Below are 59,063 nucleotides of genomic sequence, written 5' to 3'. Positions count from 1 at the left end.
CCGCTTGTATGATCATATAATATAATTAATTTGCTAGAAATAAAAAATATTATAATTATATTATTCAGGAAGAATTGCTTGTTCTTTACGAAAACACAAGAATATTGCTAGCAAAGAGAAAATTTCATAAATCAAATTTTTTTATATGATAAAAGAAAATTATTGTCAAGCAAGACAAAAAGGAAGAAGATCTAAATGAGGAATGAGATTTAAATCTACACATCTATATTTATCTTTTACTTATTATATATCTTAACTTACTATTATTTGAGTAAAAATTCGATTTTATAGCTATCACCTCATAGGATGTGGTTAAAAAATAAAGAGTATCCTTTATTTTTAATTTAGATATGATGATACCATCAAAAATAAACTATAAGAGTTAATGATAATATTATTATCTCTTTACTTTTTTCTCACATGTGTCAACATCTCCTTATTTTGTTATTTTCTCTCTCAACCTTCCAATCACACATTCTATCACATTATTTTTTGCCTCTTACTTAAATTTTATCTCTAATTCTTACATTTTATTTTTCTTATCCTTAATTTTTTTCCACTTCCAAATCAATCCATCCATGAAAATATTGAAAAAAAAAACTTCTTATAATTTACACCTGATATGTGCAAGCAATGTCTAATACAATATATGAAAGAGTAAAGCTCGTTTTATTTTTTTAACATTAAAATTCCAAAAAGATATTTTTATTTTATAGAAAATTTACACATATCCTTACTTTATTTGTGATAAGAATATTTCTAAGATTCTAACTTATATTGCATTGCACGGGTTTTACAAATAAATATTCGTAACATGTAGAAATTTAAATATACATTTATAATTAGAAATTAGATTCAACAATAATGGTTAATATGGACTATGTATTAAATATATCACATATAAATTTTTTTTACTCTATTAATTTTAATGCTGTAAATTTTAAACTTTTGGCAACAAATAATTATTTGATAGACATGAAAAATAAGCATAATATATAAGGAAGAAAACTAGTCATTAGTCTTGTATTGTGAGTAAATTGATGTTATTTAGATATTTTTATTGAAAAACTGTGAAAAATTAAAAAATTTATTAAAGTTCAAAATATGGGAAGAGTATGCATAATCAAAGTTCAACATGGAAGAAATTACAAGGTTGAATATTGCTTGGAACCGTGATTTATAATGCATTTGATAAACTATTTCATCCTATGTATGCTCTCGTTCAATATACCAACGGAAATTATACTTAAAAAATTGGAAGGAAGTTAAATTATAATTAGAAATAATTAGAAGAAATAAGGTGCCACATGAATTTTGCTCAATAAAGAAGAAACCCAAGCCAAGAAATTATATTGAATGTTGGCAATATAGCTTCTCAACATGCTTATGGTCGATGAGCACAGAAGCTCCAAATCCAACTTCTACATAGATTTTCATGCAATTAAAAAAAATTAAAATTTAATGCATCCATTAATTTTTCCTCTTAATTGATATCTAAAACAATTTAGAATTTAATGATTATAATGATACCATTAATTTTAGTTGTATCAAAATTTATAATTCTTTTTATTAACTGCATTGATGTTAATAAAATGTAATACCTAGAAGTTAAAATAATTATTGTTAACGTTCTATGTAAATGAATTAGTATGAAGTATTGGAATTAGCCATAATGTATTGGATTTTTATAAGTAATACATTTATGCATTATACAAAATATTTTTCTTTTGATTAAGAAACAAAATGTTATTTTCAATTTTATGTATAAAGTTTTATATTTAAAAGTATGAGGTAATAAATAAGTCAATCCAACGATTAAAAGTCAAACAACTTACAAAATTACTACTATATAGTTGAAAAAGTAATTGCAAAATTACTGCCACATAGTAGTAGAAATTACGAGAAAGGACTAATAATTTATTTGAATTAAGTATGCTACACATTAATTTTACATGTACACACTCCTCATTAACGAAGGTTCAAAATATATATAATGAAAGGATACAACTGTATAAATCAAAATTAAAAAATCAAAATATCGCGAGTATAGATTGAAAAAATAATACCGTGCATCGCTCAGGCCACTATGCTAATTCCGTAATTCGTAACTACAAAAGCAACGACCTCGTTCGGTTTGAGGATCTCGGAGCCGCCGTTCTGCCCAGTCGTCAGTGACGGTGAAGGCGGAGCTGCGGCGCTTTCTACTCCGCCCCAAATTGACTACCGGAGCTCTAAGCTTCAATCTCCAGAATATCTTACCCGCCTAAATTAGCTGAAAAGGCTCGAAGTTTCTTCTCCCAATGTGATCCGATGTCCACCTCGCGGTCCCAGTCCCAATGGCAATGGGAGAACGCCACCGCCGGCGCCTTAGCTGGCTTCGCCACCGTCGCCATCATGCACCCTCTGGACGTTGTGCGGACGAGGTTTCAAGGTACCATTAGACGCCTGAATCATTCGAGTTTACATCTGGGATTATTCTAAAGGAGAAGAATTTACAGTTCTCCCTATGATGCAATGACAGCGAACGATGGCAGAGTCTCGAATCTTCCAACTTACAAGAACACCGCACAAGCTCTCTTCACCATTGCTCGCTCTGAGGTCCCTCTCTGGTCTTCCTCACGGATGCTATGTTCTATGGAAAACTATATGATAGGATCATGAATGCTGTATGCCTGCCGATTTGATTTTAATGACCTTAATTGAGTTGCTTTCGATGTATAACACCGAAGATGCATCGATTTTGAGAGTAGTAGGACACATTTCCGGTAGCGAGTTGCGAAAGATTCATACGGTCGAGATTTAGAGCACAATCCTAAGGTCCCCTCACATAGTCTTCGTCAAATTTTAATTTTTGTCTAAAATGGTCTGAGTTCAGAGGCTCGGAGTCTACTCGCTGCAGAGTTTTGTTTGATATTATAAATAAAGCTCTTGTTTATAAGAAATGTTCAGTTTCTGATCCTTTATGCTTCACCAGGATTAGGTGCAGTCACTTGGTAGTAGCAGAATATCTATTTATGGAACAGTAGGGGAAAATAGTAGATAACTGGAGTGGTATATCATTGCAGGGTTTGAGAGGACTCTACGCTGGTTTCTATCCTTCTGTTCTCGGGTCAAGCATTTCGTGGGGTTTATACTTCTTCTTGTAAGAACAGCCAGTCAATTTTTCTTTCCCATTTCATTTGAGAGGTTGATCAATGGTGCAACAAGCGGTCATTCTTGTTATTCCATGCAAGAAGACTTGTTTTTTATTGAGTACAATTTGTCAGGGGAATGGTGTTTAAATCTAAAGGCTGCTTCTCTTTGCAGCTATGGCAGAGCCAAAGAGAGATACTCTCGAATGAGAGAAGAAAAGTTAACTCCCGGTCTTCATCTTCTTTCTGCAGCAGAGGCGGGAGCACTGGTGAGCATTTGACTGTCCATTGTAACCTTTTGTTGCTATGATTATGTTGGAGATTCCATTCTTGTATTAAAGTTGTATGAATTTTCAGGTAAATTTTGATTCATAAATGAAGAGATGTCACTTCTTAAACATGAGAAACATTCTTAGTTTAGATATTACAAGATCGATACTTCTAAAAATTCAAAATTTCATTTGTATGGTGTATTGCACCACAGAACGTACGATTCGAATTTACAAAAACTGGAAAATAGTTAGCTTGGAGTTTGCAGAAGCGATGATTCATCTGAAGGATAAGATTTTTTTTTTTTTGTTGAATATTGATGGTTCAACCATTTTGTAAAACTTAGCTATAATATTGACAGCTTAAAACATGTGTGTTTTGCAGGTCTCTTTTTGCACAAACCCTGTATGGCTCATCAAAACCAGAATGCAGCTTCAGAATCCTCTTAGTCAAACCAAATCTTATTCGGGTGTATATGGTATGTCTTGTCTCTTATCTTGGCTAGCTAATTTCGCTGATGCTTATTTCTTGTTCTCGAGATAATAAACAATCTGTATAACTGACGAGTGAAGTACATCCTCTTTGATTTCCCTATAAATTGTTCTCCTCCTGTTTTACTCAACCATGAGCTGTTTTCAGCTATGCTTGCATGTGGAAGAACATGCATATGTGTGCCTAAGCTTGTTTTGTATGAAAATTTCTACGGAAATTACAGAAATTACATGCATAGGCACATATGTTGTATGAAAACAACATATGCGCTTATGCATAAAGCATAGGAAGTACTAGAATTCTGACCAAAATAAAGGAAACGCCTCTGCACTTTCCGAAATTACACTAAAAAATAGGTTCTGTTCTTATTCTGTACTGCTGACTAGATGCCTAGTGGACTATAAACATTCACAAAGTGATTTTGCAGGCTGAGCATCAGGACTGGGTAGGAAAAAGTTTTGCAATTGTTTTCAGAAATTGGATAAAAATATGATTCAGATGTCACTCATCAAAGCTCTTTCTGACATTGTTTTATAGAATAAATACTTCTCCTTAAAGTGATGCCGAGAAAGTGAAATCTAATCAAAGTAGGAGAGAACTATAAATACTGAAAAGATCCACTAAAGAAAAAGGAGCACATCTAAAGGTTCTCTGCTGAATATGAATGATGTCCTCCCCGCAGCTCCATTTCTTAGGAAGTAAAGTCCACAAAACTCAGAAAGGCTAAAGTTTGAAGGACAGCAAAAATGGGTTTGTTGTTTTATTGACATATGGACTACCATTCTTAACACAATATAGGTCACTTCCATGCTGAGTTTTCTAGCCAAATCTGGTTAAGTTATTATCACAATCAGCTGCTGCATGTCAGTTTTTCAGGCTGTGTGGCAGTCCTTTATATTACATATTTTGCCCAAGGGTACCTCTGCAAAAGTGTTGATAGTTAGCTTGCTTGACAGTAGTTGCTGTAAACCAGACATCATATGGAGTTTCCTCACGGGTCAATTTTGTTGAAATTCAGAAGTGCTACCTGTTGTTTAGTTTTAAAAAATTCATCATGCTCTATCTTGTCATTCACTTGTGCATGTTGTTTCTTAGCATTCCATGCTGGAACAGACCTTTCATTGTTTGACATAAGGGCAATACTTCAGTTTGTTATAATGTGATGACACAGCCGTGTTATTATAAGGATTCTTTGGTAGGAGCGAAGACTATATTGTTTAATTTAGATGGTCTTGCCTTCTGTAAGACTCTGAATTTTCAGATATGGCAAATAATCATTAGATGAAGCTCTATGGAATATTCATCCACTAATCCTGCTTCCCTGATGATATGTAATATCAGATGCATTTAGGACCATAATGAGAGAGGAGGGTTGGAGTGCTCTTTACAAAGGGATTGGTCCTAGTCTCTTGCTTGTAAGTTACTGCCCCGTGTCTATTTTACTTTTCAACTTCCATCATTATTCTTTGGCTCTTTAATAGTGGACCTTTTCCGTTTTTAGTGATAAAGATAGTTTTATACAACTATTATTTCAATTCTTCTTTCTTCGGGGTAAGGAAAATTTCTTCATGTGTTCATCAATTACGATACTTAGGTTAATTAATTGAACTCCATAGTGGTAAGTTGTTGAAATTGCTAATGGAACAAAAACTGTTATATTCAACTTATTATGCTTTACAACTTTAGCAGGTATCTCATGGTGCTGTTCAGTTCACAGCTTATGAGGAACTCCGGAAGTTTATTGTTGAATTCAAGTCTGAAGGAAGAGAAAAGGAGCCTGGACCTGCTGATAAGGTGTTGGTAAGTATCAAAGGATTGTTGGTTGATTCCCTTTTCCATTCTTATATTTGTATCATTACAAATTACCTCAATTTATTTATCACAGAACTCCTTCCCACTCCACCCTGCATTTATATGACAAGACTATAAGATGTTCAATATAGATTCCTCTTGTTTTGTTATGTAGGGAACTCTTATTTTTTGTATTTATGCCCACATAAGCTTATTGCTTCTTTTTTTTTTCCTTGTGTAGAATTCAGTTGATTATGCTATCCTTGGGGCGTCTTCTAAACTTGCCGCCATTCTTTTGACGTATCCATTTCAGGTAACCTCATATTCTAACGATTAGATTGGCAGGATGAATCGAGTGTTTTTGTTGTTTTCTTCTGCTGAATAAGGGTTTTTTGTTGCTGCTGTTTGTAAGTTGGAGCGTTTGTACAAACAAATTATTTTCTGCTTATTTCTTATGAAATTCGTCTGTTTCTTTTCCAGGTTATTCGCACTCGATTGCAGGTATCATTCTTGTACAATTGTGTCTTTACAGTTGCACTGTGATGAAATTGTTAAAGATGCTGAACACAAAAAGACTGTAGCTAAATCCCTAAAGCTCATAATACAACGTTGTTTTCTTTTTTGATAATTGAACTGGGTGTAATTCGCCTTGACAGCAACGACCAAGTGCCAATGGAACTCCGAGATACTTGGATAGCTGGCATGCAGTGAAAGAGACTGCTAGGTATGAAAATTGTGAAACGACTAATAAACTGTATCTCTCTTCGTTTGAAAATTCACAATCCATGTCATATGTCTCCCTTTCTTGCACTTGCTTGGCATTTCTAAGCAGTTTAAGCAGGTAATGGGTCACCTGTCTATCAAATTAAAGATTTATGTTCCTTCAGTTTTCCTTATAAGCAAAACATGTTTTCCAGTGCTGTCTTTCTTTTTTCCTTTTTCAAATATGAATATCAATAAAGTTTCACTAAGTCAGAGAAGCCGAATCAAACACGTGCCTCCTGAAATCTAATGATTTGTTCATTAACATGCCTGGCAACATAAAAAAACCTGTCTTATACATTATGATGGTCCTTTGTAACTTTTTTCGAGTCAAGTATAATTCAGACAGAAAGTCCAAAACACAGTGTGATCAAAAGCGTTCAAGTATTTTTGAGGCTTCAAAGAACTTTACTTGTCATTTGATTGCCAAAGTCCAATTGGTAGCAAGCTACACCTTTCAAGAATTATAGCTTTGCGAAGTTTTAATCATTAATGAACACCTTCTGTTTCCTCTTTAGAGTAGCTTAGACTTAAATTCTTGTTGAGTAAGAAAGCTCTCTCCACGCGCACATTGACTTCTCTCTGACAAGCCATTTGCATTATGTCATTGTCCTCCTTATCCATACATCCCCTCGTTTTATCACCTTCCTTTACTGCATCATGTGGGGTTTTTGCAGGTTTGAAGGTCTACGAGGATTTTACAAGGGAATCACCCCAAACATTCTTAAAAATGTTCCTGCCTCTTCAATAACATTTATTGTATATGAGAATGTAATGAGTTTGTTAAGACTCACGAGAACGAAGGACTGAGATTCTCCTTTTAATTTTTTAATTCATAGTTTAGAATAATGAGTCGCCATTAGCATGATTGAATTATTTGCATGTTGGAGTTTGCGGATTTTATCTAACTTAGAAATTAATTTTTCGGTTTCGAATTCACCGTGGATAGACACTGATTTTGCTGGTTCAATGCTTATTTGTTATACTATGTGTCCATGTGGGACATCAGAGGTTACAAGAGAAATAATTTAAGACTCAGCATTCTGCAGATTTTCTTTTGTAATTGTAATATAATTACATCATGACATATGGAAAGTATGTCTCGTCACAGTATTAAGGGCCTTGAAGTTCACCGGTGTCTTGACAGCTTTCTTGGGTCTAAATAGTCAGCTGATAAGGTTGTGGCTTATGTTATTGGTATTTCTTTCTCCCTCTTCAATTTCGATACAGTTCCATTCAAAATTTGATCAGTAACCAAACACATCTTCTTCTTAATCATGCATCGAAAAGCCAATGTATACTTTATGTCTTTCCTTCTCGATAAAAAACAATGGCATGACTTAGTTTTCTTTTTTTGTGGTGCAGCTGTCCGCAGCGGATGTCAAGCTCTAGATATCAAAAACCCTGTGGACTTTTATTGTTAAGAGTGCCTTCGGAAACAAAGGCTTTGTTCTCCCACACCCTGCTTCTTAAGGTATGAATGCAGCTTAACTTAGCACATCATACCCCAAATCACTGTGGTTGCGATTCCAAGATTTTTAGAGTTGGGTAGTAAATGCAAATCCAATGCATAACCATTCCATTATCAACATATATGAGGGCCAATCCCTCCCACTCCACCGATGACGTCGCCACAAAATTTGTATGAGAAGTTAAACCGCAGAGAGTTTTTGGAAGAAACTAAGAATTTCACAGGAGACTTCTTCGGCTTTCTCTTGATTGATGAAGTGGTGACCATCTAGAACAACGACTTGGAGATCAGGGACAATGCTCTTGAAGATATTTCCTTGAATATAATCCCTTGTCCCAGCAGCTTCAAATCCCATGTCCTTGTCTCCAACAATGAATTTTGTCGGAACTGTAATTTTTGATCCTTGCCACGGTCCTAGTAGCTCCCAATTCCTGTTATTATTTTTCCAGGAGAGAATAAATAAGTGATGCTTTTCCATGTGAAAAAGATAGGGGGGGGGGGGGGGGGGGGGGGGGTAGAGAGAGGGAGAGAGATAGAGAGAGAGCTCAAGACTGCTGGTATTAGAATTACTGTCAACTTCAATATCAAGTCCCTTAAGCTATATGGATGAAAAGCTCATGGAGGTTGTTACTAGTTTTCAATTTCCAATATTTATTCTTGAAAAGTTTGGTGCTAAGTTAGAGCAGTTACAGGTCCATAGCCCGGTAGTAGTTGAGAGGACCGGTGAAGCCTGATTCCTGAAACTTGTCCGCATAAACCTGCAAGTCTTCTTCAGTTATCCAAGGAGGGAGCAGCGATGGAGTTTCCAAGTAGTCCACGATCTCCATGCCCGGAGGAGCTATCAATATGTCGGTCTTGTTGATAAGAAGGAACTTCTTCATCACCGTGAGGTAATCGTACCTCGCGAAAGCCCTCTCTGCTCTCCCTGGTTTCTGTTACAAGAAGAATACGAACTTCTCATGTATGTGAACCCAACCTTTTTCTGTGCAACTCGGGAAGAGAGAAGTTTTTATTCCTTACAGTTTTAACAGAAATGCGTCGTATTCTTACCTGGAACTGAGAAATGTAGAAGCCATCTCCTAACTGCTTGAAGGATTCGATAGTCTTGATGTCCGGAGACCGTGGCGAGTAGGGAGCTGATAGAGCCACTAGACCCTTTACCCTGTCAGGCTTGAACAGGCTTAGGAACCATCCCGCCACTGCTCCCCAGTCATGCCCCACTATAAATGCCTATTCCAAGAGATTTCACATTAGTTCGAATTTCCATTAGTTTTCCTTTCGGTTGCTCCAGTTTGCCCGATTATGGAGATCGGTTCTCATGTAAATCTGGTATAAACGAAAGAAATGCAGTGGAATGGAATCGCTGCACTTGCAGAAACTACTAATATGTTTTGCAATTATTCTACTACATTTCTTTCAGATTGCTTCCTCCCGAAATGACCCGATAGTTTTGATTTTCTGTATAATATATTGACGTTTTCAGATGCATCGAATACGAAGTACTGATCTTGATTTGGTTACTGATGCTTGAAACGAATAGACAGGTAAAGGAGTCGAAGGACATATATGACATGCCTGTTGCTCACCGAAGTGGTCGAGGAGGCCAAGGACGTCCCCCGCGAGATGGAAGACAGTATAAGACTCGGGGCTGAGCGGAGAGTCAGAGTCACCATAACCCCTCATGTCAGGGGCCACAACACGGTAGCCCTGATCAGCCAGGTATCTCATCTGATGCCGCCACGAGTACCACGTCTCCGGGAAGCCATGGAGGAGCAAAACCAGCGGGGCACCTGGTTCCCCGAGCTCGGCCACATGTATATATATCCCGTTGGTCTTGATCCTATGGTGATTAACCTCGTACTGGAACATGCTCATCTTCTCTCCTTGTGCCTGTGACCCGGAGACGGAGTTGAGAGAGAGGTGTATTCGGGTCTGTGTGCTTCTTCTCCAAGGCAAGATGGGGAAGGTGATGAGATGGTGGTAGGAAGTCAACGGCGGCTGCTTTGACTTTCTTGTAGGAGTAGCAAATAGGGCATTGGCACGTGTCACGCCCTTTAACTATTATAAGAAAAACAATTCTGAGCAATCATTATGATAGACTGTGGGGGGATAAGATCGCAATTGGGAAAGTTTACGAGGTGATTATATATATATATATATATATCAAGTACGACTACGTTCGTGAATCGTGAGGCTCGATGTCCGTTGGATTAACACTTAGGCGGTGAGTCCTGCATTGACTGAAGATCATGACGAGCTCATGAATTGTTTATGCAATTAAATAAATGATAGAATTCCTACATCAATGAGCTATTTCTTAGGAGAACTAGATGAAAGGCCAGTGCAATGCGCAGGCTAGCAGCTCGAGTTAGGGAAATAATGATTGAATAGTATTGAGACAACAATTATGAATTATTATTTTTTGCTTGGACTTTTATGAAAAATAATTTAGATAGACAATAAAGTGAAAAAATAATAGCCAACAAAGAATATATTCATTAGCTTGTATACGTAGCTAAAAGACTCACCTGATTATTTTTTGGTTAGTGATGATGATATTAAGAATTCAAGAAGTTGACAATGTACACTCATCCAAGAGAGCTCACCTAAGCAAAGGAAACCCAAATACTTGGAAAAGATACACAATTGATCTATAACGACAACTGGGCAGCGTGAGGAGTAGATTAGGAGTGGACAGAATTCTCCCCTTCAAGTCAGCAACAATTTGAAAAAGATACATGCCACTTGATTAATGAGAACTTATCTGATTTGGTACGTAATTATGTCACGTGTCACGTCCTTATTGGTGGTGACTCCAAGTGACATGACTATCATAGTTTTATATTAACGAACAAACAAACATTTCGAATTTAAACTAACATTCCTAATACTTGTCTAATGGAAAATAGTAATGTGGTATGACGTATGAAGTTTGTAATCTCTTCCATAATCATGATGAATGTCTCTCCCTATCAAGCTAGAGTTTTGGTAAGGTATCGCTCAGTGAGTGAATACTCAAACCACTTCTTCAACAATTTGCCCTTCATCAAAGCCCATCGAATATAATGCTTGAAAGCCTCTTCTCCTCAATCTCTACATGGCCCGAATTTAGTAACATACAATTAAGAAATAAACTTGGAAAAATGATAAGATGGGAAACATACTCTCGTTCAATTGATCCCAATTATATACTTTGGCCCATTCTGGTTCGGCAGAACCCTCTCCAAGAAAAATACTGATGTATAAGAGCAAATCACTTCTAAAAAATTCAAGTAAAAGAAAAAATAATTTTAATTGCAACAGAGATGTGTATCAGACCGGAGATGCAACGTATACCAAGCATTGATTACCTTCTCAATCGTATAATCTTGCATCCTTTCATTCGAAAACCTCAACCTTTATGTAATATTTTAGAAGAAATTTTTTTTTTCCTTAAGAAATTGGCAAAATGTTAAGTTTGTATCTTTACATTATAAATAATAATAATAATAATATCAATAACATTTAATTTATGACGAATGTAAAATATAAATATGCGACTTATGGTCTTCCATTTCAGTTTTCAAAAGCGACGTGGCAATATGATATTGTATCACTGGTTATGTCCTTCTTAGTTGTGACACGATAGGTCATGCATTGCAAGCACATCGTGTTAGTTTTTATAATTGTATATGGATAAAAAGAAAAATCTTTTGAGGTTGTTTGGCTGGAGGGATTGTTTATGGAATTTGGGGAATCCCACGAAAAATTCGCCCTCTTTTCCATGTTTAGGAGGAATTTGGAGCCTCAAAATCTCAATTCGAGTTACCTTGTGCCTCAAAATTTTCCCTCACTCGGTGGGAAGTCTTTTCTACGAAAGGTCTGGCTTTGTTTGGAGAGTCTCCACTCCTTCTAAATATAAATAATAATATTTATTTGGAGTTGTAATAATTGTGTTGTTAAATAATGAGAAAAAGTAATGAATAGTTGAGAGAAAGTAATGATTATATCGTTGAATTATGGAAAAAAAGTAATGAATAATTGAAAGAATTTAGTACTAAAAATTGAATTGAATGATAATTAAGATAAAAAAAATTGAAGAAAAAGGGAAAAGGTAATAATTGTGCTGTTGAATTAAAGGTAAGTAGAGTTAAGTGGAGTAGATTAAAAAAATTACTCAATTCCCAAATAAAACCTAATTTTTTATAAAAGGTCATCAGTTTGCAAAATATTGTTATTTAGAAGGTATAATATATAATTTTTTTTGAGCATTTACAGTTTTAATTCTAATTATTTTACTAGTATATTAAATTATTGAGTAAGAGCGTTGTAGTAAAATGACATATTACTTCCGTCAATCTATTTTTTTTATGTCAAATATCAAAATATTACATTACCATGTATTTTTCCAATTATCTCCAACAAAAAATATATGTTTCCAGTTATATAATGTACTTACCAAATCCAATAAGGTAATGTTCTTGAAAATACGACGTTCCCCAACTTACTTTCCCAACAATCTAATATCAATAAATATTAATATCAATTATATAATAACAAAATCCCAAACTGGCCTCTCATTGTTACGTGTTTAAAAACCTAAACCTTACTTTCTTTTGTTGCCATATCATCATTTACACTAAAGAATTTTGTATATAATTATTAAGGAAATATATCACATAGATTGTTTTAGTTGAATATATTCATAGTATAAGTGATGATGATATTAAGAAATTTGTTATTCTTTCTTTTTTTGCTGGATGCTAAATTCAGGTAGTTAAAAAAATGGCGTAGCGCAGTGGAGCACACTCTCGTCTATTAACCTAGAGGTCGCATGTTCAATACCTAGTGGGATTACATGTGTCCCTTTATTAGTTATTTAAGATTTATCTTTCATTATATTAGACCTTGAACCTCATTTATAATAAAAAAAATTAGGTAGCTAGGTTTATATCGTTTGGGGGAATTATATTACTAAAATATTATTACAATATATTTGTAATATCCTAACAATAAGAACAAATAATAAATGTTTTTTCAAACTGTTCGACGTTTATTTCTCTTAAATAAAATTTCAAGTTTGAGTCTGTGAATGAAGAAAACTTTTCAATTGAAGACATTTACTACTTAATAGGTCTATTCGAACTGGATTAATCGGGATCCGTTGTGTTTCCGAAAAAGACTAATAATAATCGAACCAAACACCACCTTATTAACACTATGGACAAAAAGAAAAAAGAAAGATGGGCCCACCGTCTCAACCTCAATGCAAATGTCTCCTAGCGGCAGTTCCGACCCTTCCACTCGTGCGGGCTGTCCACTCATTCACTGCCCGGAACTTCGCCTTTTAAAACCTCCAGTTTTGTTCCTTTCTACTATCTCTCGGCCTCAGCTTCACACACAGAGACTGGAGGCAGAGAGAGAAGACGCCGGGAGGAGCTGAGCTTCGAGGCTGCCCGCCGCCGCGCCTCGTCGAGTCCAACCGCTTCACGTTCAGGTGATTTAAGCAATCTGTCTCCGATTCAATTTTCTGCCGGAAAGTCGATGATTCCCGTCAGTTTTTCTTTGTCGTCATATTGTCTGAGAACTCCTCCCCCACTTCGGCGCGGCCGATAATGGACTTTGTGTTGGTTTACGGGCCGGGCAGGGCCAAGGCAGCACGTTGGGCCCATCAACCTGGACACTCCTGTACATGAATTGATGGGCCTGGGAGAGCTATCCAGGCCCATAATTGGCCGACTCTCCGATGCGAGTGCAAAGGGCTAGGGTTAAGCTGCGGCAAAGTAGTTCAGCCCAAGTACTGGACTGGGCTTGTGCAGAATCAAGGATGGTGCCTCGACTGTCGCGGTCGACAACGTCCACGATGTCGTAACGAAATCGAGAGGAATCCAACGGTCCCTGTCGAATGAATACTACGGAACCTCATGGATGTGTGACCCGGAGTAATATACTGCGGTCACACCAGATAAGGGGGTGGCTGACACTAGACAAGCGATAACTTTCCTAGTACAACTCTTTCTGTATCTCCAAGCCATATATGGTAGCAGCATTGATTGCAGTAACATAACTACCTGAAAAGCATGATAGCCATTGACAGCCTCACTGCGATCTCCTTTTCCACCATTAGCAATTGAAGGCGCCACACTGATTGACCAAATGGAAAAAGGTTTATGGGGTCACTGAGGGGAAAAGGGCCGGTGGGCCCACATTCCATGAATGTTACAAGCGTGCCTGCCTTGAGGTCTAATCTAAATCTAATAATAAAATCTATATTGCAGCAAAGATTAAATGGAATGGAGACAAAAGGAACAGAGTGTAGTGCACTCTCCTCTGCCAAAAATGGTCACTCCTAGACACCCCCCACCACCATTAATGATAGTTGCAGGCATCCAAGATTTGCCCAATCTCCCTCCTTTATTAACTTGAAAAATGCTCAGATATATTCTTAGATTCCAAGCATATGTTCAATGAATAAAAGGAAGCGTGATTCTGTAGTTGCTGGCGGTTCTGGGTATCCATGTCACGTCGAAGGTTCAGTGTTAGCATCGGGTCGTATCAGAAATTACCAGACCAGACTGCTGACTACATATTCATGTGCATATGTGTTTGTACTAAGTTGTGTTTTATGATGTGAGACTTGCTTTGTTGGGGCAGGTAAGCTTTGTTGATCAACAGACTTTCATGGTGCTTGTGTGAGGAGAGGAGATTGGAGGATTGGTGAGAGAGAAGCAATGGAGTGCTGGTGGGTTGTGATTATGGGCTGTGTTGCTGTGATGTGTTATTGGTTTTGGCTCGAAAGGGAGAAGAGAAGGTTACAGAAAAAGGGGATCCCAAGAGGAAGCGCCGGCTGGCCTTTCATCGGAGAAACTCTTGACTTCATTGCCTGCGGTTATTCCTCCAAACCTGTGAGCTTCATGGACAAACGCAAATCTCTGTCAGTCCTCTCCTCGTCTTCTTATCCGTTCTTTGCTCAATTCTGTGTTTTGTTTCTTGCAGTGTACGGTCTCGGATAGATCACCTGTACTGTTAAAATTTTTGAGGACTATTGTCTTCCTGGTTGTTGTATTCTGTAGCTGTTGATGATATCATTGGTTTGTGCTATGTCATGGTGGCCTCAGTATGTCGTAATCTGATTTTTTTACTTCGGTCGTTTTCATCACTTTGGAAAAACGTTTGTGATCTATCTGGTGAGATGGAGCGATAGAAGAATGGAATGGAATCCATAAATGATATAGAAATCTCATAATGATTGTTAGACTTCCATCAATGATGTTTCGCATTTGGCTTTTCTGTGAGAGAACTCCATTCTTGAGTTCAAACAAGATTATCGGGTCATGTCAGATATGATTACTGGTGTTGGGGATTTCTGGTTCTGTCAATAGGTATGGAAAGGTGTTCAAGTCGCACATATTGGGAACTCCAATCATCGTGTCCACGGATTCAGAGCTGAACAAGGTGATCCTCCAGAACCATAGGAACGCTTTTGTGCCTGCCTACCCGAAAACAATCCGAGAATTGCTCGGCGAAAATTCCATACTCCAAATGAATGGAAGCCTTCAGAAGAGGCTCCATGCCCTGATCGGAGGATTCCTTAGGTCACCGCAGTTCAAATCTCAGATAGTAAGAGACATCGAGAACTCAGTCAAACTGACCATGGCTTCTTGGGGTGATAGGGATGGATCCATCCTCTTCCAAGAAGAAATCAAACAGGTCTTCCTTGCTCTCTTTCCCCCTCTATGTGTTTGTGCTTTTGGATGATTAATGATTGAACCGGTGATCTAAATGTGGACTTGTTGCTTTGTGTATGTCAGATAACGTTTGGGATTTTGGTTAAAGTGCTAATGAGCATTGGCCCGGGCGAAGAGCTCGAGTTCATGAGCAGAGAATTTGAAGAGTTCATCAAAGGGTTGATTTGTTTACCTATTAAACTTCCCGGAACAAGACTATATAAATCCTTGAAGGTGATAAAGAGTAAACATTGAGATAAAAGAAATGTCAAGGGGATGCCCTGCTCTTATCGAGATTTGGCTCTTATGTGCAGGCCAAAGAGCGGCTGCTCAAGGTGGTGGAAAGAATCGTGGAGGAACGGAAAATTTCTGTTCAGAAATTGGATGGAAATGGCGAAACTAATGACACACTGGATGTGCTTCTGCACGATACTGATGAGGCAAACGAAAGTAGGCGATTTTCATCAGATTTCATTTGTGGGAACATTATAGAGATGATGATCCCAGGAGAAGAGACGGTTCCCATGGCCATGACACTAGCAGTCAAATTCCTAACGAATTCCCCTGAAGCTCTGAAGCAGCTTAAGGTAAAAGTTTGCCCTTGGCTCTGTTTAAAACTACAGGCCACAAACATATGTTTTCCTGCCATGGAACCTGTAAAGATCGCATGCTTAGGTTCTGCTTAAGAAACTTGGATCGTTAATTTGTTGATCGTAAACTTTCGGCTGATATTATCATCGACATTTTCTGATGCTCATCTTAATGTTGTTTAGGAGGAAAACATGGAGCTGAAGAGACAGAAAACCGAATCCTTGGAGGAATATTCCTGGATGGACTACATTTCTTTGCCCTTTACTCAAAATGTATGCCTCCAAATGCTGCAATTCTTGTCCTTCAAAAAGAGAAACACGGCGAGAAAAGAGACCTGGGAAAAAGTTTCCAGAACCAATATTATTTCAAGTTGCTGTGAATTATGTGATTTTGTCCGACAAGTATAAAAAGACCAAGAGCTCACATACCCTCTTTTTATCTCCATTAGGTTATCAATGAAACATTGCGACTTGCGAATATTATCAATGCAGTTTGGCGAAAATCCACGAAAGATGTGGAAATCAAAGGTGCAGAAGTGGTACATTTTTGAATTGTGTATTATAAGCTTAGTTAGTGTGTCGCTTGAGTGTGCTTCTATTGTTTATTATCATATCAAAATGATAAAATCACCAGACATATGAAACTCTTACAATTATTCTTGTGGTTATGCAGGATACTTGATACCACAGGGGTGGTGTGTATTGGCATCATTCATTTCTGTTCACATGGATGAAGAGAATTACGAGAATCCTTACAATTTCAACCCATGGAGATGGGAGGTATGCAGTTTTCATCTTAAGCTCGGTTTTCCTTTACTTTTATCTGAAAAGTAACAATGAGAATCGGATCTTGTAATTCTAAACTCAGTTACAGCAGGAAACAGTGAAAATAGGCATAGTGCAGCTAGCGAACTTAGCAGAAGCTAATGAAGCATCTTCTTATGAAACTGGTTTAAATTCCGCTTTTATTCTTGCTCACAGAAAACCGGAGCTGCGGTGAACAATAGTAACTTCACACCATTCGGTGGCGGGCAGAGGTTGTGCCCCGGCTTGGAACTCTCCAGGCTTGAAATCTCAGTGTTCCTTCATCACTTTGTCACCACCTACTCGTATGTTCCTCTCTTCTGTTAATTCTGAGAGAGCAAAAAATATTTCATGCAAGATGTTCATATCTTCTTGCATTCGTAGTTTAACTTCGAAACTTATCAACCTAATAATGAATTCTTATCCAATTGTGCAGCTGGGCAGCTGAAGATGATGAGATCGTATACTTCCCGACTGTCAAGATGAAGAGGAAGCTTCCGATCAGAGTCACACTGTTGACTACTATATGATTAGCTAATTGAGTGGTCCATGTACATAAAGTGTCTTGATGAATTTGATCAAACTGTAATCCTAAGGTTATTTTGCGTATTGGCTACTGCTCAGTAACATTTGCATTGGATACTCAATCTCTGCTCTACCGTTCGACTATGCAAGCTCTTTCTGTTTCCATGTTCTTTCCGAGGATGGATAACATGAGCTCATTATGAAAATCTCCGATGTATTTCATTCTTGATGAAACTACGAGAAAATTTTGAATGATCCTACCTCATAATGATGTGGTGAGGAAGAACCAATAAGATTGTTCCAATTAAGAAGACTTGTCACAATTAATCGAGTGATTAGCACTTATTATTTAGTTTATTGCAATTTAATTGGTTCTTCCTCATACCATATGGGGAGATAGGATCACCCAATAATCTCTCATGAAACTACTAATCACTTAGGTCTTGTAACATGTACAATATAAAGATTGAAAATGCAATTTTAGTTGGGATGGTTCAATTTGACGAGATGGTTCTATTACCAAACATTTTCATTCCTTCGAACCAGACGTGACGAGTGTTGAGTTGCCCGACTTCAGACACAAGGAAATTTTCGTGCACGTTTAAAGTGAATGCTAAAGCAGGCATGACTTAGATCTAATGATTGGAAAAGGGCCATTTGCTTGGTGGAGAAGGAATTGGAAGGTACAATTGGTAACTCCAAAAAAAAAAAAATAGTACTTCTTTAAGTGATTTGTATGATGACAATGTGGAATCGGGGCTATACTCCTTTTTTTTTTGGTAATATTTGGGCGAAAGCCCTACAAGAAATTAAAGAGAATAGAAATGGAGAGTAATGACCTCTAGAATGTCGCCTAACCCATTAGAAACTGAAGATAAAACATGAACACCAAAAGGAAAAGAAACGGCACGGCAAGCAAACTAATCCACACATGAATTCCCTTCGGTGAATCGAAACCTCCCAATCTTCAACAAGCATCTGCTTGATATCAGCAATTTAAGCAAAGGACAGCAGCTGCGTCCGGCCCAAAATAAGGTCTCGTGCCACCAATGAATCCGTTTCGAGAAAGAGTCGCCGGCATTCCAAATACCATGCAAGTCTCAGTCCAGTAAGAATACCCTGAAGTTCAGCCATCCTCGAAGAAGCAATATTGATATTCTGCATGAATCCACTAACCCAATTACCGCTTTTCATCACGAATAATGCCACCAAGACCTGCTAAACCCGGATTTCCACGGGATGCGCCATCCGAATTCAATTTGAAGTAACCCTCCGGTGGTTTGTGCCATCGTACCAGTTGCCAAGATCGAGGCGGGCCTGAATCAGTAGGGCTGAGGCAAGGGAGTGACATACTCCTGCTAGTTTCAATCAAACGAGCAGCAGCATTAGTTGGCCAAGAAAATCCTTCCTGGAAAATCTGCAGATTCCGCCTGCCAACAACCAACACCAACAATGGTAGACCAATCCAAAGAATCCTCTGGACAAGCGCACGGACGAAGTCGCAGATTGGTAAGCAGCCAAATCCGAAGGGGCTGCGAGAAGAAGAGCTGCCAAGACGAAGGGCTGAGAAGTGTCTCCCAGGTGTTCTTCACATAAAAACAATCACGTAAGACGTGGCGGACGGTCTCACTTGCTGCGTTGCATCGGGAACAAAGGCAGATGAAGCAAGTTGACATTTAACCCGTAAGGAATTAGTGAGAAGCTGGTCATGTGCTACGAGCCAAAGGATCTGCCGAATACGTTGGGGTCCTGGCCAACCTCAAATAACCTTCTAAATTGGATTCCGCGGTGGATGGGAGAATCCGGTGAGAATATCGTAAGCAGATGAAACAGAATAGTCGCCTCTAGATGAAAATCTCCAGAAGATTGCTTCAGCACCATGATCAGGTCATGGAGGACGAACACCTGCGATGCATAGAAGGGTCGTATTATCGAGAAAAGGAGCAAATTAATCCCATAACCAATCTCCAGCAGCAGAGACAAAAGTATGGACCGTACGAAAGCGAGAATCCACCGGAATGTGCTGCACAGACTTCTCCGGGGGTTCCTGTCCCAGGATCCATTGGTCCTCCCAGAATCGAACACGGCCACAATCCCCCAAAATCCAGCCAACTCCACCAGAAACTTCATTCCAAGCACGAGTGATATTTTTCCCGAGCCAAGAATCAGAGGGTCGAGTATTCAGAGTAAGGTCTGCGGCCTCCCTCCCCCAATATTTGCTATGTAGCAACCTGAGCCACAGGGAGGACGGACCGGAAATCAGACCCCATCCTAATTTACCAAGCAGAGCCGTATTAAAATCCTGGAAACGTCAAATACCCAATCCGCCAATATGCCTAGGTCTAGTAATAGAATCACAAGCAACAAGATGCATCTTGCGACGATCAGATGACATGAAGTCCCTACATAAACGCCCGATATCAGTATGAGGCTATACTTGATCATTGATGTTATGAGCCAGTTTTGCTGGCTTAATTTCACAATATGGGGCCATTGACTTCAAAATTCAAGTCACTCATATCATCGATTGGATCAATATATCTGTGTTTCAGCATCACTTGACTGAGGATATGGTCTTATCAAAAACCTGGGTGTCTTAACCAGGGCATAAATCAACAACACTATCCAAATGAGCATTTTATTCTGGTATATGGCACCAGTTAGATCGAGGAAATTGCATAAACCTATGGAAATCACTTGTCGAGTAATCACATCATACAAGTAACCGACTGGCGAAAACCAAACTATAGAAGGGCCAGACGAGGCTCATCTTAAAATTGGCTTGGCATAGGTTAAATCAATTCCTCAGTTTCCTTTCAGGAAAGGGCATGACATTACATCCTGACCTGTTTCCAGGAAACAGAGCAAGATAAATCCAGAAGATATTGACATACATCGGGCCAACCAAGAATACTAGGTTGCTGCTAAGGTTGCATCTTCAGTGATATGCAGCTGTCCACGCCCATGAAAATATATTCCAGCACCGTTTAGTTGCCCGAGCAAATGCAGCAGCTCATCATTCGATAACTTCGAAGGTCTCTTATCTTCGAAGCCGTCCAACCTCAGAACTGAAACAACCTTCTCCCTGAACAAACCTATCTCTCCTTCCGAGACGGATAACACGGGGCAGCAGTCTTCTCCTTCACTTTCCTCGCCACAATCAACCCCCTCTTCTTCACCGAAACCGCAGCTTGATTCCCCGGTCCTATAACTTGTTGTTTTTGAAGTCTTGAAGATCTCCATGAGCTTCCTCTTCTGCTTGAAAGTCGCACCCAAGGTCTTGTTCTTCTTGCCAAAGCACGTCCTCGTGAAGGCCCACCATTCGTTCAGATCAACGGCAGGTACCTCAGCCTTCGGCCTGATAATTACAACCGAAGAGTCGACCTTAGGGACCGGGACAAAGTCCCTCTTGCTCACATCCATCACCAACTCCACGTCAGCCACTAGTTTCACATTTACAGCCAAACGGTTATACTCCGAGTCTCCTGGGTTTGCAAGCAGCCTCCTCGCAAACTCCTTCTGGAGCAGAAGTGTAGCATTCCTGAACTGGTTCGGACCATACACTAATTTTGCCACAAGAGGGGATGATATCCCATATGGGATATTGGCCACGACAACATCGAATGGAGGAAATTCAGCCTTTAGTGCGTCTCTCTGTATAACCTGAACACAATGGTAGATGTTCGGCATATCAAATAGTCGCATTTCATACAATGATTTCACTTATTCTCGATCGCATTCATCACCTTATTGACTAGAATCAATTGACGTCGCTTATCGAGAGACCAGACAAAGCAAAGTTGTAATTTTTCTACTCTCATTTAATGATATATCATCCAAACAAAAGGTAAGCTCATAATCATAACTAAAATCTTTTTGCCAAAGGTTCAGGAAGAAGCTTCTGTGGGGCATTTTATCAAACACAAGGCAAACGAACCCAACTCACAGTGAGCTTATCCCCAAAACCACGATCCTCCACGCGCTTGATGAGAACATCCACCATCCTCCTGTCAATCTCAACTGCCACGACCCTGAGTGCGGCTCCCAGAAGCTTCAGGGTGAGGTTCCCGGTGCCTGGTCCGACCTCTAGGACTGTATCGGTGGGTCCAACACCAGCCCTTCGGACAATGACGTCGAGGACTCGCGGGTTTGTGAGGATGTGCTGGCCCTTGCTTTTGTGCAGATGCAGGTATTGGCCTTCTGGGTCCTGCTTTCTGATCCTGTACTTGGGATCATCCTCCTCGTCGGAGCTTTTACGAGCTTGATGAAGGGCGAAATCGGAAAGGAGCCGTCGGAATAGTGGAGTCGAAGGAATGAGCCAGCGAGGGGTGTATTTGGGGCTGCGCAGCATCGGAGATGGATGTATTACTGTTCGGCCGGTGGCGGTTGCTTCCCGGCAAATTTTGATAGAGCATATGTCTCCTTTGGGCCGTTAGCCGTTTCCATTTCTCCATGGAGGGAGGGGAGGGTTTTATGGATTTTATTTTTTATTTATTTTCGCTAGGAAGGTTTTTCTAGAATTTAGATATTAGTAACATTTATGTAAGAGATAAACTTCTAAGGAGGTCCCTTAAAAGGGGCCAATTGCATAAGTCAATCGAAATGTCACGTCACTATGAGTCGGATATTTGTCTATAATTTTTTTTTGTTTTTATAAGATATATATATATATATATATAGATTTTGTAAAACAAATTATTTTGAATATAATAACATTATTATTAAATAACAAGTTTTTTTACTAAACGATAAAAACCTTATTATTTTTCAAAACATTCTTAAAAATGTACTTTCAAGAATGTTTCAAATAATAAACACTCCTAAATACAATACCATATATAAATATGATTTACTTTACAGTTAATTTATTTATTTTTATTTCTCAAATAATAAAAATTTAAGATTTGCTATTTAAAAGTAATTGTGAATGTAAAAAATTCACGCCATGAGAGCTTTATCTCTTAGTGGATTAACCTGATTTTACTAAATTAATTGTAACCCAATTGGATTTTTGGATATCAGAATTCATACTAAAAAAAAAAGTCACGATATTCTTAATCTAATCCATATAAATCGTTTGTTACTCTCTTAGGATCGTTAGATCAACATAAGACTCATAACAGAACATGCTCATGAAAATGTTGGTGATCGGACTTCGACTGTTATCTCATGACACTTCATCGCAACAGCCGTCCACTCTAGTCCCACTAGAAGTGACGTTAACGAACAAGCCTCCTCCACATTTGATCGTTGATCTACACGGCACTTGTCTCCTCCGTCTCTCCTCTTCCTCCATTTCGCGCCACATTTGATCTAACCACTCGTGTCCCATGGTCATATAAAAACGACATATCATGCTTCGAGTGCTTATTCATCAGGGCTCCCCCAACGGATCGTACGAGGTGCCCCGTAAATAGCACGACACGACTTGCACCGAAGTCGATTTCCCATTCGGATTTACAAAACTTAAATGGGCCGACCGGGCAACCCGAAGGCCCAAGCCCATTAATTCAGTTGCCCAACTGGTTTGGACTTCTGCAGACTCCGCTAGTCCAATCTCTCTCTCTCTCTCTCTCGATTGTGAGCTGAGCTGAAGGACGGAATCAGTCCGACGCGTTCACCGAATTCTCCACTGATCGTCACCATCGACGAGTCAAGGAAGAAGCGGAAGCTCCGAGGATGAGGAAGCGAGATTTGGCCATCCTCATGCTCTCCGCTTTCGCCATCTTTTTCTCCCTCCAGGTGCGTTTCTCCCTCCTCCTCGATTCTCAGAATCAGCTCAATTTTCCGTTTGTTCTCTCAGTCTCTTGATGATTGTTGCTGCTGCTGTATGAATTGATTTCGTGTCCTACGATGCAGCATGAAGGCGATTTCTCGTTCAGGGAGGCTTGGTTACATCTTTCGGATGAGTATCCGATCAAGTATGAGGCTGAGCGTCTGCCTCCGCCCCTCGTCGCTGACCTCAACGGCGATGGGAAGAAGGAGGTCCTCGTGGCCACTCACGATGCTAAAATTCAGGTTTTTTATCTTTTATTTTTCATTTCCTTCGTTTATCTTGCTCTTATCACTTAGCTTCTCTTCATGCATTTGTGCTACGACCATTTGAGTCGTTGCACTTCGCTTTAGTTTCTATAGGACCACGTGCCCCGCACCTCTGTCCTTAATTTACCATTGATCGGAAGGTCTTTGGGCGCTTTGCCCCCCAGCTCTTGCAATGACTTGTTCCCTCGTTTGTCTGTTCGAAGCTAAATTCAAGATCTAAGTCGACTAAAAGCTAAAGTCTGAATCTTGTGGGGAGAAATGGTGTCTCAGTGGTGTGTGAAAAGAAAGTGTTTGCAAAGGTCATGAATTTGGCAACCGGGTCTGGAAATCATAGCACCTAGGCCGGAAGTCCACTACTGAAACTAGTTTCTATACTAGAAACTTCGTTAATTTCCATATGGTACTCTTCTTTTCAGAGGATCTGTTCAACCTGTTTTTTGCACTAGCAGGAATAGCTGAAATATGCATGCTGTTGCTAATATAACAAATAATCTGTTTTGGCTTGTTTCGCTTTGTGTTCTAGATATTGGAACCCCATGCCAGGCGGGTGGATGAGGGATTCAGTGAAGCACGGGTCCTGGCGGAGGTGACTTTGTTGCCGGATAAGATCCGTATCGCATCAGGGAGACGTCCTGTAGCCATGGCAACAGGTGTCGTTGATCGCTCTTATAGACATGGACAACCGCAGAAGCAAGTCTTGGTAGTGGTCACCTCAGGATGGTCTGTGATGTGTTTTGATCACAATTTGAAAAAACTATGGGAAGTTAATATGCAGGTATTTGTCTTTCAAGAATGTAATGGAGGTTGTTGCCAAGAGTTAAAGCTTCATTAGCATGTTACTCAGGACAGCTTATTTGTCTGGGAATTGTTTTTAGGAGGATTTTCCACATAATGCTCACCACAGGGAGATTGCAATTTCAATCAGCAACTATACACTTAAGCATGGAGATTCCGGATTGGTCATTGTTGGGGGAAGGATGGAGGTGCAGCCACATGTATGTTTCTTCCTCATCATTTTCTTCTTCTAGAGCAGCGACTGGTAGTTAGAATGTTGGCATGCAGCCCAATGTTAGTTTCTCTTTTATACTAGATAATGATCAATAATAAGAGAAATTCTTCACTCAAGTGGCTGGATCTCCAGCTCCATTTTTTCTTTTTTGAGCGTGTCGTACTCCAGTTCATTTGTGTTGTATTTCGAAAAGCAGTCTCTTCAGATAGTCAATTGCATGTGCGTACTGTCGGTTGCATTGTGTACAAAAAGACGTGATGCAACCGACAGTACGCACAAGCAGTCGACTGTTTGAAGAATCTATTTTTTGAAATACGACATAAATGAACTGGAGTATGACACGAGTACGACACACTCAGAAAAGACAAAATAGGGTTGGAGCTTAAGTCAAAGAATTTCCCTCAATATAATTAAGAAACTAACTCTAGACCTAAGCAACCTCAAATCAGAAGTGTTACAGAATTATCTGTTACATGAGGTGTTGATTAGATTTCTGAACTCCTTTACTGGCTATAGAGATTTATAACCAGAGTCCTTTTACATAATTGTCCAGCCGATTTTTTTATTTTCAACCGTTGATCATCTGCTAGAATTTTTTGATAGATTTGTGAAAATTGAAATTTTCTGTTAGAATAGATTCAGTTGGATCCGTTTGAAGAAATTGGGGTAGCAGAAAATAACGCAGAACGGCATAGGAGAAGCGCCACCGAGAAAGAGGTATAGCCATTTCATTTTCTCAGTTTTTTTCATGTTTTGTTTGGTCATGATAATTTCTGTGAGAAGCAATTAGATCTGCTGTATTAATGACTTGTAAGCAGTTGGGACAACCATATAAGTTAGTAGCATTTTTCTTCTTTTTCGTACTAGCATTATTTAATGCTTCTTGCTTGGCCATTTTGATTTCTTAGCTTCGTGGAGTTATGTAATTTAAAATTACGATGTTCTCTGACTTATCGTACAATATTTAGGCTAATGAAAACTCTGGAATTATGGATTTACGCCACTTTGCATTTTACGCATTTGATGGCCGATCAGGAGCGATTCGTTGGACTAGGAAGAATGAAGTAAGTTTTCTGTTCTACGACCTTGATTAGTACTCGTATTTCATTTGTTTTACGAAATGACAAGAATTATGATGTTTGGCAGCAATTAGACATTTAGACTTTAGAGTATAAAGTATATAAATTCTTCTAGACAGATCTGCTCTTTTGAGCAATGGCATTCCTGAAGTCCCTGAATTTATGTTTTCATCCTAGTCATCTTTCATCACCCTTACAAATGTTCATTTGCTATCGTGAATAGGTATCTTCTTTTGGCAGCTTTGTATCTTCATGTGCCCAGATCACCTTAAAAGAATAAGAGCATGTATAGGAGCTTTAAAGAAAAAAGAAAAAAAGAAAAAAAAAAGAATCTCCATTCGGGGTAGTTGACTGTTATATGAACTATGTTTTAATCAATTCCCTGGCAGCAGGTTAAGTTAAGCCATATGTTGTGGAAATGAGAAAGCTCAAAAAAGATAATCGACGGGCTTAGAAGAAGCAATAGAACTGAAACACCATATTTATCATTCTTGTCTTAGCGCAAAGTATATACTCTCTCAATGTTTCCCATCTTCAAAACATGGCAGTTTGCATTCTAATCCTCCCTCACTCTAACTTTAGTTTTGTAATGAAAGGATGGCCAGGCCTATGATTTTCTAAATGTACATGGCGTGCTTATCATATTAGTAGTTGCTTTTGTAACTGTTGTAATTCTAATTTAAATTTACTTATAATATTGTTTTGCTGCTTAGAATGTTGAAGCACATTCTTCAGATCCATCACAGTTGATTCCGCAGCATAATTATAAGCTTGATGTTCATGCTCTGAACAGTCGTCATCCTGGAGAGGTAATCTTTGGATCCTCTTGATCTGTTTTTGCTTGCTTAAGGGTGTGGTCTCCCTTCTAGTGTAATAGCTTCTAGCAGAAATAAGTGGTATTGAGGTAGTGATGGTTTAAATCACCTAGCATTTACTGCTCCCTTTCATGCATCATGCTTATGCTTGTCCTCTGATTTCAGCCTTTTGAATTATCAAACTCAACTTGCTAGTATGTTTTGTTGGACTTTCTCACTGAACTTGTCTCTTACGTGGCTATCAAATGTTTTCAGAAATTCAACTTGCCATTTAAGATTCGATCAACTCTTTTAACCCAATAACCTTTTGCGAATGAAAATATATATATGTATATGGATATGTCCTGCTGTATAGGGGCTTCACACTCCTATTATCGATATAGTCGGAAAAAGATGTAGCAACAACCATTTGGTCTCCAATTCTATATATGCATGGTAGCAGCTGAAATAGTGAAAGTTCATCTTAATGCAATAGTCATAAATACCTCTTTAATGAGTCACCTCTAAGATTTATGAGAGGAAATTTAAATGCTTATGTGCATAGCTGTGTGCCTGCTACTGCACACGATCATTTTGGTGGCTTGTCTTCTTCTTCTTAAGATAACATTGTCTTATAACATTACTACTAAAAAAAAAAAAAGATACCATGTGCAATGGGGAACTTGTCCCATATTGCTAATTCATAATTGGTTCTTTTCTATTGCAGTATGAATGCAGGGAATTTAGAGAATCAATTCTGGGAGTTATGCCTCATCACTGGGTAGATAATTATCTTACTTTTTGCTCAGCAATTATTGTGCTATTTGTTTATTGCCCTGTTTTTGGATGGTAGTCACTTTCCAATTTCTGTTTATTAGGATAGGAGAGAAGATACTCTCTTGAAGCTAGCGCATTTCAGACGGCATAAAAGGAAAACAGTGAAGAAAGTAGCTGGAAAAACTACTACCTATCCATATCACAAGCCTGAGGAAAACAATCCACCAGGAAAGGACTCATCGAAGAAATTGTCAAAGATCATTGCAAAAGCTACAGATTATGCTCGTTCGTCAAAACCTAAGAAGGTAAGCTACATGCTAGGACACAGTTTCTCTTTCTGTTGTATAACTTCATGCTGCACAGTTATTGACTGGATCATTGAGTTCAGAGGCAGTCTAATCCAAACTTGGTGCACCTTGTAGGACTCTGATAGAATGACCAGCATTACAGATTGACATAGTAGAAGTGCGAAACATCAGGTCCTTTTTATAAGTGAAAAAAAAGTCCTGCCAAGCCATTCTTTCTAAAATTAAAGAATATTAATCCTCTGAATTGGTATAGACTTCTTCAAGGGAGAAAGAGGACAAAAAGTTAGATTAAAAGAGATCTAAATCACTGCTTATGTTCAGCTTGTCTTTGGAGTAAATGTATGGCTCCATATCTTTGTAGAAAAAGCTTCGTACACATCATGAGCTCTCTTCTTTGGTCTTACCATATATTGCTTATATTTCTTCTTCCGTAAAATATGATCCTTGATTGATTGTTGAGACTGGTAGCTTTTATCTGCTCTAATCCTCATTATCCTAACCAGAGACAAACACCCACCTCCACGCCCACACCCACGCCCACGCCCACGCCCACGCCTTCGCACCCCTTCCCCCCGGCAGGTGTGGGATGTATGCACATATTGGCCATTGCACAGTAGCAACCTTCTCCTGAACTCTCTTTTCCTAACTGACCTGCAATTCTTTCTGTTAATTCTGCCCCCAGCATAATTGTTAGGGATGATACCTCTTTAAATCTTTAGACATGCGTTGAATACATCCCCACAAATTGCCTCTTTAAATCTTTTGATGCACTCTTCAAATTGTATGTAATTATACTTTTCCTTATTTGGTGCAGCTACCACAATACATCCCTACAATAACAAACCACACACAGCTCTGGTGGGTCCCAAATGTTGTTGTGGCTCATCAGAAAGAAGGGATAGAAGCTGTTCATTTGGCCTCTGGTCGGACTGTTTGTAAGGTAATGACAAAACCTTATGACATGAAATGTCATGTAATTTCAGCATATGTTGAATAATGTTTGGCATGGTTGCGAATTAAATAAATCAATTTGAAGACTGATCTTCGAATATGGAGCTGCTGGAGTGTCTCGTAGTTCAAAATTGAACTTTTCCTATCTGATCTACATGTATTTCTTTTGGCTGCAGTTGTTTCTTTACCCTTGTAATCTAACTACTCTCTGCGTGTGATGCGTTCTGTGTTCATTAAAATCTCAAAGTTGCATGCAGCAACTGTAGCAAGCTACCTTCTCTTGCCTTATCTCAATGATCATCATTTAGGTCAAACTGTTTGCATATTGATCTTAGCTTGTGCGGTTTTTGATGAGTAAATATGTTTAAAATCTTATTAGCTTCACCTGCAAGAAGGTGGCCTCCATGCTGATATTAATGGAGATGGAGTTCTCGATCATGTCCAGGTGAGTATTAGATTGTTCTGATCTTTATCTTCTTTCTACAAGCAACACTTTAAGCTTGAATCGATCTCCTTTAGTTAGACTTTTCTATTCCTAAGAATTAGATTCCTTTACTTCCGTGCAAATAAGACTAGCTAAATTCACTGCACTGGGAAAGGGAGAAATTTTTTTCCCCCCCTAATATCTTCTTCACTTCAGGCTGTCGGTGGATATGGTGCCGAGCAGACTGTTGTCAGCGGTTCCATGGAAGTCCTTCGGCCCTGTTGGGCAGTCGCAACATCTGGCGTTCCTGTAAGGGAACAGCTATTTAATGTTTCAATATGCCGGCATTCGCCCCTTAACTTGTTTCAGTATGGGGATATTGTGAGAAATTTCGGGCGAGCTCATGATTTGAACTCTTTGGAGGTGGCAACGCCCATTTTGATCCCGAAAAATGATGGGCATAAGCATCGCAGGGGAAGCCATGGAGATGTTGTATTCTTGACGAACAGAGGGGAGGTAAATCTATTAAATATAACTATGAAAAAATTCATGGTTGGTCCGGTTCTTGTAAAAAATGGATCAGCAAGGGAATCATTGATTCTCAGTTCTAAATGGAGTGCGATTGTGTTGAACCGCAGGTCTCATGTTACAAACCGGGCATACACGGGCACGATGCAATCTGGCAGTGGCAGCTCCAGACAGGTGCCACGTGGACAAATCTCCCATCTCCGTCTGGGATGATGGAGGGCGGTAACGTGGTCCCTACTCTGAAGCCCTTTGCACTCCGTTCTCACGATGCCCAGGAATTCATCCTCGCAGCTGGAGACCAAGAAGCGGTGGTCCTCTCCTCTGGTGGGAGCATACAGGCAACGATTGACCTACCTGCACCTCCCACACACGCGATCGTCATGGAGGACTTCTCGAATGATGGGCTGACCGACCTCATCCTCGTAACCTCCAACGGGGTGTACGGGTTCGTGCAAACGAGGCAGCCAGGCGCCCTCTTCTTCAGCACACTTGTGGGGTGCCTCATTGTCGTGATGGGAGTCATATTCGTGACCCAGCACCTGAACTCCATCAAGGGGAAGCCCCGTGCCTCGTCGGGAACTCACTGATAGGAAAAAGCTGCTCATGGGTCGATAGATATGGATCAACTCTTCTCATTTTCCTTCTCCTCTTTTGAATCTTTTACCCATGTAACTTATTAGAAAGTCCGAGGTACACGTCGCAGAAGATTTTGTAACAATCTCTTTGAGATGGTCGTCACAGCTTAGGGTTTTCATACTGGTTGCGGGATTTTCTATTGTAACACAGTATCGGAAGGAACACTGAATGTGCAGCTGACATGCTTCTCACACCGAAGTGGTCCCATTCTTGCATCCATGGACTGGATCACAATTAAGATACATCGATCGATGATCACTTGTAGGTCGATGGAAGTCATAAACAGTGGTTGGTGAGGCTTCGATAAATGAGCAAAGTTGAGAATATTCATTAGTGGGATAATCCTCGGTTTGAATACGGAGTAATTACCCGGCAAAAGCTGGGTGAGTACTAGTGAACTAAACTCCCTTTCCCAAGATTCTTATTCTCGGAAGTAATTACATAAATAATAATCTCTTTTTTTTTTTTTTCTTTTGATAAAGTCTAAATAATAGTCTCATTCTCATAGTCTCATACGCAGTCATATCAAAAATCAACTTTTGTTTTTGTATATTATTTTCTCTCGAGAGGCGCCTTTTAAAAGAGAAAGATGGCGGAAGAATCGAACCGTAGCACACAATTTCCACTATGAAATCGGTTTGATCTTATTAATTGCTACTTGCTGGGAAAGGAGAGAACAGGGGTGGATTTAAAATTCAAAATAGCTCCCAATGGCCAAGCAAAACTCATTCTTAAGCCAAACAAGACGAATCCTGCCATCATTTTCCATTTGCTTTCCCTGGTGCACCCCTTTATTAATTAGGTAGCATATCCTAACAACTTCTTATTTTATTTCAAAATAAAAATATCCATTGTTTCTTTAAAAGCTTCTTCTTTTTTGGTGAATTTTGAAAACTTATTTGAATTGCAGTTTGGGTTGGATTGACTTGTATAATAAATCTTCATAATCCATATCTCCATAACCCTCTCTAAACCACGGTGCAAATTAGCTGGCGTTACGACAAACTCTCTCTACTGTACTGGAGATATCAGTTCCGTCTCTTGCTATTCTTTCTTTGCCTCACCGTCTCGCTCTTCCCAGGGATGTCTATATGATATTTGGCCCAATGAACATTGTCTATCTATTTGTCTTTGTGTTCCACAAAATCCTAGCCAGCTAGCTAGAGGAGGATCGTGCTCCACATGAAGAGAGGTCCCGACTCCATGTAGGAAATCCATTGATGATTAGCACCCAACTAAAACGCATGTAGGATTCGTAAGCCTAAATTTTAGTACTTTATCTCGCAAAGAAATCCACTTCGATCGTCTTGTGACAATATATCGGTATTGTACATCATTAGGCAATAGCTAGGCATATGATCTTTCATATATATCTATACTATACATAAATGTATGAGGTGGTTCTCCAATTTTTATTATTCGAAAAAATACTCATGTATCATCGTGACTTTTCGTTGTACATTTTCAGGTTCGTTACTTTTGGTTGTATACTTTCATAATACTTATATTCAATATTCAAAAAATACCCTTGAACTCTTGTGACTAATTTTTGACATTTTTCCCCACACATCCATCTCGACCGAGTTAGCCATTATCGCAGGTACGCTTGTCCTGTTTTTCACATCAATTTATAAATTCAAAATTTCGTTATATCATATGTTTGTTGCCGGATAATTTCACATAGTCTTTGTCTCCTGCAGCCTTTCGCGCTTTCAATGGCAAAAATAAAATGAGGTATTTCTCCAATTTTTCTTCCCATTTTGTCCATACTTAAATAATGATATTACAAATTTGCCCCTTTACATAATTAATAAAATCAAATTAATTCTTGAAATTATCGTACCTTTCGGTATATGTCCTTCATTCAAACAATACAAGCGACACAATTTTTGAAACGACATTTCAAGAGGCTCTTGTATCCCCTAGAGCTAAAGGAAATTCATACATCACATAAGTTTTTATTTTATTATAAAATTATATTTTCTTTAGTATAACAAAAAAACTATAAAAATTCAACGGGAAAAATAAAGAGAAAGCTATAATTTAATAAGAAGATAAATTTAATAGTCAAATTTGTATAGATAAATTTAATCATCAAATACTATTTCATATTTGGTTAAATATGATTTTTTTGGTAAAATGATATAATTGCTAAACGAATGTGATTATTCAAAGAGCTGCATTTCCAAATAGACATATGAAGAATAATTTGAACTTCCTTCTACCTCTAAAACTTTTCTCTTAGATTAGTTCATTAAGAAATCTAAAAAGAGTCTCGACATTGTTGCTTGAAAATCTCAATGGTCGTGTTTTTATATTTCAAAAGGTATGTCATTTCTTATAAGATATCCATTCTCTTAGAATTTGTTGATACTTTATAGATTTTTAATAGAGAATATTTACATATGGTTCTCAAGTGACCCTTTATATCTTGCTCTTTATAGATTTTACTATTTTTGTTTTGGAAAAAAGACATTTTTGGTCCTATAAGTTTAGCATTTAGTTAATTTTGATCCTCTAAGTTTTAAAGGTACCGAATTAGTCATATAAGTTTGATTTGTAAGACAATTTTGGTTCATTTCGTGACTTATAGGACCGAAACTGTCTTTTTTTTTCAAAACTTATAGGACCACATTTTAATTAAAAGCCAACTTATATGACCAAAAATGTGTTTTTCAAAACTTATAGGACCGAAATTGTCTTACGGAGCAAAAGTATAGGACTGATTCAGTAGTTTTAAATCTTATAATATTAAAATTGACTGAATGTCAAATTTATAGGACAAAAAATATCTTTTTCCCTTTTTTAAGGATATCGTAAATTTTCCTCTCTATTCCGAGATATTATTTGATTGTCTCTTGTCGTTTTCTTTCTTATTTGTTTTCATACTCTTGGTCAAATTTTCATAAGCAGTAGGAAATTGAGCGGTAGGAGCCTTTGGTCGACAATCACCACTGCCCAAAACCTCGTCAGGAGCTGTGATTACCTCCGATGAACCACCATCAGCCGATTTGCCTTTCTCTTTTGCTCTTCGATCCTGTAAGTTTGCTCTTTATGTGTGTATATGTAATTATCCTAATTTTTTAGAATTTACAGGTTTTAGGTTTAACTTTTGAAACATAAAAATATTCAAATTATTAGAAAGGCCTTATTTAAATGTTAACAACTATTATGTCTTGTATATACAAAGATAAATGATTTGGTCTGAAAGAGAAAAGGTTTCAAATGTCTTTATTTCTTTGGTACTTATCCCAAATGAAAATTGAGAAGAAATTGAAATTATATGTGATTTACACACAAAAGAATATTAGCAATAACTACTCATTACTTTCAAGGTAATTTTTTTTTACGAAGAATTAGAATTATAAGCAACAAGATTTGTGCTTGCACTATGCGCTGCTTAGTTATCAAGACTCGCACTTGCTTGAACTAACGTAATTGTTTTCATTGCTATATCAAATTTTTTGCAGAAATATAATTATATTCAATACTTTTATATCATATATCAAATAATATAGATTATCAAAATTTTTTATGATTTTAAAGAAAGGACATGCTAAAGGAAATAGTAGAGATGGGAGAGAGAGGAGAGAGAAAGAGAGAGGGAGAAAAAAAGATAGGAAAAATGGAATAGTTGTTAGTTAACTTCCAACAGTTCAGGACTTTTTATATAATTATAATATCTAATTAAGGATATTTTTGGGAGAATGAAAGTCACACCAACTACTTTGGTTCCTTCATTATATTAGTATAGATTAGACTTTTTTTTAAGTTTGCTTTTATCTCATTTTCCTTTAAAAGTATTCACTCATTTTTCTCTTTATTATCATGATTTCTGCTAAGGCTTTTTTATATTATTTTAACCTTTATTATATGTGCAATACAATAAGAATATTAAATTACTAATATATTTAAAATGATTGTTTACTACAATTTCTTTTCGGTTAAATATTAGAATTGAAATTTTTTTCCTTCTTTTTGTTTTGATTAACTACTTCAAAAGTCTAACAAACATATAATAGTATGGCAATGTGCAATATTAAAAGATTATACATTCACTTCTTATATTAACTATAACTTTATAAAGTAAAACGATTTAATTTTGGCAAAAAATTCAAATAATTACTTATAATTTTTTATATTATCAATTATGTTTTATTAAAATAAAAAATTATAAATATACATTAATGATATTAAGTAATTCATATTTGATTTGGTATCTTTAAATCAAACAATAATATTATTAAGGGTTAATTGCGCTATATAGGCTAACGTTTGAAGGAATTCTTAATTCTAGCCCAAACATAATTGTTTACCTGAGATATCCCAATGTTGACATGTTGGTTTCAAATCTATCACGACGCTAACTGTCCGTCCAAAATTGACGGAATTGCACACGTGGCACGTTAATTTCACATCTATCCCGATACTTGTTACAAAATTAACGTGCCACATGTGCAATTCCGTCAATTTTGGACGAAAAATTAGCGTCGGGATAGATTTGAAACCAACACGTCAACGTTGGGATATCTCAGGTAAAAAATCAAGTTTGGGTTAGAACTAAGAATTCCTTCAAACGTTAGGCTATATGGCGCAATTATCCATATTATTAATGATGTTATATAATTAATTACATATTATTCGAATGAAATTTAATTTTTATATATTCTAGCATATTATATGTATTATATCTTACCACTTAATCAAGAAACCTTTCACGTGCAACAGACGTGTAGGTTCATCAGTATATATATGTATATGGTCCAATAAGATTAGGGCTGTTAAAAAAAAAAAGGAAGACCCAAAAATCCGAGCTGACCTACCCGCACCGATCCGAATCTTTGGATTTTTTAGAACCGGGTTCGGTTCTAGGGTCGGTTTACTTTTTGTAGCTCGGATTCGAATACGGTTTCGAGTTTCAGAGTTGAAAAACCCGTTTGTCCCGAGCCAACCTGAATTCATGTTGTTTGCATGATTTTGTGTTTGACAAAGCTTTGGCCCCTATGGACTCGTTTAGTTTTATCTAGTGATAGTGATGCTATTATGATCTATGAAGTTTTAATTATCTCAGTGAAGTTATTAATATTAAAGTTTTGTGTGATTAATCAAGAATTTATCTTATTTGTGTTTTTTATTGAGTTCTTCTTTTAAATCTTTGTTGTATTCAGGTTACCTGATAACCAACCTGGTCGGTTTTCTTCTTGATTTCGGATTCGGTTTTCGGGGATGGTTTTTAAAATAAAAATAGAAAAATCAGACCACTTCAGATCCCCGAAAATTTTTCCCATACTCGCACCGAACCGCCCCATGCACAGCCCTAAATAAGACCTAGGTTTACATCTCACTAACAAATTTCAACACGTCCATCATATTAAAGTTGTTGCTGGCCCCAGAGAATCAGCACGGATCGCTAGCTCGTGTTAGGAGGCTTAGCTACCCCGCGAATAGCACTCAAGTGTTTATGCAGCTGATAACATAAAAGGCACTTCAACTAACATCTTGATAGATGGAATCGGAATTCGTGCTATTAATTAAACAAAAGAACCTAACTGGTCCTCTTATCAAAGTGTCTCATGAAACACGTTCAGTGATGTATCGGTTACTGTATATATAACTGCTTATTAGATCACCTTATCTTTAGTTAATCCTAATTCTCGCGTTTATTTGGTCATACTGTCATATATTACTTGCAACAAACTCCATTAATTGAACAAATTTTATTCAAGTGCACAAACCTCGTGCCTTATATATAGCTGATAATAATCATCGGCTTGTTCGCAAAAGGATAAGCTTCTTCACCACTGCAACTCAGATAACAGGTTATGCACGCACAGCCATGCTCTCCGAAATCACCGGAAACGGATAAAGATGATGGGTTGGTTGGTTGGTTGGTCCCTTACTACAATCAATCAGTCGAGCAATAACAATTAATTGATCCTTAATAGAAGCTTTGAGGTGTTGATATGGTTTGGGACCACAAAGTAAAAAATCACCACCACCAAAGACGGAGAGAGCACTTAGCAACAAAACAATTATTATTTGCAAGTTGTTATGCACTGCTCAGAGCCTTATGGGTTATGGCTATGATCTAATTCTGGGCTCACCCTACAGCTCGGTTGTCCTCCTAGCTACTGGCGACTGGGGAATGCCCTAATTATCAATAGTAGCCCTATTCCAAGCCCTAGCTATATATATATATATATATATTCCTGCCACTGCCTTTTATATCTCTACCATAATAATAGTGCATTATTGTTTGGTACATAGTATTGGTTGGCCATTCTCCTTTGCTTTGGAACAGGAAGAAGTTTCACTTCCTTTCTCTTTCCCATTTGCACTCTTGTTTTGCCCCATTACTTCTCTCCTATGGACCTTTCTGAAGCTTTTGGAGGAACAAAACAGTATCCGAGAGCCACGGACGACGACCTTTGTTTGAGGCTGCTGCATTTGAGGTTCTCTCTGCTCTCTCTCTCTCTCTCTCTCTATATATATATATATATATATATTGTATGCATCACTTTTGTGAAGTTCATAAAGTAAGAATGTTGCATATTCATCCATAATTTTCCGATAGAGACACCCATTTCGGACACAGTTTGAGGAATCATTTAGAACCCAAATAAGGGACATGAACGTTCCTTTTTGTAGGTTTTGGATTTAAGTGTGGTAGGTTGATTACGTACTAACTCAAAGTAAAAGAAGTTGTCTCTCGGTTTCAAGTCGTGATTGTAATGGGCATATTCGGCTTGAAACTAAATTAGTCGGGGCCATGGACTCCCATATATCAAGGTGGTGCACACCGAAAAAGAAATGTATAAGATGGTTTTATCCATAGAAAAAAAAAAAGAACAAAGGACGGCTTTCCCTTTCTGCACATCACAACTAACGTATGAGTAAGCTGGTATTTTTTTTAAAAAAATTTTGCGATGAGTGTGTAGCTGCCTCCCTAACGCAACAAATTAGTAAAGAGAATCTGAAATAAACGCCAATCTGTTCTCTAGAAGACATAGACTAGTTCGTGTAACGTACATCGGAAACCTCTACGTGTACAGATCATTTAAATCAAACACATTTACTTGCACTGTGCAGACTATCAGATCAACATTTTTACTGGGTCCGATGATCACCTTAAGCTGATCCAGTAGCCTATGAGAATGAGAAAAGTGACAATGAAAATCTTCATTTATATATTTATCGGTGTCTTTGTTCAGATTAGGTCTTTTTTCCGTTAATACATGGCAAGGGAAGATCAAACTTTCATCTCTTGAGATATAATTTTGATGCAGAATAGTGAAATAATTCATCAATGACAAGATTTACAAATACTTTGGCCAAGAAAATTCGATCGACTAAAGCCCGCACTTTTACACCATGCCATAATTCGTCATGCATAAGCAAGTACTTGTACATTATAATCTTCATGAAATGGACCAATAAAAAAGTCTTTTTTGTGGTGAACTTCTTTGAAGACAACTACATGTGTAAACTGATAAATCTTATAATGTTCATGCAATAATTAATATCGGGTCTCAATCTAAAATACATTGACCCTTTGTCGCAAATAGAGACTATAAATCATAAGAAGTACTAATTTTTTGCAACTAAAAGAGAAATGAGGAAATAACCTAAATTGACCTAGACTTCATCTAATTACATTTCACATCATAGATCATACCTTACAATAATTAATGACTTGTTTGGTTTCAAAGTAGGATTTTAAAATCCTACTTTAACTTAATTCTACCAATAACAAAAAAAAAATAACTTATACAAAATCAAAGGGTAAGCTCCATTCATACCACTCTTTTTCCACAATAAAACAAAATAACTCATACAAAGTCAAATGGTGGGTCCCATTTATACCACTCTTTTTTAAAATCAAAATCTGATTTTAAAATCCTACTTTGAAACCAAGCGCAGCATAAATGTTGTAAGAATCATGTAAGGACATCTCCCTAGGCAAAAAATCACTTCAACTAATAAAAATAATTTTATTTAAAATTTTTAATGATCTTTATGCTATTCTTTTTAGAGATTTCGGAATATGACAAACAGTCTTATCTGAAAGGTTAACCTTATTAGTTTCAACGTGATTTAGTTATCAATACTCCCCTTCATATGGGGGTTACATTAGCTTTGAAGGCCCAAAATACGAAACTAATTAAATTGGTGACAAACACTTGCGCAGTGTATTGAATTTGTGCTTTGATATCTAAGAGATTTTGAAATATCATAACCATCTAATCTAAAGGTTAATTTCATTAGATATGACTTAAATTAATTATCAATTTTTTCATATGCTTGAACACCCCGGGGAGGGGGGGAGCGGTCGGTTTGGAATTCTCGAGATAGCTTAGAATTAACTTTAGTTGAACTATGACATATATACATAGTCGGTTATCAAGCTAGCATAAGATACCTTATAAATGGCATTTATATATGTGTTTGGAATATATACTTTGGAAGAGTTGAGAAGGACTAATTAAATTATATTAATGAGCATAAGAGTTATACCCGATGCATGATTTTCGTGATTCTGTTTCTATTTATTCACGTATGATTGACTTGACAACGTATATGTATATTTGTTTAATGTAGTTTATTTGTTGATGCTTTATATATATATATATATATATAATATATCTGCACGAAATTCTTAAGTTCAGTAGCTAAATATTCAATCGTTGCGCTCCATACGAAATGTTTTTGTACTTGGATAATAACGTTTTGTAGGAGAATAATATTTTGTATAAAACAATACTGCATGTACAAATTAGTCGATTGATGTTTGTAAGATATATTTTCGTATTTGAAAAATAACAATTCGTACAACGAGAATAACATTTCGTACGGGGACCCGACTGAATATTCTACCGCTGGACCTAAGAATTCCCCATATATCAGCCGAAACTTTCTAATTATGAGCTCAAGGTTGAAGCTAGCTAAGACAGATGGATCAATTCTTCAATATAATGGCTGGAGAATATAGTTCACGACAACCCGAAAATATTAATATAAATTCATTAACTCATTAGTTGCATGTACTATATATGTTATTTTATCTGGAGCATATATTCATGGAGAAAGCTAAGCGAGTTGGCTACGTTTCTTGTCAATTAGTTGACACTCGTTAAAGTAAGTATATTTTAATTGTTTGCCTAAAAAAAAGAACTTAATTTCAGCAAATTAATAATTTCGTGTAAACTAATATATATCTTCACATGATTAAAAATATACAAAACCTTCTTAATAAAGTCAATTTTTTTTAAGAAAATTTAATGAAGTTAATTTTGCCAGAACTTGTGAACTCTGCATTGAATTAGTACATATTTTTATAACAGTGAATTTTGTTCTCTTGCCTAGATATTAGGAAATTAGCTATATATCACAAATTGTAGACATAAAAAGTCAAAGAGTACAAGAGTGTCCGAGAAGCAAATGGGCAAGGACAAATTAAAAGCATGTTATTACATCTTCGGAGAAGAAAACTGAGAATACTCAAGAAACACGTTTAAAATTACAGTCTTACTACCCCCTGACAGAAATTCTCTACCCCTTTTTTCTACGCGGCCAGTTTGTAGGTGACGAGGGATTTGAAATTTAGAACTCTCATCTAATTAAATATAATGCCCATGCATTGCATTTGTGCTAACAGATAATGAATAAGTCATATATACATTTTTATCGACATATACATACATATATGTAAATGTGTTATTTGTGTGGCATTTCTCTCTCTCTCTCTCTCTCTCTTTTCCTTTTCTATCCGTCTAATCAAATATTGTTTGAGGGGGAACAAACGAAACCTCAATTTTCAAATATTGTTTCATTATGGAACACAGCCCTGGCAGGCAAGGATACGACGCTGATATTGCGGGCAAAAGGGGCTCTCTTCCAAATTTCAAAAGCAACCACATGAAACGAGATCAAAATTCAAACGCATAGTAAAACTACCATAAATTCAGTTAAAAAAATAATTAAGAATCCATCTATCTATACTATACATTTTTTTGCACTTATAGCTAGTCAGGCAGATGAGATTAATGACATTAATTATGCTTAACAAAATCTTATTCAATCAAAGAACTACAATGCTGATCAATTTTACTTTGTCAGCATCTATTTATAATATTTTGTATGATGGGAAAGAAGATGTTTAATGTTACGAACAAGGTTACATACTTTCATATTCTTAGAAAGAATTATTCTCTACGAAGCAATTATGTACAAAAAAATCTTAAATTAATTTCTCATAGTTTTTACCGTATTTTCATAAAGTGCACGTTTTTCTCCCTTTTCCTATCAAAAGATGCATTTTTAAAAATTTCAAGGTTTATAAAATTATCGATACAGCATAATCTCCATACTTTTAAAAAGTTTTCCATTTCCAATATCGGATTGTCAAAACAGACTGTTGTATTTTCGAAAGGAATTACATCTAATATCAAGAAATATTTATAAGTAATCAAGTAAAAATCAAATACATATATACCTAATTAACATGGTGATCAATTGCTAAAAGAACTAATTAAGTATACAATATTATATGTAGAAATTACAATTCAGAAACAGCAAAAATAATAAAATTTTCACTCTAAAAAGAAACAATAACATTTGCGCGGTGCATGGATTACAAGTTAATAATTATTTCTAGGATCTCGGGTGAGGGAAAAATTGCGTACCGGCCATACTGTATGGGGGAGGGTACATCGACGAATAGGGGTCAAATAATGGTGCTGCCTCAGCACCGCCACTCTCAGCAGCACCTCCCAGGGTGAGGGGCTGAGTGACTCCACCACTGCCCCCACCGGAGGAGCTCTCACCTGGCGCTACGTCACCAGGAGTGTTCTCGGGTCCTTGGTCATAGAGGATTCCTTTGAAAACGTGGCCGCTGATGTTTACAGCCGTCTGATATGCATATTGCTCTTGATCTTCCCCCTCGTCGGAGGAGCTCACCCGGACACAGCGAAACATGGCTGGTGAGTTCAACTCTGCCGGAAAATCTCCCACTTCCAGCCCTGGATTTTACATGACAAGCAAAGTACGAGGTTTACATTAGACTGGAAAAATAAAAAAAATGAAAAAGGAGAAAAAGCTGAAGCCGTTCCGAATGCATATATTTAAATATATATATATATATATATACACAAGTATATGATCCAGAATATTAAAAATGCCAAAAAATTATTGTAATACTCTATCTCTTAAAAAAAACAACAAAAGAGCCAACCAACTATCATTTAACCAGATAGGTTATACATGAACATGATTTAACTGAAACTATTCAAGACAGTGGAAGAAATTGAAGCGACCTTAATTTTTATGTAGATTTCTCCTATATACTGTTTGCATGTGAGTTGAACATCTATTTACACATACACATACATGATATACATATATATACACACACAAATATATCCTGTGCATCCTATATCCTTGAGTATTCAATAACAACCAAGCAAAAAGTTGATGTTATATAGAAACATTATGCAAAAAATGGTATCACTGCTTAGACTGTGATTCTACGTACTCTTTTGAACTGTAAATCACGTGTATCTCGAACAAAACTAAGAATTTTGAATTCGTCATTGTAAATCTCCTATAAATACTTTTTATGAGCCTGAAATATTCTAGTCTAAAATTATATATAGAATGTTCAAACACCAATAACATGTAAATATGATATACAGGCAGTTATGTAAGAGTTATTGTATGAACCGGATATACGAGGTAAACCAACAAGCACATGAATTTGTCCAAGGAATAATTCTTAGAAAAAGAGGAAACAGCAGCTGTCTTCTTCTGTCAGGAATTACAGTGTTGGAAAAGAGTTGCCTTTGTGTATGTATATATACGGCCATCGCCGAGTTAATGGTGTAGATTTCAAACAAACGCACACGATATTCAACTAAATGCTAGCTAGTCAAATATATAAGGGAAAAAAAAAAGCATCACCAAGAACAAAGATCTAGCATGTTTTCTTTGGAGGTTTTTATTTATTTATTTATTTATTTTTGTGACAACTCAGGAATTGAATTCGACAAGAAGAGAGAGATTTAATAGAGCGACACTCGTCGTGCACTGGAAAACAAAATGTATGGGTTCAGTTTTCACTTTCTTTCCTCTTCCTCTATTTCAATATTCTAGGCTCACAAACCTCCTAATAACTGCAGAAAAAAAAAAAAAAAACCTGACCGATCCCTCTTTCCATGGATGGGACCATGGGGAATAATATCTGATTGAGCTCTAGCTTCCCGTGGTAGGATTTGAGATCCAGGAGACGGGAGCAAAAGCGGAGGTTGAGCTGAATTCTTATAGTTACTTTAATTGTGCAAAAATTCCAATGAATGTACACCAATTCTTGATTATATTCTCCTATAATTTTCAGTCTATTCGCCGAGACTAATCTTATTGAGGTGTCATCTTGGTCATGGCCACTTAAAATTTCAAGCACGGAGATAAGAATTTATGATGAAAATACATGGCGAACCAATCAATTAAGGTTATCTCTCTTGACATGGATCATTTCAACTTTCAACCCTAGCTATATCTATAAGCACAAAAGATATATATAGCATACCTGACTGATCGTGCTGAGCAGAGGCAAGAGAGGTGCCGGTGCCGTCGCGGTGTCGTCTGGGGAGAGCATGAGAAGGGGACAGGTGCAGTTGGTGCTGCTGTTGTAGCTGGTGCTGCCGCTCCCTGCGCTTCGAGGCTGGCACCCACGTGCTCCTGACGTGGGTAGGGCAATCGAAGCCACGGCTCTTGCAGCACGTCCGGCACCTCTGGTGGGCGCAGTCCTTCTTCGCCTGGTTCCCGCAGTCCTGGCAGCATATCCCTCCTCCTGCCCCTCCAGCAGACCCTCTCGACATCCCCCCGGACATCATCATCATCATCCGCGTGCTGTCATCAGCGTCCATCGAGCCCGCCCTCCTCCTCGACGACGAGGAGTAGTTGTACAGATCTAGCTGCTGCTGCTGCTGCTGCTGCTCGACGTAATCCCCGTGATGACTATAATCGGGCCTGTCGTACCAGAACGAGATCTCCCGAGGAGGAACCTGATGATGAGGAGGATGATGCTGTTCATCTTCTTCGTCTCCTCCAGGGGGGTTGTTGTAGCTGGCCGAGGAGTAATCACTGCTTCGTCCCCTTCTTCCTCCTATTGAGAAGAAGCCCGACATTGCGTCCTCCTCGCCCTACCCATATATCTATATGTCTGTGTGCGTGTTTATATATATATATATATATATGCGCGCGTGTGTGTGTGCGAAAGTTCAAATTCAAATTGGAGTAGTGTATGTGTTGTACACCTTGGGGTCGACCAATCTAATTCTAATGAGATCCCGATCGACACACGGTCTTGTGGCACGTATCGCCTATCGGTTTCTCGTAAGTTACCGATTAATTGGTATCGGAGAGGATGAATCCCTAATGGGTTCGATCGCTTGAGAAGTTGGGGAATTCAAAGTTGTGGTTTGGAATTTGGAAGGGATCGAGGGAATTGAATTTGAGACCGAAATGAAAAACCCACACGTGCGGAGTGGGATGGTAAGAGGGCTTTTGGACATGAGCAAAATTAAAAGGGCTTTAGTAGTAAGTAAACTAACTGGAATTGCGCCTATTCGCCCGCCCACCGGCCATTGTGGCAGCTTTTGAATTGAATTCTCAACTTCTGACCAATGGAGTGGAGGGAGAAGCAGACGAAGAAGAAGAAGAAGAAGAAGAAGAAGAAAAAGGGCAGAAGCATTTAAAGAGAGGGGGGCCGGCCGCCGCCGCCGCCACCGCAGACGCAGAGAGTTAGGCCTGTCAGTCAGTAGCTAGCTTAGCTAGCGCGGCTCGCCTGCCTGCCTGCCTGCCTGCCTGCCGTGATCTCTCTCTCTCTCTCTCTCTCTCTCTCTCTATATTGAATTGAGGGTGTGTGAATGAACTGATGAGTGAAGGGGAGAGAGGGAGGGAGGGAGGGAGGGGATGGGCTTTTTAGAGCAGAGAGGGGGGGAGGTGTGACTGTGACTGTGAAGCACTGAGACTGAGTTGACTCGTGCGCGCGTCGTTCAGCAGCAGCAGCTGCAACAGCAATAATCCACCATTAACACCCCAACACCTCTCTCTCTCTCTCTCTCTCTCTCTCTCTCTCTTTTGTTATGTGTCGTATGATGAAACGGAATTTCCTTTTCTCATCGAGCGGTCACGGCACCCGCCACGTGTCACCACTCCACCCTTTTTGCTGCTTTATTTTTCTAAATAAATAAAGCTACGGCGAGAATGCAATGCACAAGCACATACCTACCGGGACGAATCCATTATTTCCATTTTTTTTCTCGTTACAAAATATACTCATAAATCTAATATATTAAAATAAAAATTTTAAATATCTAATAAATGACATGAATAATTTTATTAATATCGAATTTAAAATCTCTTAATCATTAAGTGAAAAGTGCGTAACTGTATTATGCTTTCTCTTAATCTTATTTTAACGGGGCAAAAGAATGAACTTTACTTTTACAGCTTTTTTTTTTGGGGATTATAAGCACAAATTTATTTAAAAAAATTATATTTATTAGGAGGTGGCAATTCCTAGATGACTTCGCCTCTACATACTTACATGTAGTAAATAAAAAGTCGCGGATTCAATTCTCTCTGGTGGAGTTTTTTTTAAAATAGGAAAACGAGGTTCAAGCTCGACATAGATAAAAAGATATTAGAAAATACAAAGGTAAATTAGGAAATACAAAGACGGCAAGGCAGCCCAATGATATCACCGAAAAGCTACGCTTCCACCAAAGAGGCATCTAAAGAGCACTTCTCGACAATCAATCCGCATAAATGTTCCTTTTCCGGAAGGTGTGGTTCATTGGGCTACATATGCTCATTTATTCAACTTTTAATTTCCTTATACTCAAATCATGACCTCTTTTGTGAGTGAAAAACATAAAGCGATCGCAGTTGAAATTTTAGATCAGGATTGGAATTTCTAAGATGGGAAATAGGAGGGAAAAAGGAAAAGTTCATTATTTTGATATAATTTTTCGTTTTCTTACGTTGATTCACAGCCCTGACGGGGGGGCATGAATTTTTCATTTTAAGAATTGCCTGTAACTGCTTGTGCCCTTTTTTTTTTTGTTCCTTTTGATTTCCACCCACCTCTTTTTTTTTTTATTTGCACCATCTTGCCCTGGAAAGTTTGATGAGGCTCAATCAATCTAAGTTTGAGTCGATTATTCAGTAATGGATTAATTGTTTGGATTGCGGGTTACTGAGGGAAGAGTTATGGAAAGTTATTATATAATTATAACCTTTTATAGCACAATTCAAACAAGATGTGTAAGGGACAAATCTTTTCCAATTATAAATAGAAAATTTTTTTCATTTACAATACTTGAATCTGAGACCTAATTTAAGAGAAAATGTGAGGAATCTCCTTAGCTAACCCACATCAGTTGCTTTTCCCTTTGGACTCTACATATACATATTGAGACGTATGTAAAAGGTAATTTGATTTAACTGAGAATTTTCAGCAATCAATCTGAAGTTAGTCGCCACGCAACGGACGTAAGTGTGTATAGATCAATGGGAATGAATCATTTGATAAAAAGCAAAAAAAAAAAATTTAGTTGGTTTTTGGTTGGGGGGGGGGGGGGGGGGGGGGGGGGGGGGGGGGGGGGGGGGGGGGGTTTGGGTGTGGGGGGTAGAAGATAATAGAGAAGCTTAAATGAGGAAAGATTTGAATATCGTTTTAGTCTAATATCGTTATATCGCCAGCCAGAGTATACATAGTATGTTCTCTCTGCTTAGTTTCTAGGCAAGGTAAGAACAAGTTTTACATGTCTAGGATATACACAAGACAACCGCAATTTCTTCCTCCACACAACTATATATATTATATCAAAATTGGTTCTTGAAATATTAATTAATTGGTTCAAGTGATTAGACGTTTGTTCCGCTTAAGTAAGGTCTCGAGTTCTAATTCGAGTTCAAGTTCTCGTGAATGTAGAAAATTCACGTTGGGAGAGCTTTATCCCTTAGTGGGTCAATCCAACTCGACTGGATTAGTCGGGATACAATTTAACTTTTGAATACCAAGGATCATACCGAAAAACGAAAAAGCATCGAAATTCCTATATTTCCTTTTTTATAATAAAATTCATATATGTTCACTAGTATATACCATATGATCTGTGGATGTGTAGTAACTTTTTAAAACAAGTTAAACAGAAAAGAGGTCTGACATTATTATGATTGAAGAGGCCTTCGGTAGAGCCGATTGATATCAATAGCCCCAACTTTTATTGCTAACAATAATTAATTACGTATCAAAAGAAAAGATGCCCTAAAATAATCAGTTGCACCTCCTAGGGCTAAAGACTTATTAATGACCATTGACAGGCCATAAGAAAGAGGAGACTACAATAATGGCACTCTCGAGGGCTTTTCTGGCGCGTTTGGTTTCAGAGTTAAAATAATTTTGATTTTGATTGTGAAAAATGACAAATGATTGTGTAGTGTGTTAAATTAAAGTTAAAGTTAAAATTTTTGACTTGGAAAATGTGTATTTTTATTGTGTAGTGTGTTGAGTTAAAGTTAAAGTTAAAATTTTTGTGATTTTAACTGCGAAACCAAACGGAACATTCATTTTCGAGTTTTGACCACATGATATGCGGGAACAAACCCAGAATAATTTGGCCTAGGGTCAGTGTCCTTTGCGGAGAATAGAAAGGTCGAATATTCAAATTATGATGATATAATATATGTGGCACTAAATTAAGTCAGTTGAAAATCTAATCTTTTTAGCAATTTGCCGCGTAGCTTATTAAGGTAGAGAATCGAGATTTTGGTAGCTAAAAAGAGCATGATTTCATCGAATTTCTAAATATATGATGGCCCTATGAAGTAAATGATTAATAATCACATATTGTGGCAATAAAAGGGAAAATGGCGCCACCCGACCGTACACACGTCTAATGTAAAAAGATTAGATTAAAAAAATTACAGCAAATATTAAGGGCTTGTCTGTTAGCAGCAATACAATCAGTGACAGGGGGACCATTTTAATTGGTACGTAGGAAATTTTTCGAAAGATTCGGGGACTGCGACCTTTCCCTATGGCAAGGCTAATCGTCTCGGGGAATTGTTAATTAATGTTTGTTGTCTAGAGAAGAAGATTCCAAAGATTTTAATTAACTTTCCACCGAAAGTAAAAGAAAGATTTTAATTCACTGACAACTTGATGTTGATAAAACATTTATATATATCAAATGTCCCCCCAAAAAAAAAACAGTGAATTCAACGGTGAAATTAATGCCTTCGGATACAAATAATAAGAAGGTATAAAAATTTTCAAGTGCGCGCCCAAAGTATTCTTGCGAATTGTTATTCCAAGCTATATTTGAAATACTATTAGCCTTTTTTTTTAAGGAAAATATGATTTTTTTTAATTAGAGTATTAAAATTTTAGGAGAAGAATATGTCACTGTCAGAAGGGATTGTAATTATTTTATGAAAATTAATAGTTTTCCCTCTAGAATACTGTTACATTTTAATTTGGAATAAAAAATATATTTTATTTTTTCCTTTTTCTGAATTTTAATTAATATTAGAAACTTATTTGTGTATTGCACGACTGGACCCGCATCGACCGTGCTTGAACTATAATGATTTTTTCTAACATGCTCTCATGTGAATTTATTTGGAAGACGAAGAAAAAAAATAAGGGTACAAACAATAAAAGGTAAGAATTGGATATGCATCGAATTCCACAAAAAAAAAATGTAAAAGAATAAGGAGAAGTTGACGGAGAGAGAAAAAAAAAGAGATAAGATAATAATATTAAATGAATAATATTTTTTCAATTACTTTAATTTATTTTAAATTATATCATATTTAAACTTCGATATTTCAACCACATTCTATAGTGGCAAAAGAAAAAAAAATTCTATTAATAAGGTGATAGTTATAAAATTGAGTTTTTGTTCCAATCATAGTATAAAATAAAATAAGATATAAGATAAGATTAAAAAATAAATAAAAGATCAACTAAAGAGATACGTACATACAAGCAATATATGCTCAAACTTGGTATGTTAGTTGTATTTTTTCACCTGGAGTGCAAAGCTTTTTTGAGCAGAATAATTATTTGAAAGGGAGAATTAGCAAAGCTTAAAATAGAAAATCGAAAGTTTTCATTTAAACTAAAAAAAAAAGAAAAAGAGAGATCAGAAAACCCTAGCGATAATATCATGCGACCATGGCAGGAGCTCATGCTCTGTCATACAGATAGCCAAGGTGCCGAGGCGACGGTGACAAGGCCCCCAGAAGGCTTCCCAGGTTACGCCAAATCCGCAACTCTTTAATATGCATCACGATCTTTGCCGGAGCAGATCGGAGGCTCGATATGATATGATTCTGGAAGGAAACATAGAACTTCTCTATTAATTATATATCTTCAGCTTGCTCCTCTATTCGGTGATGGTCATCTCATATATTTCTCAGACAACCAATCTTCGGTATTATTGTTAGTTGGCCGGGCAATTCCGGATGGATTTCTGTTCATTAGATTAGCTGTATACGTTAATCTGAGAATCCAAACTGAGTTGGGGAGGACAAATTTCAGAGGACAATATCTCTTTCGATAATAAGAGAGACCAGCTGTTATGTCGGGAAGGGGGAAGTCTCTCCAAACCTATCCATATCAAACCCTACGCGTTGCTCTCTGCAATATGTTAGAAGTCGAGGAGTAGGGGCCGGCCTGATTTTCAATTTTTATCATCTTCCAAAGGTTGCCTTGAAATTATATGTAGTTTTGTGTGGTGGAAATGAAGTGGTGATCAGATCATACTTGATGGATATTGTAATTTGAAGAACGAGATCTTGTCCAACAATTTGGTTGCTCAACTTGACCTTTTAAAGTCTAAGTTGTAATTGATGTAATTCACTGAGACGATCGTTCTAATAAAGTCATATATCGGTGTGGTTAGGCCTACGGCTGACAGTGCCTAATTTCTATAAATCACATATGCTTGTGAATATAGTGGAGAGGTGCAATTGGGTCAGCTGTGAGATGATAACATATAATGACCGTCTGACCTCTCCTAACCTCTTAAAGTAAAAGACTCATAAAAAATTTCACTTGTGAGAATTGAATTTAAAATTTCTTGATTTCTACGTGACGACGCATGTTTTTGTACTATCCACCCTTTTCCTCTTCCTATAAAAACATGTTTACAGGGGCGTGAGGGTGATATATTCACTGAAGAAAAATCCTAAGTAAATATCTAATTAACTCGATTGCACATGACCGTAACATCTCGAGCTAGCAATATATATATATATAGTTGAGCATTCAATCTATTCAAACCAGCCAAGTTAAAAGTGAACTAGCTAGTTAGTTAATGATCTTATTAGGTCAAACTAAAGATTATTAATTTTAAGTATAGGATGTGTCATTGGATCATCATCAGAATCAAAAGTAGGAGTGTTGGCATGTTGCAGAAAACTTGAGAAAACAAAACAGAAATTATGGGAGGATGACGAGAGTGGGTGGGGGATCGATGGGCTCCAATAATTGAAGGACACTGTCAATCGTCGTCGTCTCCTTTTCCCTCTCCCTCTTTATTTGGGTCTCTGTCTCTGTGAAAATCTGGCTTTCCTCGAGCCCAGTGAGTGTTCCCCCTTCCCAGCAGGGTTGACTATTCTTAAAAGAATTCCTTCCCCTCCCTTTGCAGCTTTTTGGCCTTTTTTGCACGCATGGTATAGTAGCCAGTACATCATCAGATAATTCTGTTCTTTTTTTTTTATATATAAAAAGGCCATCGATCCCAAAAAAGTATTTTACTATTAAATTGACGAATTCGCTTGATTGCGAAAAAGACCATGAAATCACCTGATTTATATATATTTTGGAGGGTCAACATTTAGAAGGATGGATAAACTATGTAATTTCATATGCAATTTATCACCATCTCTTTAACCATCTCTTTATATAATTCAGCAAAAAAAAAATCTCTTTCTATAATTGAGTTTCTTATATTTTGAAATAAACTTCCGGCAGAAATAAACTTGAAATATACAATATGTCAGCCTTTTTTCTTTAATCAATTATGAAAGAGTTTCACGAGTCTAATATATAGAACCTCTAATTATCAAATGAGAACATGTGTCATTACATTATACCATTTTCTCTCAATGTTTTTCTTTTTTTGGGCTGCAACTATATATGTAGAATCAGAGTCAATCCTCCTTTTCTATATTCGGTAGTATTAAGGGACCATCGTCTTAAAGTATTTCGGCTAAATTTGGTAAAATAGGAGCACGACCAGTACAAAGTAACCTATTCTTATGGTGTCACATAGATAGATGAGAATAACTTTCAAACCGATTAATTAATGAGGACGATTAATTACTACGTGGCTGATCTCTATCACTTATTCTTACTGGGTAGCTATACTTATATATTATTGATGTCTCAAAGACAGCCTGCGAGTTACCTAAGAATGTGGAGCATCCATACTATATGTGAACATATACGAACGCCACCATAGTTGTGCGCTGCCCCACACAGAGTTTAGTGAGCGATCCCGAGCCAAAGTGACTAAAGATCGATGCAGGTATCATGCCTGAGTGATCACCGTATAATCTGGACTCCTTGTAGGGAAGCAAAGCTTAAAAGGAACACTATGGTACGCCAAGAATTTGGTGAGATCTAAACTACGTACGTCACTTCAAGACATGTCCTTTTCTATCTTCCTTTTTGCACTGACATTTTACACATGTCTCTTACTTGCCACACTAGGCGAGTGGGGCAAATAAACTTGAAGGTTGTCCCTCTTATAACAATGCCACTTAGGCCTTATTAATGAATTTCACGTTATTCAGGGGAAAAAAAGAGTGGAGAAAATAAAAGCTACATGTGCTCGAGTAGAAAAGGCAAATGGGTAGAGAGGAATTATTCTCAATCTGTAATTAAGGGATTTTAGATTCTATTTGTATGGATATGATTATTTCGTCTTTACATTTTAATTTTTTCTATATATTTCTAGGTTCATGAATCTCAAAAAGTAGAGGTATGTAAATAAGAAGTAGTTGCATGCACAAATACGTTTTTTTTAATACAATATGTGATCTACAAAACTCTTACATATTGTCCTCATAAATGTCTTGCAAGCCCATGAAAAACGAGCAAAACTGAGTGAAATTTTTTACGAACTCGAGTGGTTGGCCATACATTTTAATTAAAAGGGCGTTTCTTATCAGATCCAGCTAGGTAGAAGATTAAACGATCTTTTACACCCAAACAATCATTGTTATTGATCATTCTAAGTTCCAAGTACGGTGTGATGGCATCCACATATTTGTGTATGAACAAAAGCTCGCGATTGACCGCGCTTGTGCAGAAAAAGAAAACACTAATTTGCATCCCATATTTCCAGCAAAAATGTCGCATTCATTAGGTCGACGTTGTCTGCGCATGCCAATACTGAATCTCAATCTACGGTATAGACAAAGCACGAGATCAATACAACAAATATGGTTCATGGGTAGACACGCTGAGAATATGTAGAAGAAGCCAACTTGGATCTTCCCGCGTGAGGAGTTCAGTCTTGCTTGAGCATGGAGCATACTTTTTTTTAAAAAAAAATTTTCTTTCCGTGAGCTCACGATTATTCCCAACTTATTACCAGAGATTGATCCTATTCCGACATCATCTTAACCTTGATCACAAGATGCTATCAAAAAGTTTTGAACTCTTATATTACATATAAAATCCACTCACTGAGAGCTCAATTTATTATTGAGTTACGTTCACGCGTGCTTCCTGCAATCACATTTCAATTCGGGACAGTTGAGAAAGTGAGAGAGAGGGAGAAGAAGTGTCATTTTCGAGCAATAAATGAATGAGAGGAGCAGTCCGAATTGAACTGGTGATAGATAAAGATAATATATACCAAACAAACCCTCTTAATAAACTTTCCCCTCTCTTTTTTTCGGCAGTACTTGTACTTTCCCCCATTTTCGTTCTGTGCCATTCATTTCGTTCCTCTTCTCAGCAACAAAACAAACTCTCTGTTGACCTTAAACGTAACTAAGCTCTTTTCTGCATGGCTCTGATGTGAACCATATCATCATCCATGGGATATTCATCAAAACCCAGCTATGGAACTGAAATAACATATATGGAAATAAAACCTTATAAAAACCAATCATGTGCACTGCTTCATCGGTGTCCACCACGTTGAATATTCCCTTACGTCGGTCGAACGAGTTACCTCTTGATAGTGAAATCCCATATTTTAAGATTGTATGCTCGCAAGGACCCGGTTGAGGATTTGCGTAATTTTCTCTTTCCACATCATATGATAGAAAATCTAATCGTGGCTACTTAAAAGGTTTCTATCACTGACACGTAAAAAAATCAGTTGTAGATACCCTAGCTAGGTAGACCCTATATGTTGTTGATGCCCAAATTTTAGAAGCCACCTATATATGCACGAGAAAGTTCATTCCAAGTTAACAAAGTAGACAAATCAGAGAGATGGACAGAACCAATAAAGAACGATTCGTCGGTATCCAAAGGAAAGAGGAAATGAAGGATTTATTTAGTACTAATTAAGGGCCTGAAAATGGAACCGGATTTGTCTAGGATAACACATATAAGTACTAAGCAAATTACTTTTCAAAAAAACAAAAAAGTAATAGGCAAAATTGATTCTTCGGAAAATTTGAAATGATTATGATCCATGTTATGATTTTAAGATATATATGGGTGATCGACCGTGTCCGAACATGGGATGCGGGTTAAAGTCTCTTTGTAGCAAGTGACCAGTGAACAGCTTAAAGTCATAAGGCTGTAAATGGTACTGGTGAAGAGAAATTTCTTCATATTAAAGCTCAAGGGATTCTCTCTCGTAATTTTTGGGATCATCTGTTATAATATGTAAAAGTCAAGTCATCAATTATAATATGTAAAAGTGAAGTCATCAATTATAATATGTAAAAGTCGAGAAATAATGCGGAAATGCGAAAAAGCGTGGAGATATCACCTTTTTGAGAATCTCAACTTATAGTTAATTGACTTTTTAGCTCTTCAAAAAATTTAATATCATCAATGAAATCATGATTAATATTAATTATTATACTAAAAAATAAAAAGCTTCGCAATTCTCAAATAAATATTAAATATTTTTGAGGAACAAAGAATCTATGAATAGATATTAAAAATAATTTGTTGAATTTGGTTAAATTTCTTCATAAATCTCAAATAAATTAAATTTGGTTAATTTTTTGACTGTCCTACGCAACTCATGGAGCTGCATCTAGTATATATTTCTTTTCTTTTTTCTGGCCGAAAAATTTAAATCTTCATGAACTTCAACCCGCTTGGATGAGCTCGATCAATGTGCAACGATCCACCACCGCGCATATGTAATTCAGGGTCTACAACAGTAACTTGTGAGACTTGATAATAAAGAGTGTTATTTGTAAAATAACTGGGACAAACATCCATTCAGATAGATATTTGTTGAAGGTACTAAGATCGTGAATTTTCACTTTCTCTTTTCGGTAGATAAATTTTCACTGACTCAAAGAAATAGAAATTAGCTAGGTGCTACATTTTTTTTTTGTGTGTGTGCTCGGTGCTAGGTACTACCTGTCTATATGTGACAACTAGGGTTTAAGGATATATATATATATACTATATAAGACAAGGATAATATTCTCAATAGACAGGCATCTTATCATTGCCCGTAATTGGTGGCTAGCTCTCTAAAATGTTTGCTATTTCTGAAATATCAAGTATAAGCGATTAAATCCATCCAAATAAAGTTGGAGGTATTAGGCGGTGGAATTTAAAACTTTATATAAATGCCCGGATTTTTTTTAATTACAAGAGAGATCCATATGCTTACTATAATAAAATAAAAATTCTAATAAATAATAAATTGTCATGAATAGTCTCATTTAGTATAGAACCTGAAACCTCTTATTATTAGTATGGAACTTTGAGTTTCTTTTTTACTTCCTTCAATCTGAACATACCCATCCTCAAGTGTTAATATGCAATCTCTTTCACTTACCTACACGTACGTATCATGTGCTATTAAACATTCACCGTTAAAAATTGACATCGAGGATGACTTCCTCTTCCACTTTCTCAGGTTTTTACTTAACCACAAGCTAGACTTTCTCTTTCATTCTCTAGTGGGAGGAACTAACATGAGATGCATTTTGATTACACTCAGCACTGGGCTTGGTGTAGTATGGGTTCATACATATGCCGCGTAATCTACTTTGATAATATGTAAAATTTCCACTTGACTTATAGTGATTCCGTTTCCAATTCAAAAGTTGGAATTGTTAGGGGATGGAATTCAAGCCCAATGTAAACTTCAGGAATATTATTACCTGGCCAGTGTGGGACTTTGCTTCTTTTTCTTAAGCTTAACACAATTGGTTGTAGGAGTTCATCTTCATTATGCGGGGTTAAGATAGTACAAGAGATAATTATTATCTCCAGTATCTTTAATTGCAGTTCTATGTCTTCTATCATCAGATTTATACCCGTTATATTTAGGCTAGAGACATTTCAAATGATCAGTTATACCGACTTTCATCAATAGGAATAATGTATACAGATTGAGAGAATTAGACATCTTATTCCGTTTCTTCTCATAATTTCAATAGTTTTCTTTAAATAGTATGATATCGTATGGTATTTGTCAAAACTTGGAAGCCAGCTTAAAGGTTTTGCAATCCGCTTAAGTCTCCCTCGAGCCGGCCCTTGTTAGAAACATCAAGTTGCACTCGGATTTGGATATATGACAAGGAAAGTGGCATGAGATGTCTCCGTGGGAAGGTGAGCAGGACAAGTGTCTCTTTTCTCTCCTTTTTATTTCTAACCTTCGCTTTTCTTATTTTTGAAATTGACCCATAAAATTTGATTATTCTTCATTTTTCTCCATTCTTTTATTTATTTTTTCTTATATCTTCCAAAGAAGATCAAAATTAATATGCCTCTACTATCTATATAATTAATTAATAGATTTCATACTCTACAAAATTCGACCAAAGTATCGTTTTTTATTCTTACACGCATTTTTCCTCAAAATGATACTACCTGCAATTTATGTTTTTATAAAATTTGTGGAGAAATAACGATGAAGTAGTTGCTACTCGAGTGTTACAATATTAATCTTTTGTGACAGATAAAATATCTTTCAATTTTAATTACAAAAAAAAACCAACGACAAAAATTAATTTCGGCATTAGTCGATATTTATAATTTTACACATAGTGTGATCGTTCTTATTATTCCTTTACTTAATCATATTTGTAAATTCTAAGTTAGTACCACTTTGCTTTAGAAAAATTAAAGTCTTTCTATGTTTATCTCTCTTAAAGCATTTAGAGCATATACTAAATTCTATAGAAATTATAATATCAATAAATAATAACATCAATAATTATAAAAAAAAATTATGAACAAAAGTATATTATTTCATGAACATATGTGGTATGGTTATTTTTCTCCATTATTGTAGTTATGTAGAACTCTGATAGAAAAAGGAACAAGTAAAATCAATTGAATTAAGATAACAATTGAGATGATAAAAGTATTAATGCAATTAAAATTTAATAAATAAGTAAGTGCTTAATTTTCATGGTATCAATTATAAGTTTAATACACTTTCTATTCAATAATGCTCAAAACGTTAATATAATTGAAAAGTTATAACTTCAATGAATTTTATAAGAACAAAAGTATATTATTTCATGAACATATGGTATGGTTATTTTTCTCCATTATTATAGTTATGTAGAACTCTTATAGAAAAAGGAACAAGTAAATTCAATTGAATTAAGATGATAAAAGTATTAACGCAGTTAAAATTTAATAAATAAGTAAGTGCTTAATTTTCATGGTATCAATTATAAGTTCAATACAATTACTATTAAATAATGCTCAAAACGTTAATACGATTGAAAAGTTATAATTTCAATGATATTATGTAAAAAATTGTATTAAATATTATAGCTTAAGAATTTTTTTGAAAAAAAGATGCCATGAAGTTTTTGACGGTAATTATTCTTTAATAATTAGAATACATTGATTTTTTTTATTGTTCTAATAAAAAAAAGGAAATGAAGGAAAAATCGACCCGCAACCAAGTGCGGGTCTCTCATCCCAGTTCAACGAATGAGGCATGCATGTAAATTGGCCGAGGAAATCTATCTTTGATGTGGACATGCAATAAGAACATAAATCCCCATATCCGATGCGTACTCTTCCAACATACACAGACCACTTTTTTGTGCCAGAACAGGTCAATAGAGTCAACCCCAATCATGGACCATATGGTCCATATCGCTTTCTCTAATTAGTCTGCATATCTTGGATAATATTAGCATATCCATATCGCTCATGAATAAAGGAAAATTTGTAACCCTCACTTGATTAGGATAGCTGCCAGATAAGGAGGATCTAATAACTGTAATCTACGAATGATTACACGAACACTGTAACAGTGACCAACCCTTTGATTGATTTCAGTTTTTTGAGCATATAACTCCGACACAATGCAATCTTTGCGCAAAGATACAACGCGAAAATGCTGGCTTTGCAAGATTCTTGCTATGAGATTAATCAAACCTAGCTAGTTAGTAGTGAGCTATTATGGTTTACAGAGACCATTTTCTCACACTATCAAAGGGCTGGGAAGATTAGGGTGGCAGATTCCATCTTTCTTTAAATAAAACTTAGCCTATAGGCTCTATGGAACTAAGATTATCGTCTAGATCATATGCATGCGACAGTACAATAGCAAAATCAATATGCGACGAATCAATTAAAGTATCTAAATTTGAATCCTGCATTAATATCTGATGTATTTAAATGCCGATGGAAACATTTCAAACCTACGAATAAACATGAAAAATTTTTGCGAGATATTTCTTGTTAGTAAACAAGTAAGGCAGATATATACATCCGAATGATTGCATGTTAGATAAAGGATTAGGAATCTTCAATCACAAGTAATATACAGTATCTTTGCTTAGACCCTCCCAGAAAAAGGAAAAGGAAAAAGAAAAAGAAAAAGAAAAAGAAAAAGAAAAAGTAATAGTAATTTCAAGTAAAATAAGATTCCTCTGTCGTTATCGAGTAGATCAACATGATCTCTAGTGAGTCCTGGAAGTACTGTCAGATTTCATTGACATTCAACTCTCATCTCTTCGTTTTAGTTGCGTCAAATATCAACACTCTCTAAGGGAAGGAAACTCTTTTGCTGACTCTTTAGCAAAACTTGGTGTCTAGAAATCTCATGATTTGAACGCTTGGATTTAACCTTCCAGGCTTGATGTCTCTAATACGTTTTTCATTGTTGTTGACATCTGTGTAATTTTGTTTTACTTCTCTTCGTAATTTGTTGAGACTTCTATCTCGTTTGCCTTTTTATTAGTGATATTACTTTGAGTTATAAAAACAAAAATTCAAGTAATAAAAATATTGGCGTTTTTTATTAGAAAAGTGGCATATGAATTTAGTATAATAAAAAAGAAATCTTAATAATCAATAAAATGACAAAAGTAGTTTCACAATGAGTATAAAACTCGAAATCTCTTGGTTATTAAGGGACCGTTTGTTTCGATGTAAAACTCGAACTTTACATTGTAAAGTTCGAGTTTTACATTGTATTTTATAACTTTTGGTTATAAAGCTAACCATTATAATTACTTTCACGAGTTAAAACTTTACAGCCGTGGTTGGTAAAGATTTTGCATCTGAAACACGTTGAATTGTTATATTACAACGGAAATTACGGTTGTGGGATCCACATTTATATCTATAAAAATAAATAATATTATATTATCAATTACATTCCTCGTAATCTAATATGATTTACAAATATAATAATCTCACATTTCATCTTACAATCCAGGAAAAAAATTCATAATTAAATTTTCCCTCCAGTATTCATATACCAGGTAATCTAACAATATTCGAATACGTCTCTACACTGCAATCTCTTTCATATAATATTTGGGACTTTACTAGTACTCAACCATCTTCATACTTTTGGAATTAATCTAATAAACTCTTTTCCCATGCTGTCAATAAACTCGAGGAGACATCAGAGAGAAAAATATTCCATAATTAGAAAACCCACAACATTCTTTTCCCATGCTGTCAAGGAATGATTTTCATTGTCCACCGAAAAGGAATGATTTTTCATTATCCATATGAAGATATTCATATAAAGGACATACATCAAAAGTGAAACCTAGGGGACGCAATATGGAAGCGCCAACTTACGTACGCACACATTCCCGAATTCCAAAAAACAACAAAAAAATGAGATGGTCCGTTTTTCACATAAAACATAATAATATTTTTGGAAGTATGTTATTGCTAACTGTGTACTATTCGTAGCATGTGATCTTCTGTTAATTTCTTAACAAAAAGAGATATTGAAAACTATCGGGAAAGCGTATAACGCAGCAGCGCACCTTTCGCCTAGCGATTAAGAAGTCCATATTCGATATCCAGTTGGACTATTCGTGCCTCTTTATTAGATATTTAGGTTTCTATTTCAATGTATGAGATTCATAAGTTTCCATTGTAACAAAAAATAAAAATATTGGAAACTTATTGTGGATGATGAAAATCCTTTCATTGGGAGAGATTTATCTTTTAGCGAGCTAACTTAACTAAAAGTGAATTAGTCGGGAATTATTAAATTTCAAGATTCCAGAATACAGACTGGAAAAAAAAAATCAAAAACTAATACGATTAGTAACTGTATATCAAGTAGAATGCCCTCGAAAACAGGGAAAAAGAAATAGCTTAGATGATGGATAGGGGCGTGGGAGAGTCCAACCCAAAGAATGACTGTTGATTCCAATGGGTGCATGTCAATTTTTTGAAAACTTTTGACTACGGGATTGATTGGACAAGAAGACCAAACCAATAATGCAAATGG

The 59,063-nt window shown here is 36.7% G+C and overlaps 6 protein-coding genes and 1 long non-coding RNA gene across 11 annotated transcripts; 4 read left to right on the top strand and 3 right to left on the bottom strand.

Moving 5' to 3' along the window:
• Positions 1 to 2,089: 2,089 nt before the first annotated feature.
• LOC116200761 (folate transporter 1, chloroplastic) lies at positions 2,090 to 7,470 on the top strand. Of its 2 annotated transcripts, none has more exons than XM_031531650.1 (11): positions 2,090 to 2,431; positions 2,522 to 2,598; positions 3,066 to 3,142; positions 3,307 to 3,400; positions 3,786 to 3,879; positions 5,235 to 5,308; positions 5,583 to 5,693; positions 5,926 to 5,997; positions 6,165 to 6,185; positions 6,341 to 6,408; positions 7,124 to 7,470. In XM_031531650.1, the coding sequence occupies exons 1-11, from the start codon at positions 2,311 to 2,313 to the stop codon at positions 7,254 to 7,256; spliced, it is 942 nt and encodes a 313-aa protein (XP_031387510.1). In that variant the 5' UTR covers positions 2,090 to 2,310; the 3' UTR covers positions 7,257 to 7,470. The 2 variants fall into 2 exon arrangements, with proteins under 2 accessions (XP_031387510.1, XP_031387508.1); XM_031531648.1 differs by having other exon boundaries at positions 5,580 to 5,693.
• Positions 7,471 to 7,835: 365 nt separating this feature from the next.
• LOC116200760 (epoxide hydrolase A) lies at positions 7,836 to 10,034 on the bottom strand. Its single transcript, XM_031531647.1, has 4 exons — positions 9,493 to 10,034; positions 8,968 to 9,147; positions 8,608 to 8,849; positions 7,836 to 8,348 (listed from the first exon to the last, which is right to left on the bottom strand). Exons 1-4 carry the CDS (start codon positions 9,790 to 9,792, stop codon positions 8,099 to 8,101), a joined length of 972 nt encoding a protein of 323 aa, XP_031387507.1. The 5' UTR covers positions 9,793 to 10,034; the 3' UTR covers positions 7,836 to 8,098.
• Positions 10,035 to 13,205: 3,171 nt separating this feature from the next.
• On the top strand, positions 13,206 to 17,707 carry LOC116201909 (3-epi-6-deoxocathasterone 23-monooxygenase CYP90C1). 2 transcript variants are annotated; one of them, XM_031533365.1, is made up of 10 exons: positions 13,206 to 13,393; positions 14,551 to 14,830; positions 15,279 to 15,606; positions 15,708 to 15,857; positions 15,938 to 16,210; positions 16,397 to 16,486; positions 16,663 to 16,741; positions 16,887 to 16,993; positions 17,195 to 17,322; positions 17,454 to 17,707. In XM_031533365.1, the coding sequence occupies exons 2-10, from the start codon at positions 14,628 to 14,630 to the stop codon at positions 17,545 to 17,547; spliced, it is 1,452 nt and encodes a 483-aa protein (XP_031389225.1). In that variant the 5' UTR covers positions 13,206 to 13,393; positions 14,551 to 14,627; the 3' UTR covers positions 17,548 to 17,707. The 2 variants fall into 2 exon arrangements, with proteins under 2 accessions (XP_031389225.1, XP_031389226.1); XM_031533366.1 differs by lacking the exon at positions 13,206 to 13,393 and adding an exon at positions 14,196 to 14,427.
• A 575-nt stretch (positions 17,708 to 18,282) lies between these two features.
• LOC116199189 (ribosomal RNA small subunit methyltransferase, mitochondrial) lies at positions 18,283 to 22,048 on the bottom strand. 2 transcript variants are annotated; one of them, XR_004155487.1, is made up of 3 exons: positions 21,489 to 22,048; positions 19,541 to 21,205; positions 18,283 to 19,447 (listed from the first exon to the last, which is right to left on the bottom strand). XR_004155487.1 is itself a non-coding variant. In XM_031529480.1 (2 exons), the coding sequence occupies exons 1-2, from the start codon at positions 21,891 to 21,893 to the stop codon at positions 20,456 to 20,458; spliced, it is 1,155 nt and encodes a 384-aa protein (XP_031385340.1). In that variant the 5' UTR covers positions 21,894 to 22,048; the 3' UTR covers positions 18,283 to 20,455. The 2 variants fall into 2 exon arrangements, 1 of the variants encoding a protein (XP_031385340.1); XM_031529480.1 differs by having other exon boundaries at positions 18,283 to 21,205.
• A 1,048-nt stretch (positions 22,049 to 23,096) lies between these two features.
• LOC116199188 lies at positions 23,097 to 30,309 on the top strand. Its single transcript, XM_031529479.1, has 13 exons — positions 23,097 to 23,284; positions 23,402 to 23,560; positions 24,108 to 24,359; positions 24,460 to 24,579; positions 25,230 to 25,310; positions 25,562 to 25,657; positions 26,386 to 26,481; positions 27,194 to 27,247; positions 27,345 to 27,548; positions 28,366 to 28,491; positions 28,882 to 28,947; positions 29,143 to 29,442; positions 29,565 to 30,309. The coding sequence occupies exons 1-13, from the start codon at positions 23,222 to 23,224 to the stop codon at positions 30,039 to 30,041; spliced, it is 2,094 nt and encodes a 697-aa protein (XP_031385339.1). The 5' UTR covers positions 23,097 to 23,221; the 3' UTR covers positions 30,042 to 30,309.
• An 8,594-nt stretch (positions 30,310 to 38,903) lies between these two features.
• Positions 38,904 to 44,144, bottom strand: LOC116198943 (protein SHI RELATED SEQUENCE 1-like). The gene is made up of 2 exons (XM_031529219.1): positions 42,671 to 44,144; positions 38,904 to 41,108 (listed from the first exon to the last, which is right to left on the bottom strand). The coding sequence occupies exons 1-2, from the start codon at positions 43,269 to 43,271 to the stop codon at positions 40,741 to 40,743; spliced, it is 969 nt and encodes a 322-aa protein (XP_031385079.1). The 5' UTR covers positions 43,272 to 44,144; the 3' UTR covers positions 38,904 to 40,740.
• LOC116198944 lies at positions 41,709 to 42,833 on the top strand. Of its 2 annotated transcripts, XR_004155441.1 has the most exons (4): positions 41,709 to 42,185; positions 42,264 to 42,388; positions 42,479 to 42,592; positions 42,692 to 42,833. It is a non-coding gene; the product is annotated as an uncharacterized LOC116198944 (long non-coding RNA). The 2 variants fall into 2 exon arrangements; XR_004155440.1 differs by having other exon boundaries at positions 41,709 to 42,388.
• Positions 44,145 to 59,063: the final 14,919 nt, after the last annotated feature.

Source organism: Punica granatum, chromosome 3 (assembly GCF_007655135.1).
Source record: "Punica granatum isolate Tunisia-2019 chromosome 3, ASM765513v2, whole genome shotgun sequence".
NCBI lineage: Eukaryota > Viridiplantae > Streptophyta > Magnoliopsida > Myrtales > Lythraceae > Punica > Punica granatum.
Note: the sequence above shows the minus strand (reverse complement) of the source record. Positions and strands in the feature narration are given on the sequence as shown.

Coding starts and splice junctions, on each gene's coding strand:
- LOC116200760 (XM_031531647.1), bottom strand. CDS start 9,792: ATGAGCATGTTCCAGTACGAGGTTAATCACCATAGGATCAAGACCAAC. Junction 9,148..9,492: donor ACCACTTCGGTGAGCAACAG/GCATGTCATATA, acceptor CTCTTGGAATAG/GCATTTATAGTGGGGCATGA. Junction 8,850..8,967: donor TCTACATTTCTCAGTTCCAG/GTAAGAATACGA, acceptor TTCTTGTAACAG/AAACCAGGGAGAGCAGAGAG.
- LOC116201909 (XM_031533365.1), top strand. CDS start 14,628: ATGGAGTGCTGGTGGGTTGTGATTATGGGCTGTGTTGCTGTGATGTGT. Junction 15,607..15,707: donor TCCAAGAAGAAATCAAACAG/GTCTTCCTTGCT, acceptor TGTGTATGTCAG/ATAACGTTTGGGATTTTGGT. Junction 16,487..16,662: donor CTTTGCCCTTTACTCAAAAT/GTATGCCTCCAA, acceptor TATCTCCATTAG/GTTATCAATGAAACATTGCG.
- LOC116198943 (XM_031529219.1), bottom strand. CDS start 43,271: ATGTCGGGCTTCTTCTCAATAGGAGGAAGAAGGGGACGAAGCAGTGAT. Junction 41,109..42,670: donor TGCTCAGCACGATCAGTCAG/GTATGCTATATA, acceptor TGTAAAATCCAG/GGCTGGAAGTGGGAGATTTT.
- LOC116199188 (XM_031529479.1), top strand. CDS start 23,222: ATGAGGAAGCGAGATTTGGCCATCCTCATGCTCTCCGCTTTCGCCATC. Junction 27,549..28,365: donor GTTCGTCAAAACCTAAGAAG/GTAAGCTACATG, acceptor TATTTGGTGCAG/CTACCACAATACATCCCTAC. Junction 28,492..28,881: donor CTGGTCGGACTGTTTGTAAG/GTAATGACAAAA, acceptor AAATCTTATTAG/CTTCACCTGCAAGAAGGTGG.
- LOC116200761 (XM_031531648.1), top strand. CDS start 2,311: ATGTCCACCTCGCGGTCCCAGTCCCAATGGCAATGGGAGAACGCCACC. Junction 3,880..5,234: donor ATCTTATTCGGGTGTATATG/GTATGTCTTGTC, acceptor ATGTAATATCAG/ATGCATTTAGGACCATAATG. Junction 5,998..6,164: donor TTTTGACGTATCCATTTCAG/GTAACCTCATAT, acceptor TTTCTTTTCCAG/GTTATTCGCACTCGATTGCA.
- LOC116199189 (XM_031529480.1), bottom strand. CDS start 21,893: ATGCTGCGCAGCCCCAAATACACCCCTCGCTGGCTCATTCCTTCGACT. Junction 21,206..21,488: donor GTTTTGGGGATAAGCTCACT/GTGAGTTGGGTT, acceptor CATTGTGTTCAG/GTTATACAGAGAGACGCACT.